Source organism: Oncorhynchus masou, chromosome 5, assembly GCF_036934945.1.
Source record: "Oncorhynchus masou masou isolate Uvic2021 chromosome 5, UVic_Omas_1.1, whole genome shotgun sequence".
In the NCBI taxonomy this organism is placed as follows: Eukaryota; Metazoa; Chordata; class Actinopteri; order Salmoniformes; family Salmonidae; genus Oncorhynchus; species Oncorhynchus masou.
Window position 1 is genome coordinate 54,215,371 of NC_088216.1, and position 71,915 is coordinate 54,287,285.

General features: G+C 43.2%; 4 protein-coding genes across 8 annotated transcripts in view; all 4 read left to right on the plus strand.

The window, feature by feature from the left end:
* The first annotated feature begins 206 nt into the window (after nucleotides 1-206).
* Nucleotides 207-4,473, plus strand: LOC135539870 (tubulin alpha chain-like). The gene is made up of 4 exons (XM_064966059.1): nucleotides 207-1,143; nucleotides 2,300-2,522; nucleotides 2,806-2,954; nucleotides 3,057-4,473. Exons 1-4 carry the CDS (start codon nucleotides 1,141-1,143, stop codon nucleotides 4,035-4,037), a joined length of 1,356 nt encoding a protein of 451 aa, XP_064822131.1. The 5' UTR covers nucleotides 207-1,140; the 3' UTR covers nucleotides 4,038-4,473.
* Nucleotides 4,474-9,889: 5,416 nt separating this feature from the next.
* LOC135539871 (tubulin alpha-1C chain) lies at nucleotides 9,890-15,392 on the plus strand. Of its 2 annotated transcripts, none has more exons than XM_064966061.1 (4): nucleotides 9,890-10,172; nucleotides 13,721-13,943; nucleotides 14,031-14,179; nucleotides 14,285-15,392. In XM_064966061.1, exons 2-4 carry the CDS (start codon nucleotides 13,823-13,825, stop codon nucleotides 15,257-15,259), a joined length of 1,245 nt encoding a protein of 414 aa, XP_064822133.1. In that variant the 5' UTR covers nucleotides 9,890-10,172; nucleotides 13,721-13,822; the 3' UTR covers nucleotides 15,260-15,392. The 2 variants fall into 2 exon arrangements, with proteins under 2 accessions (XP_064822133.1, XP_064822132.1); XM_064966060.1 differs by lacking the exon at nucleotides 9,890-10,172 and adding an exon at nucleotides 12,032-12,161.
* Nucleotides 15,393-27,166: 11,774 nt separating this feature from the next.
* Nucleotides 27,167-35,456, plus strand: LOC135527282 (plasticin-like). Its single transcript, XM_064955876.1, has 9 exons — nucleotides 27,167-27,821; nucleotides 30,247-30,307; nucleotides 31,124-31,219; nucleotides 31,358-31,522; nucleotides 31,688-31,813; nucleotides 32,149-32,369; nucleotides 32,457-32,506; nucleotides 34,315-34,388; nucleotides 34,545-35,456. Exons 1-9 carry the CDS (start codon nucleotides 27,256-27,258, stop codon nucleotides 34,641-34,643), a joined length of 1,458 nt encoding a protein of 485 aa, XP_064811948.1. The 5' UTR covers nucleotides 27,167-27,255; the 3' UTR covers nucleotides 34,644-35,456.
* Nucleotides 35,457-48,975: 13,519 nt separating this feature from the next.
* Nucleotides 48,976-71,915, plus strand: part of timeless (timeless circadian clock) — a 39,762-nt gene continuing 16,822 nt past the window's right edge. Inside the window, exons 1-5 of one of the 4 annotated variants that reach the window (XM_064966063.1) lie at nucleotides 48,976-49,033; nucleotides 69,030-69,104; nucleotides 69,272-69,409; nucleotides 69,660-69,813; nucleotides 70,448-70,562. In XM_064966063.1, the coding sequence (XP_064822135.1) occupies nucleotides 69,313-69,409; nucleotides 69,660-69,813; nucleotides 70,448-70,562 (366 nt within the window). In that variant the 5' untranslated portion in view covers nucleotides 48,976-49,033; nucleotides 69,030-69,104; nucleotides 69,272-69,312. Of the gene's footprint in view, nucleotides 49,034-50,401; nucleotides 50,569-69,029; nucleotides 69,105-69,271; nucleotides 69,410-69,659; nucleotides 69,814-70,447; nucleotides 70,563-71,915 lie in introns of those variants that run through there. The other 3 variants (XM_064966066.1, XM_064966062.1, XM_064966064.1) reach the window with 3 other exon arrangements.

Below are 71,915 nucleotides of genomic sequence, written 5' to 3' on the forward strand. Positions count from 1 at the left end.
AGAGGGGCGGAGGTCTGGCCAGGCAGACTAGGGAAGCGGGGGTTAGAAGAAGAAGTTTGGTGCAGCAAAAGTCATACTCTAATTTAATACATGAATTAACTCCTTTTTAGAGTCTGGCCTCTGAAAATTTCTGTCAAGCATCTTCAACTTCTCATCTTTTTTATTATTATTTTTTTTTTTTATGGAATCCTATTTTGGTAACCTTTTTTCCATTTTATGTTAAATTGGCATGAATGTCTTTTCATGCACTTGAATGAACATGCTGTCTTTTGTGAGATTTTATACTGGTTTGCATCCTCTCCATCTCAGTACATTTCATTTGTATTTGAATGGCATCAAATGACAGAGGCGATATGTCTAATGTGGGGCTAGATATTCTGCTCCACATTTTATAACAGGGCTGTATTGTTGGCACAGAATTTAGTTCAGCTCCCGAAGCTTAAAGAGATTTGGGACTAAATGATTAATTGACTTACAAAATAGAGTGCATGTGGCGCAATGTGTGCGTGTGTGTGTCTTTGTTTTGAACGGGTTAGATTTGACCATTCAGCACCTTACTCAAGCCTGTCTTCATTTCTTTATTTTTTACATGGGATATACAGTATCTCATGTAGACCTATGTGCAATGTCATCCAGCAAAAGGCACTCTATAAACGGTGTGTCCATTACTGCTATTTAGACCTTTGTAATGGCTTAAGAGACTACAAAACATATTTTACATAACATTTTATAACCCTCATAATGTTTTTCATTAAAGCAAAAATAATAATATTCACATAAACAAATCATTTTCATACACCATAGACTGGTCAACGCCAATTGTCACTTAATCATTCTCATTGAGCTAAATTCCATCTACAATGTTTATTAGGCCTACATATTCCATTTCGACTTCAAAATTATAATAATATAGTAATAAAACTAAAAACAACGTAATTATCTGCAAACATGCTTTGTCTTTTGTCATCGAATCTGGGCTGTGGCTGTGTGTCGCTGTCTGGTTCATTGAATGAGAAAGCACCGCCCCCGCCTCCTCCCGCAGTGGCCAGCGCACTCTGAAGCTGTCTAGAGAAGTGTGCACTGTTCGTCTTTCCGGCGCCTCTATCCCAGCATCATACCTTTCCTCATAAAGCAATCAAAATGGTGAGCCGTTAATTTCATAAAAATAAAAAATAAACATTTGTATTGTATCAATATTTTTTTTTTTTTTTTTTTTTTTTTTTTTTTTTTTTTTTTTTTACAATTGGGTATACAATTTCTGAGATGTTCCATTTTGAGACAGTGATTAGGGTACATTTGCAATTACATTTTGATTATGGGTGGGTGGCTAGAAAGGATGCACGGGTCTTGTAGGTCGAGAATGTTCTATTATTCTTAAACGCGCGTTTAGTAGTAGCCTACAGAGTTGGTGTTGATGTTCAGTTTAATTGAAAAAATGGTTTGTAGTGTTCAAACCCACGTTTTTTATAGGAACATCCTAAATGGCATTTATATTAAAACAAGTGTAGGCTAATTTAGAAACAGACACGCAAAATTTAATAGACTGCTCTGGCACACAAAGCAAGCCACTCCCTAAGGAAATTTGGGAATGGTGTGAATTCAGTCATACAAAAGCCCAATGCATGTGTTGGCCAAATCCAAACAGTTTGATTACGCCTATGTGCAATATAATTATAATAGACTGTTATGTGTAATTTATCAGATGAATATTCTGTTATTGAAAAATGAAATACATGTAAGGTAAATGTTTTATAGTGTAGCCTTTACTGAAATTCAGAATGTCCACATGAATTATTCATATTGCACTCAGTGAGGTAGGCCAGCATCTGCCGCAACATTTAGCACATTGTACATTTATTTTTAGTCTATCAGCATGTTTTTGTCTGTGCAGAATGGGACCATATCTAACTTGGTATTTCAAAAATTATTTTTTTTATGATATCAGCAGTTATGACCCTTGTAACAGGTGCTAGGCTAGCATATTGAAAGTGACTCATTCAGACATCAAGGGCAGGTTTCCCTGACTCAGATAAACCTAGTATTGGATTACAAAGCATGGTCAATGGAGAATCTCCATTGAAATACCTTTTTAGTCCATGACTAAGATGAATCTGTGTCCGGGAAACCGGCGCAAAAGCACACATCCAGACTCCAATGGTCTCATTATGACTTTTTTTTAAATGGTCTGGTTGTAATTTACTATACATTTCTTGGAATGTGATTATGAAAAGTTAGGACACTTGCCTCAATTACATTTATTTTTTAAATTAATTATATACTTTTTAATTTTTTGAACCAGCGTGAATGTATCTCAGTACACGTGGGTCAGGCTGGAGTCCAGATGGGCAATGCATGCTGGGAACTCTACTGTCTGGAGCACGGGATCCAGCCTGATGGTCAGATGCCCAGTGACAAGACCATTGGAGGAGGAGACGACTCCTTTAACACCTTCTTCAGTGAGACTGGAGCTGGCAAGCACGTCCCCAGGGCTGTGTTTGTGGATCTGGAGCCCACTGTCATTGGTAAGATCACTTTGTCTTGAAACAATAATGATGACACTGTGCAACACACTAAAAACAAATGAGTGCCAAATACATAATAGCATAACACAACAGATTAGATCAACTGGAACAACACTCTCACTCAAGGCTGCACACAAATAATTAATTTTATAATCAGCCACCACCCCTACATTTTAATTATCACATAGAACCATCACCCTTCCCAAAGAACCCTTAAGGAACCTTCCTTTTTTTGTGTGTATCATTCTTGACTTCTTCAGATAAAAGCTCTTTCTTTTTCCAGATGAGGTGCGCACAGGAACTTACCGCCAACTCTTCCATCCTGAGCAGCTGATCACTGGGAAGGAGGATGCAGCCAACAACTACGCCCGTGGTCATTACACCATCGGCAAAGAGATCATAGACATGGTTCTGGACAGGACTCGCAAACTGGTGAGAATCTCCTACAACCTCTAGTGATGCCATATTGTGCATCCTTTATATTTCTTGTCGTTGTCCAACCATAATGATCTGAACATCTCTCCTTCTCTCCAGGCTGACCAGTGCACTGGCCTCCAGGGCTTCCTGGTCTTCCACAGCTTTGGAGGTGGCACCGGTTCCGGTTTCACCTCCCTGTTAATGGAACGCCTGTCTGTTGACTATGGCAAGAAGTCCAAGCTTGAGTTCTCCATATACCCAGCTCCCCAGGTGTCCACAGCTGTTGTTGAGCCCTACAACGCCATCTTGACCACACACACCACCCTGGAACATTCAGACTGTGCTTTCATGGTAGACAATGAGGCTATCTATGACATCTGCCGTAGGAACCTTGATATTGAGCGTCCGTCCTACACTAATCTTAACAGGTTGATTGGCCAGATTGTGTCCTCCATCACTGCTTCCCTCCGATTCGATGGTGCCCTCAATGTTGATCTGACAGAGTTCCAGACCAACTTGGTGCCCTATCCCCGTATCCACTTCCCCCTGGCCACCTATGCCCCAGTGATCTCAGCAGAGAGGGCTTACCATGAGCAACTCTCTGTGTCTGAGATCACCAATGCTTGCTTTGAGCCATGTAATCAGATGGTAAAATGTGACCCACGTCACGGCAAGTACATGGCCTGCTGTCTGCTGTACCGTGGCGACGTTGTTCCCAAAGACGTTAACGCTGCCATTGCCACCATCAAAACAAAACGCTCCATCCAGTTTGTAGACTGGTGTCCAACTGGTTTCAAGGTTGGTATCAACTACCAGCCCCCAACTGTGGTACCTGGTGGAGATCTGGCCAAGGTCCAGAGGGCAGTGTGCATGCTTAGCAACACCACTGCTATTGCAGAGGCCTGGGCCCGCCTTGACCACAAGTTTGACCTGATGTATGCCAAGCGTGCTTTCGTGCATTGGTACGTAGGTGAGGGTATGGAGGAGGGAGAGTTCTCTGAGGCCAGAGAAGACATGGCTGCCCTGGAGAAAGATTATGAGGAGGTGGGTGTCGACTCCATTGAGGGAGAGGGAGAGGAGGAGGGAGAGGAGTATTAAATACCCTGCCAAATTCACGCATTCCTATGTGACCCAGAGCTGAGAATGACTGAATTGTTTCCACTACACTCTTAGAAAAAGGGTTCCAAAAGGGTTCTTCCACCGTCCCCATAAGATAACCCTTTTTGCTTCCAGGTGAATCATTTTTGGTTCCAGGTAAAAACCCTTTTGAGTTCCAAAAGGGTTCAACCGTGAACCAAAAAGGGTTCTTCAAAGGGTTCTCTAACAGGGACAGCCAAAGAACCCTTTTAGGTTCTAGATATAACCTTTTTTCTAAGAGTGTATGATTCTGCCTTGAACAACCAATATAATGAAGTAGCAGAATGGTAAGGTGTAGTCTACAAGTCTTAAAATATGCTCACTCACAAAGGCTGATGTCCTTGCTTAATCTGTGCTTTTGTAGCGAGATCCTAATAAAATTATCATCAATAAAGAAGTTTGTTCTCTGTCTCTGTTATGACATCATGTAACAATGTTATAAGTCACATACAGATCAGTGACCACACAGTAAATTGATATCAGTAGGTTTATATACCCAAGTAAAATAATTATTTTGCAAACATTACTTTTATCTAGACTAAGCATGTCTGTCTCTGTCTAAGCTCAGTTTTCATACTGATGAAACATTTGTAATGTTATATTCTTCAGCAGGCAATTTGACATATTGTTATCCTCAGCAGTTTGCTAATGTAGTTGGGCTGGTAGATAGAGATTGATCGATAGAGCACTAATATTTGTCCAGTGCCTTCAGAAAGTATTCAAACTGCTTTACTTTTTCCACATTTTGTTACGTTACAGCCTTGTTCTAAAATGGATTAAATAAATAAAACATTTCAGTAATATACACACAATACCCCATAATGACAAATTGAAAACTGGTTTTTAGAATTGTTGCAAATTTATTACAAATGACAAACAGACATACCTTATTTACAGTGCCTTGCGAAAGTATTCGGCCCCCGTTGAACTTTGCGACCTTTTGCCACATTTCAGGCTTCAAACATAAAGATATAAAACTGTATTTTTTTGTGAAGAATCAACAACAAGTGGGACACAATCATGAAGTGGAACGACATTTATTGGATATTTCAAACCTTTTTAACAAATCAAAAACTGAAAAATTGGGTGTGCAAAATTATTCAGCCACCTTAAGTTAATACTTTGTAGCGCCACCTTTTGCTGCGATTACAGCTGTAAGTCGCTTGGGGTATGTCTCTATCAGTTTTGCACATCGAGAGACTGAAATTTTTTCCCATTCCTCCTTGCAAAACAGCTTGAGCTCAGTGAGGTTGGATGGAGAGCATTTGGATCATTGTCATTGTCATTGTCTTGTTGGAAGACAAATCTCCGTCCCAGTCTCAGGTCTTTTGCAGACTCCATCAGGTTTTCTTCCAGAATGGTCCTGTATTTGGCTCCATCCATCTTCGCATCAATTTTAACCATCTTCCCTGTCCCTGCTGAAGAAAAGCAGGCCCAAACCATGATGCTGCCACCACCATGTTTGACAGTGGGGATGGTGTGTTCAGGCTGATGAGCTGTGTTGCTTTTACACCAAACATAACGTTTTGCATTGTTGCCAAAAAGTTCAATTTTGGTTTCATCTGACCAGAGCACCTTCTTCCACATGTTTGGTGTGTCTCCCAGGTGGCTTGTGGCAAACTTTAAACAACACTTTTTATGGATATCTTTAAGAAATGGCTTTCTTCTTGCCACTCTTCCATAAAGGCCAGATTTGTGCAATATACGACTGATTGTTGTCCTATGGACAGAGTCTCCCACCTCAGCTGTAGATCTCTGCAGTTCATCCAGAGTGATCATGGGCCTCTTGGCTGCATCTCTGATCAGTCTTCTCCTTGTATGAGCTGAAAGATTTGCAGTGGTCTGATACTCCTTCCATTTCAATATTATCGCTTGCACAGTGCTCCTTGGGATGTTTAAAGCTTGGGAAATCTTTTTGTATCCAAATCCGGCTTTAAACTTCTTCACAACAGTATCTCGGACCTGCCTGGTGTATTCCTTGTTCTTCATGATGCTCTCTGCTTTTTTAACGGTCCTCTGAGACTATCACAGTGCAGGGTCATTTATACGGAGACTTGATTACACACAGGTGGATTGTATTTATCATCATTAGTCATTTAGGTCAACATTGGATCATTCAGAGATCCTCACTGAACTTCTGGAGAGAGTTTGCTGCACTGAAAGTAAAGGGGCTGAATAATTTTGCACGCCCAATTTTTCAGTTTTTGATTTGTTAAAAAGTTTGAAATATCCAATAAATGTCGTTCCACTTAATGATTGTGTCCCACTTGTTGTTGATTCTTCACAAAAAAATACAGTTTTATATCTTTATGTTTGAAGCCTGAAATGTGGCAAAAGGTCGCAAAGTTCAAGGGGGCCGAATACTTTCGCAAGGCACTGTACATACAGTTGAAGTCGGAGGTTTACATACGCTTAGGTTGAGTCATTAAAACTTGTTTGTCAACCACTCCACAAATTTCTTGTTAACAAACTAGTTTGGCAAGTATGTTAGGACATCTACTAATTGATAATAGTAATTTAATAATTTAATAATAGAAATTTTTCCAACAGACAGATTATTAATAATAGTAATCTTTCCAACAGACATATTATTTCACTTATAATTCACTGTATCACAATTCCAGTGGGTCATAAACTTACATAGACTAAGTTGACTATGGCTTTAAACAGCTTGGAAAATTCCAGAAAATTACGTCATAGCTTTAGAAGCTCCTGATAGGCTAATTGACATCAGTTGAGTCAATTGGAGGTGTACCTGTGGATGTATTTCAAGGCCTACCTTCAAACTCAGTGCCTCTTTGCTTGACATCATGGGAAAATCAAAAGAAATCAGCCAAGACTTCAGAAAGAAAATTGTAGACCTCCACAAGTCTGGTTCATCCTTGGGAGCAATTTCCAAATGCCTGAAGGTACCACGTTCATCTGTACAAACAATAGTACGCAAGTATAAACACCATGGGATCACAGCCGTCATACCACTCAGGAAGGAGACACATGCTGTCTCCTAGAGATGAACGTACTTTGGTGCGAAAAGTGCAAATCAATCCCAGAACAACAACAAAGGACCTTGTAAAGATGCTGAAGGAAACAGGTACAAAAGTATCTATATCCACAGTAAAATGAGTCCTATATCGACATAACCTGAAAGGTCACTCAGCAAGGAAGAAGCCACTGCTCCTAAACCACCATAAAAAAGCCAGACTACGGTTTGCAAATGCACATGGGGACAAAGATTGTATTTTTTGGAGAAATGTCCTCTGGTCTGATGAAACAAAAATAAAACTGTTTGTCCATGATGACCACTGTTATGTTTGGAGGGAAAAGGTGGAGGCTTTCAAGCCGAAGAACACCATCCCAACCATGAAGCACGGGGGTGGCAGCATCATGTTGTGGGGGTGCTTTGCTGCAGAAGGGATTGGTGCACTTCACAAAATAGATGGCATCATGAGTAGGGACAATTATGTGGCTATATTGAAGCAACATCTCAAGACATCAGTCAGGAAGTTAAAGCTTGGTCACAAATGGGTCTTCCATATGGACATTGACCCCAAGCATACTTCCAAAGTTGTGGCAAAATGGCTTAAGGGCAACAAAGTCAAGGTACAACAAAGCCCTGACCTCAATCTTGTAGAAAATGTGTGGACAGAACTGAAAAAGCGCATGCGAGCAGGGAGGCCTACAAACCTGACTCAGTGACACCAGCTCTGTCAGGAGGAATGGGCCAAAATTCACCCAATTTATTGTGGGAAGCTTGTGGAAGGCTACCCGTAACGTTTGACCCAAGTTAAGCAATTTAAAGGCAATGCTACCAATACTAATTGGGTGTATGTAAACTTCTGACCCACTGGGAATGTGATGAAAGAAATAAAAGCTGAAATAAATCATTCTCTCTACTATTATTCTGACATTTCACATTCTTAAAATAAAGTGGTTTTCTGCAGCATTTCTGCAGCATTGAAAGTCCCCAAAAACATAGTGGCCTCCATCATTCTTAAATGGAAGAAGTTTGGAACCACCAAGATTCTTCCGAGAGCTGGCCACCCAGTCAAACTGAGCATTTGGGGGAGAAGGGCCTTGGTCAGGGAGGTGACCAAGAACTCGATGATCACTCTGACAGAGCTCTTGAGTTCCTCTGTGGAGATGGGAGAACATTCCAGAAGGACAACCATCTCTGCAACACTCCACCAATCAGGCCTTTATGGTAGTGGCCAGACGGAAGCCACTCCTCAGTAAAAAGCACCTGACACCCTGCTTGGAGTTTGCCAAAAGGCACCTAAAGACTCTTATACCATGAGAAACAAGATTCTCTGGTCTGATGAAACCAAGATTGAACTCTTTGTCCTGAATGCCAAGCGTCACGTCTGGAGGAAACCTGGCACCATCCCTATGGTGAAGCATGGTGGTGGCAGAATTATGATGTGGGAATATTTTTCAGTGGCAGGGACTGGGAGACTAGTCAGAATCGAGGCAAAGACGAACAGAGCAAAGTACAGAGATCCTTGATGAAAACCTGCTCCAGAGCTCTCAGGACCTCAGACTGGGGCGAAGGTTAACTTTCCAACAGGACAACAACATTTGTTTTGTCATTTAGCAGATGCTCTTAACCAGAGCGACTTACACGAGCAATTAGGTTTAAGTGCCTTACTCAAGGGCACATCAACCTTTTGGTTACTGGGCCAACACTCTTAACCTCTTACACTCTTAAGGGGCGGAAGGTAGCCTAGTGGTTAGAGCGTTGGACTAGTAACCTGAAAGGTTGCAAGATCAAATCCCTGAGCAGACAAGGTAAAAAAAGCTGTTGTTCTTCCCCTGAGCAATGCAGTTAACCCACTGTCCCTAGGCTGTCATTGAAAACAGACCTGCCTTGTTAAATAAAGATTAAAAAACACTAGGCTACCTGCTGCCACATGACTCCAACATGTCATGGTGGGATCAGCCAATGGTCACCAGGTGGGATTAGCCAATGAAGTTGGTAAGTCCCACCCAGTTGACTACATTAAAATGTTGGAAGCCCTCAATGGCACTGCCCATGCTAATATTTGGCCACTAGAGGCCTCTATCATTCTCTATGGACTGCTGCAAGACTTTATAAAAAATATCTATGATGAGATTCATATTCAAAAACTCTGGCTCCATCCTGTGGTTTGGTATGTGTCTAGTGTCTGCTGTTTCCTGAGTAAGCCTGCACTGTACCAGACATACTCCACTGACAGATCACTGTCCATGCAATAGCAAGGTTATTATAGTAAACTGAAACTAATCATGAAGAAATATATTTCATAAACTGAAATACAATAATTCACAAACCCGTTTGAAAAACTAAAACTATACTGAAACTATTATCCTTGACTTTAAAACTAACTCTAATAAAATGTAAAACATCATGAATTATGTTCAAAAATCTAATGGGGTTTTCAAGCTAATGAATCTGGTGGGTAAATGCTGCCAGGAGATGGTGATGTTTGAAATAGGCTTAGTTTGTGCATCACTATTAGTCTCTCTTGACTACGGGAGAACAACTTCCCCCTCTAAGTGAGGATTTCAAGTTCAAGGCCTACCGGGGGACTGCAGGCAATGTTTTCCAAAAGCAAGATCGTGGTCAATATTAATGGGTATAAAAAAACGATCAATACTTGCTTCTATTTCACCAGAAGTATGTCCTTGAAGTTATAAGGATCATTTGCAGCCTGCAGTACCCCGGTCAGCCTTCAACTTGAGATACTCAATGAGAGGAAGCAGCAATAAGCATGCCTGCAACGTCATGTCCTAGAGTAGCTCAAACTGTGCATGCAATGTTTCCGAAAACGCCTCCATGAAGCAAAATGGCGACACTGATCTTCTAATGCGCTACTAAGACTTCACATAGGAAAATATGAGGTGACGTCATCGATGGCTCCGTCTATTCTTTTTACAGTCTATGCTGTCTAGACAGACAGGTTGCTTGCCTAGTTTACGATGCTCCAATGTCTGGGATATCCAAGACTACATCACTATCAGCCATCTCTAGAGAACAGTGAAAGAATCGGCTAGTCGATAACTTGATTATTCTTACATGTCCTACTGAGGTGAAAAAGCATTGGATTGGTGTAAACATGGGTGAGTTACCTTTCACCATATCTTTTTTTTTACCAGTTTCAGAGCTATTCCTTTCAAATCCAAGTCATATTGAGATTGACTTTATAATGTAAAGGGCCAATCAGCATTTTTGGCTGAGGGATGAAGCTGGGGAAATGTAACCGCTCTAAAATTCATAGAGAACTATGGAGTCAAAGACTGACCATCCATGATATCCAAAATTATAGTTTCACCCATGTTTTGAGGCGTTACAATATTTGTTTATATTTACTTTGTTTATAAACATTGGAGTAAAAAAGCTTATATGTTGGGTTGTGATGGGTATCGACAGTTGAAGTAAGCTCATGAGGCATTTATAAGTTATATTCTTCAAGAATCAATGGGTACATATCATTAATTTATAATTCCAAAAATGTATGAAGCAATTGCTGATTGTACCTTTAAACCTAACAAAACCTCTAACCCCTCACACTATGTATTACTGCCCCCAGGCTGCAAGAAGTGACATCCCAAAAAACACACAACAAACTATATAACACAAATGGCTCCTAGCCTGGCCCATGCATGCTTTCTGTCCATAACACTAAAACTAAATAATACAAAACGAAATATAAATATTTGTATATAACTGAAACTAAATAAAAAAAGTAGCAAATCAGTGTAAAGGTTTTCCTCCTCTTCCTCTGCAGAGGTGTATAGCAAGGATCGGACCAAGATGCAGCATGGTAAGTGTCCATGGTTTTTAATATTAAAAACTCAACATAAATACAAAACAATAAACGTGAACAAAACCAAACCAGTGCCGTGTGGCGAACAGACACGGAAACAATCACCCACAAAACAACAGTGAAATCCAGGCTACCTACGTATGATTCTCAATCAGAGACAACTAACGACACCTGCCTCTGATTGAGAACCATACTAGGCGGAACACAGAAAACCAACCTAGAAACACAAAACATAGAATGCCCACCCAACTCACGTCCTGACCAACTAAAACAAACAAATAACACAAGAACTAGGGTCAGAACGTGACAATCAGGTCTGAAAACTAACTGAAACTAAACTCCAAATTAAAATCGAAAAATGAATATAAATTAAAACTGATATGTAAAACCCAAACTATAATACCCTGTGCAACAGCCCGCTTTAATGACCCAGCAGTTTTTAAAAAGAGGGAGAAGTGCTTCCTTGAGACCAGTAAAATGACAGCTGTGTCCTCCAAATTAGTTACAAAGTCAATGTAGAAAGATTCTAGGCTGCAATAGACTTATATCAAGCAGATCCAAAAAATAAATCAAGAATTATGATTCAATCTAAAGCAAAATCATATAGCCTAGGGCAAATTTAAAAAACTAAAGATGACAGATAAAGATGGTGTCAAAGGTTAGGCCTACATTGTTATCATTTTCAAATTAATTGGCTATCAAAATAGTTGTAAAACCTTGCTGTGGGAATTTGCTTAACTTCACGGCATTGTACTTTGGTTGTAGGATCATGGCTGGAGAATATCCAGCTTTTGTCAGAATTTACTTTTCGTAGCAGGTTTAGAAGAGCTTAAGCAGCAGGTTAGGTGAATTAGCATGGCATGTTAGGACAATTAGGTTAAGTTTAGGAAAAGGGTTAGCTAAAATGCAAAAAAAGCAGAAAAACTTTTGAAGTAAATTTGACCAAAGATGGATCCATTTAGACATGATATGGTTGGTCGTAGGTAACACTTTCACGCCATTTCCTTCTTTCGTGGTCCTCAAATGGTCCTCCTTCAAATGGTCCAATAGAACGAGCAAAAACGCCTCTTCTTTTCCCCAGATGGGCGGTAAATTTCAGTCTAAAGCCCGCCCAAATGTGGCGGACCGTCATAATCAGTAGCCTATATAAAGCCCCACCCTTACACATTACTGAAACTTCTCACATTAGACTCCTAAAGGTCCGTCTGTGAGAGTTGGTCTTTAATCTACTGCTTCTTATTTTATCTTTACTGCTCTTATAAAACTCCTCATCTTAGACATGGTAAGTTTGAATATGAAAATGACGAGAATTGTAATGTAGACTTCTTTAAATGTGTCATGATCGTGTAATAAAATTAGATTATGGATTATCAACAAAACATGACACCATAATTGATACCTGTTGCCTATATCTTCTATTGTCTAACACGATTATATTTTGTATGATTTTTATTTTTTCCCCACAGTGACAGACATTATTCGATGTGACACAAATAGTTAGGACTGCGCCACAGATTGAGGTCTTTGATTCCTTATGTAGGGCGGCATTTAGCCCTCTCCTCCTCTCCCCGCTCATTGACCATAGTAGGCTATTCTTGCTTTGTTGCATTGCGGAAAGTGGCATGCCTTTGTAGTGAACATGTGTCGTTGTCATATTCATAACTAGTCTACAATGCAAACGCAGTAAAATAGGAAATAATCTGACACACCATCGAGATGACTTAATCGTGATTTATTGCAGATATTTTTTTATAGCCTGTTGCCGGTGGAAGTTCGAGGGGCAGGACCTTGTATAGAATAATAATCAAATGTCTGGGTAGGCAGATGTCGTTACATTCTTGTCAATACCTGAATAAACCGAGAGTCAGACCACTGAGACCTTTCTCATTTTGTGCAAATAAAGGAAACTAGACGGGCTGCTCCAGCCTATATCAATCATTATAACCCGATTATATTGTAGTCCCATATACTCCAGAGGCATAGACATGTACACTTTTATTTTAGACGACGCCATTTCGTTTCGTTGGAAAGGGGAGTTGCCCTTTCAATGTCATAGCCGATTTGGCTCAATCTGAATCAATTTAGATAAACAAAAAAAAAATCGGGTCGCTGAAAAAATCCAACTCCACTCTTCAGAGTAGGCTAGTGTCAATTGTGCCATATCAGGGATTTTTCTGCCGACCCATACATAGTTAATCCTTGCCATGCTGATTTTCAGTAACGTTACATCTAGGATTACCACAGTCGACAGCTATAATCACTCCCATTGTCATGAGCACCGAATGACAGTGCCATAGCCAATAACACAGATGTAACACGTAAATCCTGTCAATTCTTTCTCATGGTTTGATTAGGCCACATTGATTTAAATATAAATCTTTAAAATGAGTCATAGACATGTAGTAGCCTAAGTTATACACTAATAATCACCAAAACGTATTTTAATAATGGTCTGGAAGTATATCCTTACATTTGTCTAAATCTTGATTAAATTTAGAAGAGGCTAAACCCCTCAATAATTTAGAGCCATGAATAGACTTACTCTACTCCAAAATCTGCTGCCTGTAGTCATGTGCTTTCTCTGCAGCACCAACACAGAGCAGGTCTGTCTCCCTCATAGCTGCATATAATCACTTACACACTGAGTCAGGTGACCAGGGTGTGCTTGATTTAGATCCAAAGCTATGCATAACTTGAGTCATAGACATACAGGTACACAAGCCCATACAGCCAAAATGTCTTCCTCGTGAAAAGGCTTTTTTAAATAACTGGAACTCATCTGTAGGAAAGACTACTAATATCTGAGCACTCAATTTTACGTGATTGTTCATTTTCCCACAGCGTGAGTGTATCTCGGTCCATGTGGGCCAGGCTGGAGTCCAGATCGGCAATGCATGCTGGGAGCTGTACTGTCTTGAGCATGGGATCCAACCAGATGGCAAGATGCCCAGTGACAAGACCATTGGAGGAGGTGACGACTCCTTTAACACCTTCTTCAGTGAGACTGGAGCTGGCAAGCACGTCCCCAGGGCTGTGTTTGTGGATCTGGAGCCCACTGTCATTGGTAAGATCACTGTCTTGAAGCAATGAGGTTCTGCTAACATTGGTATATCTCCTTAGTCTTGAGAAAAGCTAACTGATCTTTCTCCAGATGAGGTGCGATCTGGAACTTACCGCCAGCTCTTCCACCCTGAGCAGCTGATCACTGGGAAGGAGGATGCAGCCAACAACTACGCCCGTGGGCATTACACCATCGGCAAAGAGATCATCGACTTGGTTCTGGACAGGATCCGCAAACTGGTGAGAATCTCAAAGAACCTCTAGTGATGTCTTATTGTACATGGTAATACCTGCCTACTTTACTCAATTAACAATACATTTGAAACATCTCCTCCTTCTCTCCAGGCTGACCAGTGCACTGGCCTCCAGGGCTTCCTGGTCTTCCACAGCTTTGGAGGTGGTACCGGTTCTGGTTTCACTTCCCTGTTAATGGAACGCCTGTCTGTTGACTATGGCAAGAAGTCCAAGCTTGAGTTCTCCATCTACCCAGCTCCCCAGGTGTCCACAGCTGTTGTTGAGCCCTACAACTCAATCCTGACCACCCACACCACCCTGGAGCATTCTGACTGTGCTTTCATGGTAGACAATGAGGCTATCTATGACATCTGCCGTAGGAACCTGGATATCGAGCGTCCTTCCTACACCAACCTGAACAGGTTGATCAGCCAGATTGTGTCCTCCATCACTGCTTCCCTCCGATTCGACGGTGCCCTCAATGTTGATCTGACAGAGTTCCAGACCAACTTGGTGCCCTATCCCCGTATCCACTTCCCCCTTGCCACCTATGCCCCAGTGATCTCAGCAGAGAAGGCTTACCATGAGCAGCTGACTGTTTCAGAGATCACAAATGCCTGTTTTGAGCCATGTAATCAGATGGTGAAATGTGACCCACGTCACGGCAAGTACATGGCCTGCTGTCTGCTGTATCGTGGTGACGTTGTGCCCAAAGACGTTAACGCTGCCATTGCCACCATCAAAACAAAACGCTCCATCCAGTTTGTAGACTGGTGCCCAACTGGTTTCAAGGTTGGTATCAACTACCAGCCCCCAACTGTGGTACCTGGTGGAGATCTGGCCAAGGTCCAGAGGGCAGTGTGCATGCTTAGCAACACCACTGCAGTGGCTGAGGCTTGGGCCCGCCTTGACCACAAGTTTGACCTGATGTATGCCAAGCGTGCATTCGTGCACTGGTACGTAGGTGAGGGTATGGAGGAGGGAGAGTTCTCTGAGGCCAGGGAAGACATGGCTGCCCTGGAGAAAGATTATGAGGAGGTGGGCGCAGACAGCGTGGAAGGAGAGGATGAGGGAGAAGAGTACTAAGAAGTATCAGGAAACTTCAGCCTGTCTCAACACATTCAACCATTCCTCATGGAACAATGTTTTTCTGTCCCTTTGTAACCTTGACTTTTAAATATTGCTCTATTTTCTTGCAATAAAAGTCAATTTCAATGTTTGTAAACTTGTTTGTGGTTCATTACCCTGCATACAAAATCAAATGATAACTTGGCATCCACATAAAATGAAGTAATGTCTCATAATACAGCACTCACTATGATTGCTCTGCTGTGTTGGATATCACAGCTTGCTCTGAATGAGGCTGAACATTGGGACTGTTTCATAAAATCTATGCAAATATAGTCGGAATAGGAGAACCAATGTGGGACAACAGTCTTTTGATCCCTCTTCAGCAAAACGACTCCTTTGTTCTTGATTGAGCATTTGACACATTCTGGTTTGATATAGAGGAAGTTTGTGTATGTCATCGATAATTGTGCGCTTAGGCTGTGTGTATATATATATATATATATATATTAGCTACCTGTCCTCAGTAATTTGATGTCAGTAAGGGGCACTTTGGATGGTATCCACATACCCTTCAATTACAAATAGTTGTCCTCTGAATTATTGTTAGCGGTGTTAATATTAAAGACCTCTGACCTGTACTTCAGAGCTATAAAAGAGTAGCATCTTATTACATTCATACCGGTGTCATCAACTCCCTGTGTGAGTGAAGTGAACATGTTCAAAACAAGCTACAAGAGCATTTCCTATTCTCTTCCTTTATGGGCAATTGACTGCTGAGGTGAAAGGCCTGAACTTTGAATATAAGGTCTTCAGTGGAGAGTGATGGTTGCAGTGTCTACTGTATGCAAAATTATTTTGGAAACCTCTTGAGATTTGGAATATTTTAATTGTATTTTGTGGAAGTGGTCTGGGTCTGATTAAATAATCCTCTTAAGTATCATGCATTGACATGAGGTATGGGCTGATATTTTCCTGGCCTTTGTTTGGCTCTGCTATAATGCCAGAGATGAGGACAGAGTGTACACCGACCCCCAAAACAACTTCCTGCGGCTATGTGCCCAAAGTCTGAGACCACATTATTTTAACATTCCAGACAGCAGCTCCATTATGTATAAATATTGAGTAATCTGTGTATGACAAAATAATAGAATACAATGGCGTCTCCCCAGCATGGCATTTTCTTATGAATGGTTTACGGTACTGTTATAACACAAATACTTTATGAATTATACTTGAATTTATAATTTTTGTTCTTACTTGCAGATCATTAACTTAGAGCTTGACTGTTGAGGTTAGATAATCAGGAGGAGAATGATAACATACGGAGCATGTTGCCTCATGCCAAATCAAATGGTATTGGTCACATACACATGCTTAGCAGATGATATGGCGAGTGTAGCGAAATGCTTGTGCTTCTAGTTCCGACTGCAGCAATATCAACAAGTAATCTAACAATTCCACAACAACTACCTAATACACACAAATCTAAGTAAAGGGATGGAATAAGAATATTACATATAAATATATGGATGAGCAATGACCGAGCGGCATAGGCAAGATGCAATAGATGGTATAAAATACAGTATATACATATAGGATGAGTAATGCAAGATATGTAAACATCATTATTAAAGTGGCATTAATAAAGTGACTAAGTGTTCCATTTATTAAAGTGGTCAATGATTTGAGTCTGTGTGTCGGCAGCAGCCTCTGTGTTAGTGATGGCTGTTAACAGTCTGATGACCTTAAGATAGAAGCTATTTTTCAGTCCTCGATCCCAGCTTCAATGCACCGATACTGACCTCGCCTTCTGGATGGTAGCAGGGTGAACAGGCAGTGGCTCAGGTGTTTGTTGTCCTTGATCTTTTTGGCCTTCTTGTGACATCGGGTGCTGTTGGTGTCCTGGAGGGCAGGTAGTTTGCCACCGGTGATGCGTTGTGCAGACTGCACCACCATCTAGAGAGAAGTGCGGCTGTGGGCGTTGCAGATGCCGTACCATGCAGTGATACAGCCAGACAGGATGCTCTCAATTGTACATCTGCAAAAGTTTGTGACGTTTTTTGCCAAATTTCTTCAGCCTTCTTCACCTCACTGTCTGTGTGGGTGGACCATTTCAGTTTGTCCGTGATGTGTACGCAGAGGAACTTAAAACTTTCCACCTTCTCCACTGCAGTCCAATTGATGTGGATAGGGGGGTTCTCCCTCTGCTGTTTCCTGAAGTCCACGATCATCGGCCATGCAGTCATGGGTGAACAGGGAATACAGGAGGGGGATGAGCACACACCCTTGTGGGGCCCCAGTGTTGAGGATCAGCGAAATGGAGATGTCTTCTTCCTTCACCACCTGGGGGCGGCCCGTCAGGAAGTCCAGGACCCAATCACACAGGGTGGGGTTGAGACCAAGGGCCTCAAACTTAATGATGAGCTTGGAGGGTATTATGGTGTTGAATACTGAGCTTTAGTCAATGAACAGCATTCTTACATAGGTACATTATTCCTCTTGTCCAGATGTGATGGCGATTGCATCGTCTGTGGATCTATTGGGGCGGTAAGCAAATTGCAGTGGGTCTAGGTGACAGGTAAAGTGGAGGTGATATGATTCTTAACTAGTCTCTCAAAGCACTTCATAATGACAGAAGTGAGTGCTACGGGGCGATAGTCATTCAGTTCAGTTACCTTTGCCTTCTTGGGAACAGGAACAATGGTGGCCATCTTGAAGCACGTGGGGACAGCAGACTGGGATAGGGAGATTGAATATGTCCGTAAACACGCCAGCTGGTTTTCGCATGCTCTGAGGACACGACTAGGGATGCCGTCTGGGCCGGCAGGCTTGCGAGGGTTAACACGTTTAAATGTTTTATTCACGTCGGCCACGTCGGTCATCCTTCCATGGTTAAATGCGGTGGTTCGCTCTTTCAGTTTTGCACGAATGCCGCCATCCATCCACAGTTTCTGGTTAGGGTAGGTTTTAATAGTCACAGTGGGTACAATATCTCCTATGCACTTCCTTATAAACTCACTCACCGAATCAGCATATCAATCTATATTATTCTCTGAGGCTACCTGGAATATGTCCCAGTTGCGTGATCAAAACAATCTTGAAGCATGGATTCCGATTGGTCAGACCAGCGTTGAATAGTCCTTGTCACGGGTACATCCTGTTTGAGTTTCTGCCTATTGGAGGGGTGAAGCAAAATGGAGTCGTGGTCAGATTTGCCAAAGGAGGGCCGGGGAGGGCCTTTCATGCATTGCGAAAGTTAGAGTAGCAGTGATCCAGTGTTTTGCCAGTCCGGGTACTACAATCAATATGCTGATAGAATTTCGGTAGCCTTTTTCTCAAATTTGCTTTGTTAAAATCCCCAGCTACAATAAATGCAGCCTAATGATATGTAGTTACCAGTTTCCAGTTTGAAGTGCTTTGAAAGACTAGTCAAGGATCATATCACCTAGACCCACTGCATTTTGCATACTGCCCCAATAGGTCCACAGACGATGCAATCGCCATCACATCTGGACAAGAGGAATAGCTTCCGGCGCCGACAGAGATGGCCGCCTCGCTTCGCGTTCCTAGGAAACTATGCAGTTTTTTGTTTTTTTACGTGTTATTTCTTACATTAGTACCCCAGGTCATCTTAGGTTTCATTACATACAGTCGAGAAGAACTACTGTATATAAGATCAGCGTCAACTCACCATCAGTACGACCAAGAATATGTTTTTGCGACGCGGATCCTGTGTTCTGCCTTACAAACAGGACAACAGAATGGATCGCATGCAGCGACCCAAAAAACGACTCTGAAAAAGAGGGAAACGTGGCGGTCTTCTGGTCAGACTACGGAGACGGGCACATCGTGCCCCACTTCCTAGCATTCTTCTTGCCAATGTCCAGTCTCTTGACAACAAGGTTGATGAAATCCGAGCAAGGGTAGCATTCCAGAGGGACATCAGAGACTGTAACGTTCTGTGCTTCACGGAAACATGGCTCACTGGAGAGACGCTATCCGAAGCGGTGCAGCCAACGGGTTTCTCCACGCATCGCGCCGACAGAAACAAACACCTTTCTGGTGAGAAGAGGGGTGGGGGTGTATGCCTTATGGCTAACGAGGCATGGTGCGATGAAAGAAACATACAGGAACTCAAATCCTTCTGTTCACCTGATTTAGAATTCCTCACAATCAAATGTAGACCGCATTATCTACCAAGAGAATTCTCTTCGATTATAATCACAGCCGTATATACCCCCCCCCCAAGCAGACACATCGATGGCTCTGAACAAACTTTATTTAACTCTTTGCAAACTGGAAACCATTTATCCGGAGGCTGCATTCATTGTTGTTGGGGATTTTAACAAGGCTAATCTGAAAACAAGACTCCCTAAATTTTATCAGCATATCGATTGCGCAACCAGGGGTGGAAAAACCTTGGATCACTGTTACTCTAACTTCCGCGACGCATATAAGGCCCTGCCCCGCCCCCCCTTTCGGAAAAGCTGACCACGACTCCATTTTGCTGATACCTGCCTACAGACAAAAGCTAAAAAAAGAAGCTCCCACACTGAGGTCTGTCCAACACTGGTCCGACCAAGCTGACTCCACACTCCAAGACTGCTTCCATCACGTGGACTGGGACATGTTTCGTATTGCGTCAGATAACAACATTGACGAATACGCTGATTCGGTGTGCGAGTTCATTAGAACGTGCGTTGAAGATGTCGTTCCCATAGCAACGATTAAAACATTCCCTAACCAGAAACCTTGGATTGATGGCAGCATTCGCGTGAAACTGAAAGCGCGAACCACTGCTTTCAATCAGGGCAAGGTGTCTGGTAACATGACTGAATACAAACAATGTAGCTATTCCCTCCGTAAGGCTATCAAACAAGCTAAGCGTCAGTACAGAGACAAAGTAGAATCCCAATTCAACGGCTTAGACACAAGAGGCATGTGGCAGGGTCTACAGTCAATCACGGACTACAGGAAGAAATCCAGCGCCGTCACGGACCAGGATGTCTTGCTCCCAGGCAGACTAAATAACTTTTTTGCCCGCTTTGAGGACAATACAGTGCCACTGACACTGCCTGCAACGGAAAAATGCGGTCTCTCCTTCACTGCAGCCGAGGTGAGTAAAACATTTAAACGTGTTAACCCTCGCAAGGCTGCAGGCCCAGACGGCATCCCCAGCCGCGCCCTCAGAGCATGCGCAGACCAGCTGGCTGGTGTGTTTACGGACATATTCAATCAATCCCTATACCAGTCTGCTGTTCCCACATGCTTCAAGAGGGCCACCATTGTTCCTGTTCCCAAGAAAGCTAAGGTAACTGAGCTAAACGACTACCGCCCCGTAGCACTCACTTCCGTCATCATGAAGTGCTTTGAGAGACTAGTCAAGGACCATATCACCTCCACCCTACCTGACACCCTAGACCCACTCCAATTTGCTTACCGCTCAAATAGGTCCACAGACGATGCAATCTCAATCACACTGCACACTGCCCTAACCCATCTGGACAAGAGGAATACCTATGTGAGAATGCTGTTCATCGACTACAGCTCGGCATTCAACACCATAGTACCCTCCAAGCTCGTCATCAAGCTCAAGACCCTGGGTCTCGACCCCGCCCTGTGCAACTGGGTACTGGACTTCCTGACGGGCCGCCCCCAGGTGGTGAGGGTAGGTAACACCATCTCCTCCCCGCTGATCCTCAACACTGGGGCCCCACAAGGGTGCGTTCTGAGCCCTCTCCTGTACTCCCTGTTCACCCACGACTGCGTGGCCACGCACGCCTCCAACTCAATCATCAAGTTTGCGGACGACACAACAGTGGTAGGCTTGATTACCAACAACGACGAGACGGCCTACAGGGAGGAGGTGAGGGCCCTCGGAGTGTGGGGTCAGGAAAATAACCTCACACTCAACGTCAACAAAACTAAGGAGATGATTGTGGACTTCAGGAAACAGCAGAGGGAACACCCCCCTATCCACATTGATGGAACAGTAGTGGAGAGAGTAGAGTTTTAAGTTCCTCGGCATACACATCACAGACAAACTGAATTGGTCCACTCACACAGACAGCATCGTGAAGAAGGCGCAGCAGCGCCTCTTCAACCTCAGCAGGCTGAAAAAATTTGGCTTGTCACCAGAAGCACTCACAAACTTCTACAGATGCACAATCGAGAGCATCCTGGCGGGCTGTATCACCGCCTGGTACGGCAACTGCTCCGCCCTCAACCGTAAGGCTCTCCAGAGGGTAGTGAGGTCTGCACAACGCATCACCGGGGGCAAACTACCTGCCCTCCAGGACACCTACACCACCCGATGTTACAGGAAGGCCATAAAGATCATCAAGGACATCAACCACCCGAGCCACTGCCTGTTCACCCCGCTATCATCCAGAAGGCGAGGTCAGTACAGGTGCATCAAAGCTGGGACCGAGAGACTGAAAAACAGCTTCTATCTCAAGGCCATCAGACTGTTAAACAGCCACCACTAACATTGAGTGGCTGCTGCCAACACACTGACACTGACTCAACTCCATCCACTTTAATAATGGGAATTGATGGGAAATGATGTAAATATATCACTAGCCACTTTAAACAATGCTACCTTATATAATGTTACTTACCCTACATTATTCATCTCATATGCATACGTATATACTGTACTCTATATCATCGACTGCATCCTTATGTAATACATGTATCACTAGCCACTTTAACTATGCCACTTTGTTTACATACTCATCTCATATGTATATACTGTACTCGATACCATCTACTGTATCTTGCCTATGCTGCTCTGTACCATCACTCATTCATATATCCTTATGTACATATTCTTTATCCCCTTACACTGTGTATAAGACAGTAGTTTAGGAATTGTTAGTTAGATTACTTGTTGGTTATTACTGCATTGTCGGAACTAGAAGCACAAGCATTTCGCTACACTCGCATTAACATCTGCTAACCATGTGTATGTGACAAATAAAATTTGATTTGATTTTTTATGTAAGAATGCTGTTCATTGACTACAGCTCAGTATTCAACATCATAGTACCCTCCAAGCTCATCATTAGTTTTGTGGCCCTGGGTCTCATCCCCGCACTGTTCGATTGGGTCCTGGACTTCCTGACGGGCCGACCCCAGGTGGTGAAGGAAGGAAACAACATCTCCACTTCACTGATCCTCAACACTGGGACCCCACAAGGGTGCATGCTCAGCCCCCTCCTGTACTCCCTGTTCACCCAAGACTGCATGGCCATGCACGCCTCCAACTTGATCATCAAGTTTGCAGATGACACAACAGTAGTAGGCTTGATCACCAACAACGACGAGACAGCCTATCGGGAGGAGGTGAGGGCAATCGGAGTGTGGTGTCAGAAAAACAACCTCTGACTCAACGTCAACAAAACAAAGGAGATGATCGTGGACTTCAGGAAACAGCAGAGGGAGCACCCCCCTATCCACATCGATGGGACAGCTGTGGAGAAGGTGGAAAGTTTTTAGTTCCTCTGCATACACATCACAGACAAACTGAAGTAGTCCACCCACACAGACAGTGTGGGGAAGAAGGCTGAAGAAATTTGGATATAGACGACTGTGACAATAACCACTGAGAATTCTCTTGGGACATAATATGGTCGGCATTTAATTGTGAGGAATTCTAGGTCAGGTGAACAATATGACTTGAGTTCCTGTATGTTTTTACAATTTCACCATTAGTTGTTAATTATGAAACATAGACCACCCTTCTTCTTCCCTGAGAAATGTTTATTCCTGTTGGCGCGACACACAAATAATCCCGGTGGCTGTACCGACTCCAACAGCATGTCCCCAGAGAGCCATGTTTCCGTGAAACAGAGTATGTTACAATCCCTACTTTCTCTCTGGAAAGCAACACTTGCCCTAATTTCTTCTACCTTGTTGTCTAGAATCTGGACATTAGTGAGTAATATACTCGGAAGAGGTGGGTGGTGTGCGCGCCTCCGAAGTCTGACTAGAAGGCTGCTCCGTCTACCTCTTCTGTGGCGACATTGTGTTGGGTCAGCCTCTGGAATCAGTTGGAATGCCTTGGGTGGCTCGAACAAAGGATCACCTTCGGAAAAGTCGTATTCCTGGTCGTAGTGCTGGTAAGTTGACATCGCTCTGATATCCTATAGTTATTCCCAGCTGTATGTTATAATACTTAATATTTTCTGGGCTGACAATGTAAGAAATAATGCATAAAAACCAAAAAGGAACAGTGAAGAATTGTAGTGTGTATGTAATCTTCCATCAAGGAAAGACAGAATCAGGGAGAAAGAGAGAGGGAGCGAAAGACTAGGTTCTTTACTATACGGCAGGTTGATTAGATTATGGTGCAAGGCCCATCACACAGGAAATGAATTACCAAGAAAGCCAGACATGGGTAGCAGCTGGCCAAGTGCTGTACTGCTGCACTCATGCAGCCATACATAGAGAGAGAGAGAGAGAGAGAGAGAGAGGCAGAGAGACTTTGATGGATGAAATGTTTTAAAGAGATTGTTAAATAATTGGGAGCAAAAATGTACTTGTGTCTTTGGATCTCAAAATGAATAGAAGAGGAATGGGAGGGAGCAAATCAAAGAGCAGGAGGGAGAAGGAGAGGGGGAGGGAGGGAGATATATACCTGGAGGTAGGGATGTACTGTAAAGAAAGGGAAAACCTCCCACAGTAGACAAGGTGCATGCTCTGCATTGCTTCAACAATAAAATGGATTGCTAGAATGTCTTTCACTTGCCCACCTATTGTCACGCCCTGACCCTATTGTCATGCCCTGACCTTAGATTCTCAGTTTTTCTATATATTTTGGTTAGGTCAGGGTGTGACTAGGGTGGGTACTCTAGTTGTTGTATGTCTACGCATCAGGTCTCCAGTGCGCATCCACAGTCCAGTACGTCTTGTGCCTCTTCCATGCACTCGCCTTGAGGTGCGTGTCATCAGCCCAGTAACACCTGTACCGGTACCACGCATCAGACCTCCAGTGCACCACCACAGTCCAGAGCTTCCGGCGACGGTTCCCAGTCCGGAACCTCCGGCGACGGTCCCAGTCCGGAACCTCCAGCGACGGTCCCCAGTCCGGGGTCTCCGGTGACGGTCCCCAGTCCGGAGTCTCTAGCGACGGTCCCCAGTCCGGCGCCTCTAGCGACGAGCTGCAGTCCAGAGCCTCCGGCGACGATCCACGGTCCGGTTCCACAAAAGCGGAGGGATCAGTGTAAGGAGGGGGCTGCGTCCAGAACCGGAGCCGCCACCCAGGGTAGATGCCCCCCTATAGGTTCGGGTTTGCGGCCGGGATTCTGCACCTTTGAGGGGGAGTACTGTCACGCCCTGACCTTAGATTCTCTGTTTTTTAAATATTTTGGTTATATATATATATTTTGTATGTCTATGGTTTTTGTCATCTAGGGTTTTTGTATGTCTATGTTGGCCTGATATGGTTCCCATTCAGAGACAGCTGTGTATCAAATTTAGGTAGCCATTTTTCCCATTGTTAGTTGTGGGATCTTGTCTATGTTTAGTTGCCTGTCAGCACTAGTTTATATAGCTTCACGTTTCGTTTGGTTGTTTGTTGTTTTGCACCTTGGTCCGATCCTTATGATGAACGTGACACCTATGGACTAAAGGAACCTAACCATAGTTCTTATAGAACAGGATCTTACATGTTCTGTTAAGAGGCAAATTGGCTCTGGCAGTCAAAACAGCCAAATACTCCATCTAAACTTGAATCGACTCTCAATTGCGGTACGGTTCTAGAAACATAAAGCCTTCTATTTTCATACCACATTAAAATAATTTCACAAATGAAAAATATACCCTTACTGTACACTGTTTTAACCGGCTTTACCACAGTTGCACCTGACAGTATTCTTCAGTACACCATTTGTGGCATCCGTGTTCCCTTTACACACAGGTGTTCAGAGACACAAATCGCTAATTAGTACAGGTCTTCCGTGTACATGCACACTAACCCACACAACCCAACATACAGAGCTGGCAACTAATTTGCGTCTGCAGTAGAATGCATTTAGGCTTCCTGGAACTTCACAGTGTACTTTTTTACAAGTTGCTTTGAGGCTATGCACTGCAGTACAATAACACTGAGCAACAACTGAGCAATAGCCACTGTAGTATACCATTTTCAATACAGTAAGAAGTTATTCTTTCACTCGTTATCAACATATTATGCTTCTGTATATTTTGAATATGACTAAATTGTTTGGAATGTCAATTTTGACTTATTTTCTTAGATTCCTTGTCACTAGTGGGGGGTGGTTTTTGCTAATGACACCTTACTGGACACCTAGCATTCCTCCTAGTCACTTTCCAAATTCTTTGTTACCAGACCACTAATTCTCTGTCCTGCAGCAGCACACCCAGGACTCATGAGAAACACACGAAGAAGTCTATCGCCTTGGAAACCTGCTGCTTCTCCCTCAGATTCTCAAGGATTACTCAGTCCAGAGCCTACCCATGTACTGCAAAGTAAGCGTTATGTATTTAATTAATTTTGTTACAAGAAAAGTTAGACTGGTCAACCAATATACATTTTTTCTAAAAACCCTTTGTCTCAGTTTGAAAAATACCTGTCACAACTTCCGCTGAATTTGGTCCCTCTCCTTGTTCGGGCGGCGTTCAGGGGTCGAATTCACCGACCTTCTTGTCATCGCTGATCCACTTTTCATTTTCCATTGGGTTTGTCTTGTCACACCTGGTTCCTATTCCATCAATTACATGTTGTGTATTTAACCCTCTGTTCCCCCTCATGTCCTTGTCAGTAATTGTTTTCTTGTAGTGCTTGTGCAATGGTATGCTGATATTCACCGGGTTTTGTTTGACCCATTTATTGTATTGTTCTGTTGACGGTGGTTTATAGATATTCAACGACACCGTTGTAAATCAGTTTTCGCTCTCCTGCGCCTGACTTCTCTGCCGCCAGTACGCACCTCACTACAATACCCACAAAAATATGAAAATACTACATTTACATTGTCATTGTGTCTGAGCTCAGAGGACATGACCAGATCTTACATATAAGAACAACAAAGTGTTGATCTGAAATCTGCTGAGCAGGATTCAAACAGAGATCACTCTAAACCAGTCGGTCATACAGGATTAAATTGCACAGTCATAGCCCTTGCCTGCCAGAATATCAATAAAGTATTCCATTACCGTGGAAATAAAGGAAAGAGAGAGAAAGAGGAAATGAATTCAGCTCTGCAATCTTAACCAAATGAGCGTTGTGATACAAAATCCTGATTAATAAAACAAATGTCTGTTTCTGGATTTATTTGCACAAAGTACTTTGTTGAACAACTTTCCAATGTCTTACATAATTGATGCTGATGATGTCACTTATGTACATCTACTGTACCATTACAGATAAATGAAGGATATTACCAGTGAAAGAGAAGACAGGCGATAGAGTGACAAGGAGTGGGACAAAGCAACAGGAGGAGATGATTTGAAGAAAAAAAGCAGGGAGCAGACACAGCATCCTACAAAGGATATATCAGCTTTTAAGGTGGGGGGGGAGGTGGGCATGGCGATGGGGACATCTTTAGAGATGAAGGCATTAAGGTGGGAAACAGTTTGGCCTCCTGCTATGGACAAAAGGGAGGGGCAGATGGAAGAGAGAGAGAGAGAGAGAAAACAAAGGGGGAAGAGGGCCTGCTACTGTGGGCCAGGGAGTGGCCTAAGACTGCATGTATGTTGAGGAGTGATGGATAGAGGAAGGAGGCAGGGGCTCTGGAGACTAGGAGGGAGGAAAGTAGGGTGTGGCTGAGGAGGGGGTGTTTGCAGGGAGGCAGCGGGGGATGGGGGTGAGGCAGATGGGATGTCCAGCTCGTGTATATAAAAGCCACAGCACTCCTCAGTCAGACATCCTGTTGCTTCACTCCCTGCTCCCAGACACCTTTGGCTCCACCAGACAGAGACAGTAAGGAGAGATAGATAGTTCGAAATAAATAGTTAGCAAAATTACAGGCCACCAAATATCAACCATGAGCCACCCTTCAATGAACCACCCTTCAGGACGCGCCTCCACCTCCTACCGTCGCACATTCGGGGGCCCCAACCCCATCTCGATGTCCTCCTATTCGCCTTCATACTCGCGCATGCCAATGTCCAGCGGGCACTACATGCGCTCTATATCACCCGTGGTGCCCACTCGCTCCTCCAACTACCACCACCAGCAGCGCCAGCGCTCCAGCACCCAGCCGCCCCGTCTCACCTACGAAAAGGTGGACTTCCAGCTGGCCGACGCGGTCAACGCCGAGTTCCTGGCCACCCGCAGCAACGAGAAGGTGGAGCTGCAGGACCTCAACGACCGCTTCGCCAGCTTCATTGACAAGGTGCACTACCTGGAGCAGCAGAACAGCGGGTTGCAGCAGGAGCTGAGCCAGTTCAAGGGTCAGCAGCAGGAGGGACAGCCCAACCGGGCCACCGAGCTCTTCCAGGAGGAGCTGAGGGAGCTGAGGCGCCAGCTGGACCACGTGGGAAAGGAGAGGGACCAGTACCAGGTGGAGAGGGACAACCTGGCAGAAGACATGAACCTTATCAAACAGAGGTGGGTGACATGGATGAGAGAGAGTGAGGGTTAAGGTAAGGGAGGGTTGTAGGATGCTTGGGTAGTGCATGGGTGCATGGGTGACGTACTGTAGAAAGATGTTGGGAGCAAGAGGTAGGGGGGTGGTGGTTGTTTGGGAAGTTCATGAGGGATGTAGAGAGATTTTGGGAGATAGTGGTGTTTGAAAAGGGGGGTGTAACGATTGAGAGTGTATTTCAGGAAGTTGGCAGACTAGCAGTTTTTTATACTCTGATGTTGATCGATACGTTCTGGGCAGTGAGGGGACAGGGTGTGTGTCTGTGTACAGTCTGCGACTTTCACACCACCACCACCCTCCCATCACCCCCACTAATCTTTAAACATGCCCTTACACCACAATATTTATAGGCTGTATTTTAAACACTGATACAGGACCAGGGGTCTTTGGGCTCAAAACCAAAAACTCCATACCAGCAGTGGTGGGCTGGCTGGGGTGTGGCACTTTGGAAGGATGAACACAAAAGCACCGCAGCATACTACCGCACTCTGTGCTTTACTGCAGTGTGTGTGTGTGTGTGTGTGTGTGTGTGTGTGTGTGTGTGTGTGTGTGTGTGTGTGTGTGTGTGTGTGTGTGTGTGTGTGTGTGTGTGTGTGTGTGTGTGTGTGTGTGTGTGTGTGTGTGTGTGCAAACACGCTAAATGTCATGGCATTGGGCAGGAAGGGTCCAACAAAAAACAAGATGAAGTGCTTCAGCATATCATAACCAAGCAATGAATGGGACACCAAGGAAAACAATGCACTACAGTATTAGAACATTTCTACTTGACCATTTATATAGTATTTACAAACTTTCAATGGACATCTCAGCAACTATTGAGGCAGATTATTTAATCAAATATGTTTTATTAAATCAAACAAATGCCATTAAACGGAAGATGAAACCTCCTGCATCCTTGGAATGTAAATATAGACAATAACACATTTAATTTTAAATTACACTGCAGTTCCATCAGCCCATTCAAACCAAACCACAATATTTTTCTTTCAAACTCAAACTTGAGAAGAGCCAGACAACCAGTTATGGGAAACAGTATTTTTCCCCATTTGAGTTACAATTTCTGAAGACACCCACTAACTACATGTAAACGCACAAACACTCCCCATGTCCCTTCCCTGCCCAGAGAGGGGTAAAGAGATGACAGAAGAGGGAGGGGAATGAGAGAGGGAAGAGGCAGTAGAGGAGGAAGAGGGGGAGGTGTAGGTGGGGAGAAAAATAGCATCTGGAAAAATCAATGTGACTCAATGAGAGTGGCTCCATTAGGGGATGTTCAGTGTCCCCCTGTGATGATGGGACTGTGCCTGGGTCCCCATTAGGAAAAAAGGACCCCTGTGACATGGCATGAATTAAAGATGAGGTGAGGCAGCAAGCCCCACACATGCAGTAACCCTCCCCCACACACACGCACACGTCAAGCAATCAAGTGACTGACCACAGGGACAGCCAATCCCCAGCGAGCCTGCAGTGATTCCATGTTAGATACAGAGTGGATATGGTGTGAACTGAATGATATCATTGGACTTATGATATAATTTTTGATGACTCATCACAACAGTGGAAGAGACACTGTGTTCTATGACCCTGTCCTATGATGACTAATACAAAACCAAACGATTTATCAAACTGTTTTAACCTATTCGAATATCTATTCAACCAGGCTTTATATTGTTACGCTTTAAATCTGCTTATAAAACGTTAAGTACATTTGACATTTAGGAAAGGGAAGGCTTAGTCAGACCAGTCAGTATACTATTAGGCTTACGTAGTATAGACCTTGGTGGCAGAATGCCCAGAGCTGTCAGGCTTAAGACAGGGTGTGTCCAGATGACCTCCAAGAAGTGGTAATTAGCCAAATTTGTTTGATGTAGCAGCTGCTGACCCCATTGGATACGCTCCCAAATCCTTTTACAGGACAGTGAATTACCAAATTGATCCAGAGGCTTTTTGCCAGCTGATGCTTCTTTCTGAGGAGGAGACCTATGACACCCAGCCAGACATACTAGATCTGCATCCCAAATGGCACCCTATTCCCTGTAAAGTGCACACCTTTTGACCGGAGCCCTATGTAGGGAATAGCTTACGATTTGGGACAAACCCTCAGATAGCCCTTATGCAATTAGCACTATGTTCCATCCTGTCCCAAGGCTTCAGCTTCCTTTGTCCAGAGCTGGACAAAACCTAGACTATAACCCAAGTATTGTGAACGATATAAAATTAGTTCTAAAGTGCCATAAAGAGTTACATAGGGAATTTCCATTCATTTATGTATTCTAAGATGGAGGTCTGAGGTTCCATAAATAGATAATATGAATCTCCAACAGGAATTTCCATAGGCCTATGCATGATTGTAATAAATATTTTCTCCTTGTATGTATTTTCTTCTTACAGACTGGATGAGGAGAATCAGAAGAGATCTGAGGCTGAGAGCAACCTGCTTGTCTTCCGCAAGGTTAACACACCTTAGACTCAAACCATCACAATGTACACCAAATCAATATATTGGGCAGCGAGTCAATAGTTGACGGTAAAAGTCTGATTGAAATTCTCAGCCTGGATAATCAGATTTGGCATGCCGGTTGTGATGTCAGAGCCCAACCCAAATCTTCCCTTACCTCATAGCCCTGCATAACAGTGACATCTTCTGTTTGGCTGAGATAGAGCTGATTATTATGATTACATTACAACTCTGAGAATCGTGAAATCATGGGTTTTCACTACAGATATAGGATCTTAATTTGAGCCAGCTTGCTACAGCAGAAAAAGAATCCTGCGGAAACAGGAAATATGAATTATTATGTGAATTCTAATTAATGGACATTTTTGTAGGGGTCCATGCATTTTTCAAGTCTAAAATTTCAAAGTGGAAATTGCAAACTTCAGAAGCCTTTTAAATCTCAAATACACTACAGGTTTTAAATGTCTTGCATTGCAGGCAAGTTCCCCTGCGACAGGGTGGTCAATTTAAGATCCTACATCTGTAGGAACCAAATGGAAACAAACAGACCGAAATGGCGAGGGACTAATCTGAACTACTCTAATAAGAAATGCTTGTTTTATTTTTTTTAAATGTACAGTTTTAACAGTGTGCGCTAATGAAAACAAACTAAGATACGTATGACAAAACACAATATTGATGACATTGCATTGTTGATATAATACTGCATCCCACTCACTGTTAGAGTTATCTGATCAAGCCAAAAATATTTGTTTAACCTGTTTGGGGTTTGATGAAATACTTACTAATAACAGTTTGATCTGGAACCAGGATGTGGATGATGCCACTCTGTCTCGCCTGGAGCTGGAGAGGAAGATTGAGTCTCTGATGGATGAGATTGAGTTCCTCAAGAAGCTACATGATGAGGTAGATGCAGCTGCTGAAATGGTTTACCACAAATCATGGTTCATGATGATCCATGCATAATCATACCTTTTTGGATTCAACCTGCTATTTAGAGGCCTTTTTTCCCAATTGACCTCTCACTTGATCTTGTCTTCTCAGGAGATCCAAGAGGTGCAGGTGAGTTTCCAGACCCAGCAAATGAAGATGGAGGTGGACCAGACTGCCAGGCCTGACCTGACCGCTGCCCTCAAGGACATCAGGGCCCAGTACGAGAACATTGCCTCCAAGAACATGTTTGAGTCTGAGGAGTGGTACAAGTCCAAGGTGAGGGGGGAACAATGGACACACACACAAATTTGAACGACCTAATCACACACATAACACACACACGCGCGCACACACACACACACACACACACGCACGCACGCACGCACACACACACACACACACACCTGTTCTTATTTGTGTGTTTGTTCTATGCTCCTGCAGTTTGCTGACCTGACAGACTCTGCCAAGCGTAACACTGATGCTATGAGGCAGGCCAAGCAAGAGCAAAACGAGCACAGGAGGCAGATGCAGTCCCTCAGCTGTGAGATTGATGCACTGAAGAGCACGGTGAGGCCTCACAGAACTTGCCTATTTGTCTGTAATCAACCCCAATTTACACTGGCTGAGTGAGCAACAATGGTACAATGATCTCAGGCTTAACCCAAAATGACTGCCATCCATGAATCACCCAAGTGCGTCAGGCATGTAAGTAGAGGATGATGCGAGTGAGCAAAATCCCTTATAATTTCCTCCCCCAATTATCTCCCCCAATCTTCCCCCAGTGATGGAATACAGTGTTTTATAAGCCCATGTGGGCTGGGCATCCTGAAGATGCAAGATACTCTCTTAATAAAATCCCCATTTCCTCCTGCCCTCACTGTATGTATGTATGTATTTTTCAGAACGAGGCTCTGCTGAGGCAGATGCGTGAGATGGAGGACCAGTTTGGCGTGGAGGCCAATAACTACCAGGACAACGTGGTCCGTCACGAGGACGAGATCCACCACCTGAAGGACGAGATGGCCCGACACCTGAGGGAGTACCAGGACCTGCTCAACGTCAAGATGGCCCTGGACATAGAAATCGCCACTTACCGAAAGCTGCTGGAGGGAGAGGAGAGCAGGTGAGGAGGATAAGGGTTAGGACATCCTTACTCGCATCTGATTATGAAAACATTCCTGAGCTCACCTATTGCTTCATTTCTCTTTAGGATTACTGTTCCCATGCATCCCTCCCAGTATGGCCGTAGTGGTGATAGGGGTGAGTTCCATCATATTACCAATAATACTGGTCTTTATCTCTCAATGTATTTCCCTCTCCAGGCAAATACCCATATACTTGCCAGTATTATCTTTATATTTAACATATCCATAATCTATTAGATGTACAGTGCCTTGCGAAAGTATTCGCCCCCCTTGAACTTGGAGCGACCTATGGCCACATTTCAGGCTTCAAACATAAAGATATAAAGCTGTATTTTTTTGTGAAGAATCAACAACAAGTGGGACACAATCATGAAGTGGAACGACATTTATTGGATATTTCAAACTTTTTTAACAAATCAAAAACTGAAAAATTGGGCGTGCAAAATTATTCAGCCCCTTTACTTTCAGTGCAGCAAACTCTCTCCAGAAGTTCAGTGAGGATCTCTGAATGATCCAATGTTGACCTAAATGACTAATGATGACAAATGCAATCCACCTGTGTGTAATCAAGTCTCCGTATAAATGCACCTGCACTGTGATAGTCTCAGACGTCCGTTAAAAGCGCAGAGAGCATCAGGAAGAACAAGGAACATACCAGGCAGGTCCGAGATACTGTTGTGAAGAAGTTTAAAGCCAGATTTGGATAAAAAAAGATTTCCCAAGCTTTAAACATCCCAAGGAGCACTGTGCAAGCGATAATATTGAAATGGAAGGAGTATCAGACCACTGCAAATCTACCAAGACCTGGCCGTCCCTCTAAACTTTCAGCTCATACAAGGAGAAGACTGATCAGAGATGCAGCCAAGAGGCCCATGATCACTCTGGATGAACTGCAGAGATCTACAGCTGAGGTGGGAGACTCTGTCCATAGGACAACAATCAGTCGTATATTGCACAAATCTGGCCTTTATGGAAGAGTGGCAAGAAGAAAGCCATTTCTTAAAGATGTCCATAAAAAGTGTTGTTTAAAGTTTGCCACAAGCCACCTGGGAGACACACCAAACATGTGGAAGAAGGTGCTCTGGTCAGATGAAACCAAAATTTAAGTTTTTGGCAACAATGCAAAACGTTATGTTTGGCGTAAAAGCAACACAGCTCATCACCTTGAACACACCATCCCCACTGTCAAACATGGTGGTGACAGCATCATGGTTTGGGCCTGCTTTTCTTCAGCAGGGACAGGGAAGATGGTTAAAATTGATGGGAAGATGGATGAAGCCAAATACAGGACCATTCTGGAAGAAAACCTGATGGAGTCTGCAAAAGACCTGAGACTGGGACGGAGATTTGTCTTCCAACAAGACAATGATCCAAAACATAAAGCAAAATCTACAATGGAATGGTTCAAAAATAAACATATCCAGGTGTTGGAATGGCCAAGTCAAAGTCCAGACCTGAATCCAATCGAGAATCTGTGGAAAGAACTGAAAACTGCTGTTCACAAATGCTCTCCATCCAACCTCACTGAGCTCGAGCTGTTTTGCAAGGAGGAATGGGAAAAAAATTCAGTCTCTCGATGTGCAAAACTGATAGAGACATACCCCAAGCGACTTACAGCTGTAATCGCAGCAAAAGGTGGCGCTACAAAGTATTAACTTAGGGGGGGCTGAATAATTTTGCACGCCCAATTTTTCAGTTTTTGATTTGTTAAAAAAGTTTGAAATATCCAATAAATGTCGTTCCACTTCATGATTGTGTCCCACTTGTTGTTGATTCTTCACAAAAAAATACAGTTTTATATCTTTATGTTTGAAGCCTGAAATGTGGCAAAAGGTCGCAAAGTTCAAGGGGCCGAATACTTTCGCAAGGCACTGTATATAAATGACCATGCACAGTATCTAAAACTGGTTTATCCCCTCATAGGCTATGACCATACCCCAGACACCCCTAGCAGGAAGCCTGTGGTGATTAAGACAGTGGAGACTCGTGATGGAGAGGTAAACATTCCAAATATGTCCTGGTATCAAGAAAATGTGTTCCATACTTTCAATGTCCACCTTGATATTCATTATACAGTGTAGTTTCACGAGAAAGCATTTGCAGGAAGTGGTGGAATTTGACTGAGCTTTGTTTCTCTTCTTCTCTTCCTCCAGGTGGTGAAGGAATCAAAGAAGGAGAAGGAGAGGAGTGAGAGGGATGGCAAACATGATACTAATGACGGGGATCATGGCAGGGATGACCACGATGACTAGAATAGTTAGGTACCAATCACCTGTTCCAGATTCAAATGTAGCAATACAACACAAAAGAACAAAAAAAATAGTTAAAAGCTACATACTCCATAATTGCTGTTCACCTTTCACCCTTTAAGATCACATTTTTCTGTGGAGCAGAGAGCCTGTAGTAAATATTTGTGCAATGTTAAAAGTTGACGAAATCTCATTTAGATAGCAAACTTAGTCACAGGATGTGATCGTGGTGCTAGTTTCAATAACCGATCATTCCTCATTGAAGAAAAAAATACAAAACAAAGACAGCCATACATGAGCATACCCAGACACGATAGTCCTATTTTTCCACGATAGGCAAATTTAACCTTTTTATCGATACACCACTTGAGACCTTGATTTACAGTTAAATTATATACTTTTTTTGTAGCTGAACTTATCATTCAATAAAATGGGTAAATGGAAAGTGGCAAAAACAAAGCAAAAGGTTTTTTTGTGATCCCTCCACAAAAAAAACATCTCTGACATGGTACTCTCTCCAGTCGAAGGACATGATTTGATTTAGCTTTGAGAGACAGTGGACAACAGTACAATTTAAAAAGGAGAGGGTCTCTGTATAGTGTCATGGGACTCTCAATGTAAAATATTCTGCCAGAGAGGGATTGATTATAGACACATACAGAACAATCAAAGGCCACAGTAGCAGCACCACATACTCTGCTCACATTCCACTCACCTCAAAATAGAAGGGAAATGTGCTATGCGATTATATGAGAATGTGTGTTTCTGACAGAAATAGAGAATAAAAAAGAAAATGAAAATGCTAATAAAGTAATCTGGGACAGAGCTATGGAGTTTATCTTTATTCATTTGTATTGTATACTCTCATGCTACTACAAAATCCTGTATAAAATGGAGATAAGGTTGACAATTGCAATGAATGTGTATTTGCATAAGTGAAACATGTCAATCAACAACTATTATACAGCAGAAATTAGTTAATTTGATTTATTACGCAGTAATACTTCATAATAACTAAGACATCTGATTTCCAGTGGTCTTTTGTGTGAAGTGTACTATTTTAAAATAGAAAATATAGATCAGTTACTAGTTAACACCATGGAGACTGGCACCTTGCGGGACAAGCAACTTCCGTTGAGTAATGCAGAGGCTGGTCATTGGTCCCAATGGAAATCTCTTAATGTACTTATCTTTTAAACAGGGCAACTGGGACCAAAATACAACTAGAGACTGAAATAGTCACTGTTCCATTCATTACATACTCTAAACAGGTGCACCTGGTTGTTGTCACTTTTAAGGCTTGACATATGTCATCTGATATCATGTTTATGCAAATTATTTGAAAAATCTAATCTCACACGTTGACAATATACATTCTTTTCTGCAAAACAAGAACATACTGTATTATACCTTAGCAGCCTCTGATGACACTAAAGTGCATGACCTACCGTTTAACAGCAGTGAAGGCTACGATTCACGAGCGCTGTATCAGCGGTGGTCACGCTGAACTTGAATGTGATTATTGGAAGAAACCAACAGCTGTGCAGTACAGTGTTATGTAGAGCTATTTTACACAAAAAAATCTTACCGTCCATATGATTTTACAGGAAGAACATGTTTAGCTGGGACAAGTGGTGATCACAACATTTCAATTAGGCTACACCTGGTTTTTGACAGGTATGTTGATGATAATGATAATGTAGGCTATTGATAATCCGGTATATGGCCAGTTATTGCTCGATATGTAGAAACTGGCCACATTAGGGCTACTTCCCTATGGCCAGCTACAGTGACTAACTTGTTTGCTGCTTTTCATAAACAAAGAGAGATTAAAAAATATATATATACAGTGCCTTGCGAAAGTATTCGGCCCCCTTGAACTTTGCGACCTTTTGCCACATTTCAGGCTTCAAACATAAAGATATAAAACTGTATTTTTTTGTGAAGAATCAACAACAAGTGGGACACAATCATGAAGTGTAACGACATTTATTGGATATTTCAAACTTTTTTAACAAATCAAAAACTGAAAAATTGGGCGTGCAAAATTATTCAGCCCCCTTAAGTTAATACTTTGTAGTGCCACCTTTTGCTGCAATTACAGCTGTAAGTTGCTTGGGGTATGTCTCTATCAGTTTTGCACATCGAGAGACTGACATTTTTTCCCATTCCTCCTTGCAAAACAGCTCGAGCTCAGTGAGGTTGGATGGAGAGCATTTGTGAACAGCAGTTTGGGACCAACACTTTACATGTTGGGTTTATATTTTTGTTCAGTGTAATTTGAGCAGTGGCGACCCGTCATTTGAGCCCCACATGTTTAGCTAAAAAAATACATACAGTGGGGCAAAAAAGTATTTAGTCAGCCACCAATTGTGCAAGTTCTCCCACTTAAAAAGATGAGAGAGGCGTGTAATTTTCATCATAGGTACACTTCAACTATGACAGACAAATGAGAAAAAAAATCCAGAAAATCACATTGTAGGATTTTTAATGAATTTATTTACAAATTATGGTGGAAAATAAGTAAGCTAGCTGTTTTTATTGTTTTGTCTGCTGAGAGAGATGTCCTTACATTAAACACTTGGTTTGCTTTCGCCAAAAAGCTTTTTTTGGAAATCTGACATGCAAGGGGGATTAACAACAAGCTAAGCTGTGTTTTGCTATATTGCACTTGTGATTTCATGAATATTAAATATTTTTAGTAATTTACTTTGAATTTGGCAATTCAGAAATGACAGTCCATCATAACTTTCCTGAACATTGGTCAGTCAATATAAAAAATAAAGACATTTGAACATTTCTTCAAGTGCAGTCGCAAAAATCATCAAGCGCTATGATGATACTGGCTCTCACAAGGACCGCAACAGGAAAGGAAGAACCATAGTTTCCTCTGCTGCAGAGGATAAGTTCGTTAGCGTTACCAGCCTCAGAATTTGAAGCCCAAATAAATGCTTCACAGAGTTCAAATAACAGACACATCTCAACATCAACTATTCAGAGGACACTGCATGAATCAGGCCTTCATGGTTAATTGCTGCAAAGAAACCACTACTAAAGGACACCAATAATAAGAAGAGACTTGCTTGGGCCAAGAAACATGAGCAATGAACATTAGAACGGTGGAAATCTGTCCTTTGGTCTGATGAGTCCAAATTTGTCATTTTTTGTTCCAACCGCCGTGTCTTCGTGAGACGCAGAGTAGGTGAACGGATGATCTCCCACCGTTAAGCACAGAGGAGGAGGTGTGATGATGTGGGGTGCTTTGCTGTGACACTGTCAGTGATTTATTTAGAGTTCAAGGCACACTTAACCAGCATGGCTACCACAGCATTCTGCAGCGATCCGCCTTAGTGGGACTATCATTTGTTTTTCAACAGGACAATGAACCAATACACCTCCGTGTAAGGGCTATTTGACTTAGGAGAGGGATGGAGTGCTGCATCAGATGACCTGGCCTCCACAATCACCCGAACCTCAACCCAATTGAGATGGTTTGGGATGAGTTGGACCGCACAGTGAAGGAAAAGCATCCAACATGTGCTCAGCATATGTGGGAACTCCTTAAAAACTGTTGGAAAATAATTCAAGGTGAAGCTGGTCGATTGAATGCCAAGAGTGTGCAAAGCTGTCATCAAGGCAAAGGGTGGCTACTTTGAAGAATGTAAAATATAAAATATATTTTGATTTGTATAACACTTTTTTGGTTACTACATGATTCCATATGTGATATTTTATCATTTTGATATCTTCACTATTATTATACAATGTGGAAGATAGTAAAATAAAGAAAAACCCTTGAATGAGTAGGTGTGTCCAAGCATTTGACTGGTACTGTATATTTTTGTTGTTGTTGCCTGTTTTGCGTGTTATTTTGGCATTCATTCATGTCACATACCAGTTTCCAAACAATATTTTAAAAAATGGACTTAATAATGCCGCATACAAACATAGTCTCTTTCTTGAGTAAGGCAGCTCCAAAATGCAGGTGTTTCAGCCTAGCTCGGTGCTTTCTGTGGTTAGAGGGGCAGCCAGTGGAATATACCGAGCGTAGGCGTTGGTAATCGTCTTTAGTTGCGCTGTGAATGGTTCAGTGTTCTGTCACTCATGGGGACACTAGGTCACTGCAGAATCTACAGTGAGAGCTAGACAGTTCAAGTCCCCTTGGGTACTGCCATAGATTTACATTAGAAGTGTTCATCCAAGAAGGCTCAACGTCATTGGCCACAGATAAAATTACGTCAAATCACATTATATCTACCGTAGCTTTGATTGGACTGATCATGTAACTTTCAAAATCTTAGCTAGCAAGCTAGACAAGCAGTCATCGTAATGAGCCACGTCAACAATCTACTGGCAAATTCTTTTCAAGCCTTGTCATATGAAAATAAATTATAGATAAAAGGTATCGGTGCTCATCGGCCATTGGACATAAACATTACACAACAAGTCGAAAATCGCATATTCATCAATGAGTGGTTTGGAAGTAATCAGTGGCTAACTGCAAGCGTTGCAAATTAATCACTATTTTGCTTCGCCTGCTTGCTATTCGGTGGAGAGGGTGTGTGGTCCAAGTCTGGGTTTAAGGATTTAAAGCATCGGTCTGAAATGGCCTCTTTTCCAAGCTCAAAAGGATACAGTTGATTCGGAAAGTATTCAGACCACTTGACTTTTTCCACATTTTGTTACGTTGCAGCCTTATTCTAAAATGGATTAAATAAATACAAATCCTCATCAATCTACACAGAATACCCCATAATGACAAAGCAAAAACAGGTTTTTAGAATTTATGCAAATGTATAAAAAAAAACAGAAATACCTTATTTACATAAGTATTCAGATCACATGCTATGAGACTCGAAATTGAGCACAGATATATCCTGATTCCATTGATCATCATTGAGATGTTTCTACAACCTGATCCAATTGTGGTAAGTTCAATGGATTGGACATGATTTGGAAAGGCACATACCTGTCTATATAGGGTCCCACAGTTGACAGCGCATGTCAGAGCAAAAACCAAGCCATGATGTCAAAGGAATTGTCCGTAGAGCTCCGTGACAGGATTGTGTCGAGGTCCCCAAGAACACAGTGGCCTCCATCATTCTTAAATGGAAAAAGATTGAAACGACCAAGACTCTTGCTAGAGCTGGCCGCCTGGCCAAACTGAGCAATCGGTGAAGAAGGACCTTGGTCAGGGAGGTGACCAAGAACCCAATGGTCACTCTGACAGAGCTCCAGCGTTCCTCTGTGGAGATGGGGGAACCTTCCATAAGGACAACCATCTCTGCAGAATTCCACCAATCAGTTCTTCATGGTAGAGTGGCTAGACAGAATACACTTCTCAGTAAAAGGCACATGACAGCCTGCTTGGAGTTTGCCAAAAGGCACCTAAAGTACTCTCAGACCATGAGAAACAATATTATCTGGTCTGATGAAACCAAGATTTAACTATTTGGCCAGAATGCCAAGCGTTACGTCTGGAGGAAACCTGGCACCATTCCTACGGTGAAACATGGTGGTGGCAGCATCATGTTGTGGGGATGTTTTGCAGCGACAGGGACTGGGAGACTAGTCAGGATCAAGGGAAAGATGAACGCCGCAAAATACAGAGAGATCCTTGATGAAAACCTGCTCCAGAGTGCTCAGGACCTCAGACTGGGGTGAAGGTTCACCTTCCAACAGGACAACGTCCCTAAGCACACAGCCAAGACAATGCAGGAGTGGTTTCGGAACAAGTCTCTAAATGTCAATGAGTGGCCCAACCAGAGCCTGGACTTGAACTCGATCAAACATCTCTGGAGAGACCTGAAAATAGTTGTGCAGCGATGCTCCTGATCCAACCTGACAGAGCTTGAGTGGATCTGCAGAGAAGAATGGGAGAAACTCCCAAATACAGTTGTGCCAAGCTTGTAGCGTAATAGCCAAGAAGACTTGAGGCTGTAATTGCTGCCAAAGAGGCTTCAACAAAGTACTGAGTAAAGGGTCTGCAGTCTTATGTAAATGTTATATTTCAGTTTATTTATTTTTATAAATTTGCAAACATTTCAACAAACCTGTTTTTGCTTTGTCATTATGGGGTATGGTGTGTAGATTGATGAGGGGAAATAACAATTTAATCAATTTTAGAATAAGGCTGTAACGTAATAAAATGTGGAAAAAGTCAAGGTGTCTGAATACTTTCCGAATGCAATGTAAACATTGACTCACAACTGCATGGGCATGAAAAGTTTGAATCCATTGGTCATGCTGTAAATAAAATAAAAATGTTATTTGTCACATGCACCGAATACAACAGGTGTAGTAGACCTTACAGTGAAATGCTTACTTACAAGCCCTTAACCAACAATGCAGTTTTAAGAAAATACCTTAAAAAGTAAGAGATAAAAGTAACAAATAATTAAAGAGCAGCAGTAACATAACAATATCAAGGCAATATACAGGGGTACCAATACAGAGTCAATGTGCTGGGGCACCGGTGTCAAGTTAATTGATGTAATATGTACATGTAGGTAGCGTCATTAAAGTGACTATGTATAGATAACAGAGAGTAGCAGGATCGTAGAAGAGGGGTGGGGTCAATGCAAATAGTCTTGGTAGCCATTTGATTAGATGTTCAGGAGTCTTATGGATTGGGGGTAGAAGCTGTTTAGAAGCATCTTGCCCTGTTAAGACATTGCCCCTTTAAGAGCTATTTTGTGCAGCTGCATCTAGTCTATGCTACATAACTGTTTTGCTAGCACAGACTGGAATATGTTCCAGTATTCATCCAATGGCATTAAGGAGTATACAGTGCCTTGCGAAAGTATTCAGCCCCCTTGAACTTTGCGAACTTTTGCCACATTTCAGGCTTCAAACATAAAGATATAAAACTGTATTTTTCTGTGAAGAATCAACAACAAGTGGGACACAATCATGAAGTGGAACGACATTTATTGGATATTTCAAACTTTTTTAACATATCAAAAACTGAAAAATTGGGCGTGCAAAATTATTCAGCCCCTTTAAGTTAATACTTTGTAGCGCCACCTTTTGCTGCGATTACAGCTGTAAGTCGCTTGGGGTATGTCTATCAGTTTTGCACATCAAGAGACTGACATTTTTTTCCCATTCCTCCTTGCAAAACAGCTCGAGCTCAGTGAGGTTGGATGGAGAGCATTTGTGAACAGCAGTTTTCAGTTCTTTCCACAGATTCTCGATTGGATTCAGGTCTGGACTTTGACTTGGCCATTCTAACACCTGGATATGTTTATTTTTGAACCATTCCATTGTAGATTTTGCTTTATGTTTTGGATCATTGTCTTGTTGGAAGACAAATCTCCGTCCCAGGTCTTTTGCAGACTCCATCAGGTTTTCTTCCAGAATGGTCCTGTATTTGGCTCCATCCATCTTCCCATCAATTTTAACCATCTTCCCTGTCCCTGCTGAAGAAAAGCAGGCCCAACCCATGATGCTGCCACCACCATGTTTGACAGTGGGGATGGTGTGTTCATTGTGATGAGCTGTATTGCTTTTACGCCAAACATAACATTTTGCATTGTTGCCAAAATGTTCAATTTTGGTTTCATCTGACCAAAATCAAATCAAATTTATTTATATAGCCCTTCTTACATCAGCTGATATCTCAAAGTGCTGTACAGAAACCCAGCCTAAAACCCCAAACAGCAAGCAATGCAGGTGTGAAAGCACGGTGGTTAGGAAAAACTCCCTAGAAAGGCCAAAACCTAGGAAGAAACCAAGAGAGGATCCAGGCTATGTGGGGTGGCCAGTCCTCTTCTGGCTGTGCCGGGTGGAGATTATAACAGAACATGGCCACGGTTCAAATGTTCATAAATGACCAGCATGGTCGAACAATAATAAGGCAGACCAGTTGAAACTGGAGCAGCAGCACGGCCAGGTGGACTGGGGACAGCAAGGAGTCATCATGTCAGGTAGTCATGGGGCATGGTCCTAGGGCTCAGGTCCTCCGAGAGAGAGAAAGAAAGAGAATTAGAGAGAGCATATGTGGGGTGGCCAGTCCTCTTCCGGCTGTGCCGGGTGGAGATTATAACAGAACATGGCCAAGATGTTCAAATGTTCATAAATGACCAGCATGGTCGAATAATAATAATAAGGCAGAACAGTTGAAACTGGAGCAGCAGCACGACCAGGTGGACTGGGGACAGCGAGGAGTCATCATGTCAGGTAGTCCTGGGGCATGGTCCTAGGGCTCAGGTCCTCTGAGAGAGAGAAGGAGAGAATTAGAGAACGCACACTTAGATTCACACAGGACACCGAATTGGACAGGAGAAGTACTCCAGATATAACAAACTGACCCCAGCCCCCCGACACATAAACTACTGCAGCATAAATACTGGAGGCTGAGACAGGAGGGCACCTTCTTCAACTCCCCTCCAAGTCTCCGACCACTACCTTGTATCCTTTTCCCTCTCGCTCTCATCCAACACTTCCCACACTGCCCCTACTCGGATGGTATCGCGCCGTCCCAACCTTCGCTCTCTCTCCCCCGCTACTCTCTCTCTCCTGGCTCAGCTCACAGAACAGAGCTCCGGGCAGCCGGAGCGGAAATGGACTCGCCTCCCTGCGGACCTGGCATCCTTTCACTCCCTCCTCTCTACATTTTCCTCCTCTGTCTCTGCCTAAAGCCACTTTCTACCACTCTAAATTCCAAGCATCTGCCTATAACCCTAGGAAGCTCTTTGCCACCTTCTCCCCCTCCTGAATCCTCCTCCCCCTCCCTCCTCCCTCTCTGCAGATCATGCTAAAACGACACCGCTGGTTCTGCTCTGTGCTCTGACCTCTTTCTCTCCTCCTGTGACGGCCGGCCGCCCAACAACCTGCCCGCTTGACCCTATCCCCTCCTCTCTTCTCCAGACCATTTCATACTTCTCTTCAAGCTCTCCCCTTTCTCCAGAATGACCTTCTTGATCCAAATCAGTCAGGTTTCAAGACTAGTCATTCAACTGAGACCTTCTCTGTATCCTCCGCACTCTTAACCCTCTTCTGCTCTCACAGAATCAGATCCTCCTCTCCACCCTCTCCGATCATCTGGCTACCAGGTGGCGTGGCGAGAATCTGTCCCTGCGCCACGCCTCACCCTGGTGTCCCCCAGGGCTCACAAGTCACTTTAAACTGCGGAAACGGAGCTGCTCTTCCTCCCTGCGGACCTCACGGGCATCATTGTGTCCTCCTTTGGCGTGATCCTGGACAACACCCTCAACATCATTTACTGGTCCTAATCCAGGCACATTTCTGGATTACCACTAAACCCTAAATTCCAAGCATCTGCCTATCAACCCCGCTCCTCCGCTCTCTCCACTGGCTGACCCTTTTCCGCTCAGCCCAGTCAAAACTGTTCTATGGACAAACTTGACTAAGAACCTTGGCCTAGGATAAGATAAGTAATCCTTCTCACCTCCCACCCCCCCTTAATGATTTAGATGCCCTATTGTAAAGTGGCTGTTCTTCCACATGTTTGGTGTGGCTTGTGGCAAACTTTAAACAACATTTTTTATGGATATCTTTAAGAAATGGCTTCTTTCTTGCCACTTCCATAAAGGCCAGATTTGTGCAATATACGACTGATTGTTGTCCTATGGACAGAGTCTCCCACCTCAGCTGTAGATCTCTGCAGTTCATCCAGAGTGATCATGGGCCTCTTGGCTGCATCTCTGATCAGTCTTCTTCTTGTATGAGCTGAAAGTTTAGAGGGACGGCCAGGTCTTGGTAGATTTGCAGTGGTCTGATACTCCTTCCATTTCAATATTATCGCTTGCACAGTGCTCCTTGGGATGTTTAAAGCTTGGGAAATCTTTTTGTATCCAAATCCGGCTTTAAACTTCTTCACAACAGTATCTCGGACCTGCCTGGTGTATTCCTTGTTCTTCATGATGCTCTCTGCGCTTTTAACGGACCTCTGAGACTATCACAGTGCAGGGTCATTTATACGGAGACTTGATTACACACAGGTGGATTGTATTTATCATCATTAGTCATTTAGGTCAACATTGGATCATTCAGAGATCCTCACTGAACTTCTGGAGAGAGTTTGCTGCACTGAAAGTAAAGGGGCTGAATAATTTTGCATGCCCAATTTTTCAGTTTTTGATTTGTTAAAAAAGTTTGAAATATCCAATAAATGTCGTTCCACTTCATGATTATGTCCCACTTGTTGTTGATTCTTCACAAAAAAATACAGTTTTATATCTTTATGTTTGAAGCCTGAAATGTGGCAAAAGGTCGCAAAGTTCAAGGGGGCCGAATACTTTCGCAAGGCACTGTATATACCACCACAGTCAACAGCTTCATCAATAAGTGCATCAATGACATCATCCCCACAGTGACCATACGTATTTACCCAACCAGAAGCCATGGATTACAGGCAACATCTGCACCGAGCTAGAAGCTAGAGCTGCCATTTTCAAGGAGCGGGACTCTAACCTGGAAGCTTATAATAAATCCTGCTATGCCTTCCAGCGAACCATCAAACAGACAAAGCATCAATACAGGACTTAGATTGAACCGTACTACACCGGCTCTGACGCTCGTCGGATGTGGGAAGGCATGCAAACCATTACAGACTACAAAGGGAAGCACAGCCGAGAGCTGCCCAGTGACACGAGCCTACCAGACGAGCTAAACTACTTCTATGCTCGCTTCGAGGCAAATAACACTGAAACTTGCATGGGAGCACCAGCTGTTCCAGAAGACAGTGTGATCATGCTCTCCGCAGCCGATGTGAGTAAGACCTTTAAACAGGTCAACATTCCTGACATACAGGACCTCTACACCAGGCGTTATCAGAGGAAGACCCTAAAAATTCAAAGACTCCAGCCACCCTAGTCATAGACTGTTCTCTCTGCTACCGCACGGCAAGCAGTGCCAGAACACCAAGTCCAGGTCCAAGAGGCTTCTAAACAGCTTCTACCCCAAGCCATAAGACTCCTGAACATCTAGTCAAATGGTTACCCAGACTATTTGCATTGCCCCATCCCCCTCTTTTACACCGCTGCTACTCTCTGTTGTTATCATCTATGCATAGTCACCTTACTAACTCTACCTACATGTACATATTACCTCAACTAACCGGTGAGCCTGCACATTGACTCTGTACTGGTACCCCCCTGTATATAGTCTCGCTATTGTTATTTTACTGCTGCTCTTTAATTACTTGTTACTTTTATTTCTTATTCTTACTCATATTTGTTTTTAACTGCATTGTTGGTTAAGGGCTCGTAAGTAAGCATTTCACTATTTTATTCGGCGCATGTGACTAACAACATTTGATTTGATTTGATATATTGTGCACTAGTTGTTGTTTACAAATATACATAGGCCGTCACCCCGTGTCGTCACCCCGTGTCTTACCAGAGGCTGCTTTCTATCATAACCCGCCAGCTGTGTGTTATTATGTTGTTGTTCAGCCACAACTTGGACATGTGTCCAGCATGACTTCTGCCACCTTAAAACAACTGGAAACTTGGAACTGGGAAATCTCAGACTTCAGTTCAAGACAACTGGGAACGAGCTCCGACTGGGAAAATACATTTTGAATGGCCATCAAACTCGGAATTACAAACCGGGTACTCGGCCTCTTTCTAGAGCTCTGACCTGAAGACTACTGACGACCTTGTTTTTTTCGAGTTCCCAGATGTCTTGAAAGCACCTTTGATGACAGAATTTTCCCACAAGAAGGACCGCCGCATTGCCTTCCTGTTCAAGTGAGCACAGCACAACAACACTGAGTCCAAAAATGTATTGTTTGCTGCTGCATAAATGAGCTAATTTGCTTTTCTTGACCAGAGAGGATACTATATTGTATAATGTGGTTGGGTCTGTAACTATGTTTGCCAGTGACAGTCTCTTCCCATTGACATATTAATTTTCAACAAAAAGTTCAGTAATAGACCCATGTAATTCCAGTTGATATTGCGAGAGTTGTTTTTTGTTTTGACGCCACCGTTATAGTGCAATTAATCTATTGTTTATTGTTGTGTTGTGTAGTGGCATTGCTGGCATGCATCTTTAAAAAAAATTGTTTAGTTTGTCCTACCAAGATTGACCAGTGGAGACACCTCAGAGGAGGAAAGGGGGAGTACCATCCTCCGTAGTGAATTTCATAAAAATGTATATTGTAAAACATAAAAAAGTTATTATTTTTAGATAAAACTATACTAAATATAATCACGTCACCAAATAACTGATTAGCATCAACAGCACTCTGTAGGGTAACACCATGGTATAGCCGGAGGACAGCTATCTTCCATCCTCCTCTGGGTACATTGACATCAACACAAACCTAGGAGGCTCCATAGACTTACACAGTAATGAGGGTAACGCACAATTGGCCCAGTGTCGTTAGGGTTTTGCCGGGGTAGGGCGGCATTGTAAATAATAATTTGTTCTTTACTGACTTGCCTAGTTAAATAAAAAAATTTAAATAAACTTCCGGAGGATGTCCTCCAGCCTATCAGAGCTCTTGCAGCATGAACTGACATGTAGTCCACCCAATCAAGGGATAAGAGAAATAATCTAGTACTGAAAGCACAAGCTACAGCTAGCTAGCACTACAATGTATAAAATGTGATGAGTAGTTGACTCAAAAAGAAAGACAATATTTGAACAGTTTTGAACAAATTAATTTCTTCCAAAATGAAGAAGCAAGAAATAAATAGAGCTAGAGAGTAATTGTTTTCCAGTTTCACTTACTCAGCTAGCAAATACAGCTAGTTAGTTTAGCTTACTGAAACACCCTGCTCAAACAGAGGGATGCTATGTTATCTAGCTGGCTATGACTTCCCAACACAACTCTTCCAAGTCAAGGTAAGCTTTTAGTTGTACTACTTTGTCACCGGGGCCCACCGGTGTAACCACTTACTGAGTGTACACTACCTTTACTGCATGATTGTAGCAGTGACTTTTATTTAGCTAATATGGTGACAATAATGTAGGCTGTGTGTGGAAAGTTTTTTTTGCCTGTTCGCATGCAGCTGATGTGTTGTGCATTGAAGTCCACAAACGAAGGGAACAGAAAGAATACAATGTGGCTGTTATGAGGGTGAACGGTGTTTACTCGATCAGGGGTGTATTCATTCCACCGATTCTGTTAATACATTTCTTAAACGGAACAAAACGGGGATAAACATACCTTTATGTGTCCAATAGAAACTCCTCGTTTTGCAACTGTTGGACTATTGATTACACCCTATATCAGCTAGATGCAGGCAAGAGTGTGCAAGGCGGTATTGAATGTCACGGTCTGTCACCTCAAATATGTCTCTCGACCTGTGTGTGCACCTAAGTTCATCAGGATTCAAGGTAAGACCCAAGTGCAGACTGTGAAGTAACAATGTTTATTGTAACAGGGGCAGGCAAATGACAGGTCAAGGGAGGCAGAGGTCGATAATCCAGAGGAGAGGCCAAGGTACAGGACAGCAGGCAAGGTCAGGTCAGGCAGAGGTCAGTAATCCAGAGGTGGAGCAAAGGTGCAGGCGGGTACAGGGTCAGGACAGGCAAGGGTCAAAAACCAGGCACCCGAGGAAAAACCACAACTGGGGAAACCCAGGCACAGATACAAACCACTGGTTAACTTGATCTGGCACAGACAGACAGAAAACACAGGTATAAATACCCACAAGTTAATTGGGGATGATGGGCCACACCTGGAGGGGGTGGAGACAAGCACATGGACAGGTGAAACAGATCAGGACGTGACAAAGTTGTAAACTTTCATAGGCTAGGTTGTAGCAACCTCATGATGAGTATTGGGAAAATTTGAGTATCATGTAGAGCCTAAACCTATCGCTGTTACATTGAACTGGGTGAATGGAATATGAATGAGAGTCCTCCAATATTCTGTAATAGAAATAAGGCCATGCTCAAAATCGTCCTCTCTCATCTTAAACGACACTGACGGCCACTGAGATCGACATGCTAAAATCGCCACTGAATTTGAGTATCCCGGATTTACGTTTACTATGTTATGTCTAGTCTATGAGAAGAGGCTGAATCTTCGTATTCTGATAGCAGAAGTAGCATGTATGTGTCAAGTGTGGACAGCCTAAGTAGGCAGTAGTTATACAATGTAGCAAGCTACCAGGTTTTGATCATTGTTTGTGATGGTCCCTTTAAGAACTAACCAATAGTGTGAACATCCGTCTAGACAGTTCTTAGGAAATAGGAATCCAGTTTTTCGTGAATGCGAAACGGGACAGGACACGCCGTTGACGCTTAGGAGAACGGTGTGAGAGGGTGGCCGCTCACCGGAAATGGAGTCCCTAGAGAAAGCAAGAACAAGATGGTTGTCAGGAGAAGTGCTGTACTATCATAAGGAGACGTATACTTGGGAAATGGAGGAGGAATGGAGGGAAAAAGAGAGGGAGAGAGGGAAGAAGAGGGTGAGCTTGAGTCAGATAAAAATTGTGGGAAAAAGTGAGATTTGTTAAAGAAGAATGTTAGAAAGTGTAAGCAGAGGGAGCTGAAGACAGGAGGAGAAATTGACATGAATGAGGTTGAAATATCGGAGGTGGTAGGTGTGAAGTTATCAGAGACAGAGGTATGCACCAAGGGTCAGGAAAAATATGAGTCTGTGGCAGTAGGAGTGAAGTTTATGGAAAAAGTGGACTCTTGCCTTTTGGCTAATCCATTTGTGGTTTCACGGTGGGTGAAAAAAGAGTTGGGTAATGTGGAATTGGTGAGGGTAACCAGAAGTGGTCTGGTGATATTGTTTGTATTTCTGTTGGTCAGAGTGGGAAGGTGCTCAGAGTAAAACAAATGGGGGCAAGAAAAGTGAATTGTTTCACTCACTCTCAAGGAAAGGGCACCAATCAAAGGAGGGATAACTGGGTAGCAGTAAATATAAAAGTTGACCATTTGAGGGGAAAGATTCCCGCTGTATGTGATGCTCGTCGTTTGATGCAACGCAGACAGGGTGGGGAGAGTGAGGAAACAGAAGTCATTGTTTGTTCTTTTGAGTTTTGATGTTGTCTTTGCCCGACAAAGTGAAGTTAGGATATATAAGTTAAACTGTACGAGTGTATGTGCCAAATACATTATGATGTTACAGGTGTCACGCTTATGGGCATGTGGCAGCAGTGTGTAGGAGCTCCCTCCAAGGTATGAGAAGTGTGCAGAAGGGCATGAGACAACGGAATGTGTAGTATTGGGGAAAGTAGTGGAATGTGTTAATTGTAGGGATGCCCATGGGGCTGGGGATCAGAAATGTCCTGTGCGAAAAGGCAGATTGAGGCTTCCAGGGTTAGAGTAGTGCAGAAGTTGTCATAGGTAGTGAAGAAAGTAGAGGAAGATGGGTTGGGGGTGAGTGGTAGAGATATACAAGTACAGGGGGATAGGCCAAAAAGTTATACGTTTCAGTAAGATTGGATTTTGGGCATTTATAGCAAAGGTTATCAACTGTACTGCAGGGATGGAATGGAAGTCGCAGAAAATGTAAGTTGTGGTGGCAGCAGAGAGGTATTTTGGTGTGCGAGACTTGACATCAGAAGAGTTACAGGGTGTGTTAAGTGGTGATGTCCCATACTTTCAGGATGATGGCATGAGGTAGGAATAAATACATTTAATTAGTGGAGTAGGGTGGTATTAATTTAATTTTATATAATTTTGAAATTGTTAAATGGTAGGGTATTTATTGATTAAATGTTTTATTTTCAAGCAAAGAATAAGGGAGTTGTACTCCAGTCTAGTAGGTGGCGATAATGCAGCATATGGGATGCCAACCGCCGTTAAACGTCATAGAAGAAGAAGAACAACATCCGTCTAGAATCGTCACGAATAGTTTAGGCGCTAAACTGGACAGTGCATGGACTTATCTTATTGTGAAAATGGCATTTTCATTACTTAGCTAATATCTATAGAAATATATTAATAACTTTAGTCAGAACACAAAGGTCCATTTTACCATCACCGCGGTCTGGTATGTATAGTTGTCAACTTTGTGTGATTGAATGATTGTGTAAACTAACGTTAGTATTTTTTGCTAGCTTAGCAAACACCGCATCGGCAAACGATGGAATTGCTTGTTTAAAAAAAATAACTTATAAATCACGTTATAATGTGTGCGTGTCATACCTGTTTAATCTTCCATAACAGTGGAGTGAAATGCGTTGATAACATTTGCTTCATTTAGCTAATGTTCCCTGGCCAACCACGCTGGTCAAGTCATACCTGTCCAGTTTATACAAACTTGTATGCTTGTATCTTCCCGCCAGGAGTCGTTAATCCAGTTACAAGTACAACTGCTATTATGTGATCATCCTACATTCAGAAGCGAAATCACCCCATATAAAACCAATCAGTCGATATAATCGACGCGTAATGAATCAAACAGTGGGGCGCTGCCTGACCCACTAGTTGGTCAGAAGGTTCACATCAACGTTTCATATCGTAATTTCCGAGTAGGCTGTAATTATGTTTTTTTTTTTTTTTAAATTGTGCTGTAACTAAACTAGACTATCTCTGATGTCCTTTCCCTTCGTCAAAAACGTACGTAATGGAATTTTAAGTGTTTTTACCCCGGGATAGCCCGCTAAAATGACCCATAGTAGGGAAGAACATTTTTGAGTGCAATTCGATCTACAGTACATCTACACCTCAATATGAAACGTTTATTTGAACCTTCTGACCAACTAGTGGGCCAGGCGGCGCCCCAATGTCTGATTCATATCGCTTGATTTCTGATGACAGTTGTCGATTATATTGACTGATTGGAATTGTATCGGGTGACTAAATGCTGTCCCTGTTTTTGCAGTTTTTATTTTATTTAATATGACTGAGTTGTAGAAATGTCCAGGTGGGAAGTGTGGTTAAGGTTTATAATCAGATACAAAATAAATAAGTAGGTGGGGTTTATCATAAATAAAGGTCAAATAAAAAAATAACTTTGTGGCTGTCTAGCTAGTGGTGACTTTGCTGTCAGCAGAAATAGTACTTCAATACATTGCAGCGTTATTATAATATTATTAAGTGTCTGAGATGATAATCATTTTAGCAGGGGTTTATCACTATGAATGGGCCTGCCAATCTTTACACTCATACTGCCAAGTCCCAAAAGTAAATATGTTGTTTGGAAAACAGACTGACACATTGTCAGCTGGTTGGCAAAATATATGCATTTGCGTTGGAGCCCTTATGTCTTGACTGAATAATGCTATCAAAAGGATAACATCAAATCAACAATTTAGGCTGCCTAGTCATTTGCCTCAAGTGTTAGGTCCCGTCATGGTGTGTACATCAAAGCCTTGTCGTAAATACTTAGGCTGTTACATAGCCAGTCATCTCCATTTTAAAGTTAATGACTTCATTTGATTGCAGTGCAGAATAGTCTTGGGCCAGAATATAAGCAACTCTTTTTATCACTGTGTTTTCAAACCGTTAATGCACCAATAAATTGCCTTTTGTGCCCAAGTTGAGTGGTCTGTTACGCACTTGCTCAGTCGAAGTCAAGTCTCCCTTGTGTAACTTCTCACAGCTTGGTTCTGTTTCATATTTGCCTGTCGCACAGCACTTGTTTCTGGCCAGCCATAGTTATATGACCAGGGTCTCATTACATTTTTTCCCTCTGATTTGTCAAATTTTCTACGGCTGGCCATGCTTTCCACCTGGCTACCCCTACTCCGTACCCCCCACAGCAACTTGACCAAGCCTCCCCATTTCTCCTTCACCCAAATCCATATAGCTGATGTTCTGAAAGGGCTGCAGAACCTGGACCCATACAAATCAGCTAGGATAGACAATCTGGACCCTCTCTTTCTAAAATTATCCGCCGCAATTGTTGCAACCCCTATTACTAGCCTGTTCAACCTCTTTCGTATCATCTGAGATCCCTAAAGATACCTGCCGTTCTTAAGTCTTCAAAAGCCAAGTTAACAGATCATCGACCATTTTAAATCCCACCGTACCTTCTACGCTATGCAATCTGGTTTCCGAGCTGGTCATGGGTGCACCTCGATAAAAGACAATACTGTGCAGCCATCTTCGTCGACCTGGCCAAGGCTTTCGACTCTGTCAATCACCACATCCTCATCGGCAGACTCAACAGCCTTGGTTTCTCAAATGACTGCCTTGTCTGGTTCACCAAGTACTTCTCAGAGTTCAGTGTGTAAAAATCGGAGGGCCTGTTGTCCAGACCTCTGGCAGTCTCTATGGAGGTGCCACAGGGTTCAATTCTCGGGCCGACTTGTTTCTCTTTATACATCAATTAGAGGTTGACCGATTAATCGGAATGGCTGATTTAATTAGGGCAAATTTCAAGGTTTCATAACCATCGGAAATCGTTTTTTGGGGGGGATGCCGATATAGATATATATATATATATTTTACACCTTTATTTAAGTAGGCAAGTCAGTTAAGAACACATTCTTATTTTCAATGACGGCCTAGGAACGGTGGGTTAACTGCCTTGTTCAGGGGCAGAACGACAGATTTTAACCTTGTCAGCTCTGGGATTCAATCTTGCAACCTTACGGTTAACTAGTCCAACGCTCTAACCACCTGATTACATTGCACTCCACAAGGAGCCTGCCTGTTACGCGAATGCAGTAGAAGCCAAGGTAACTTACCTTATAAAAAAAACAATGAATCATAATCACTAGTTAACTACACATGGTTGATGATATTACTAGTTTATCTAGCATGTCCTGTGTTGCATATAATCGATTCAACGCTGGGGGATGATTTAACAAAAGCACATTTGCGAAAAAAGCACAACCGCTGCACGACTGTACCTAACCATAAACACCAATGCCTTTCTTAAAATCAATACACAGAAGTATATATTTTTAAACCTGCATATTTAGCTAAAAGAAATCCAGGTTAGCAAGCAATATTAACCAGTTGAAATTGTCACTTCTCTTGCGTTCATTGCACGCAGAGAAAGGGTATATGCAACAGTTTGGGTCGCCTGGCTCATTGCGAACTAATTTGCCAGAATTTTACGTAATTATGACATAACATTGAAGGTTGTACAATGTAACAAGAATATTTAGACTTAGGGATGCCACCCGTTAGATAAAATACAGAACGGTTCTGTATTTCACTGAAATAATAAACGTTTTGTTTTCTAAATGATAGTTTTCGGATTCGACCATATTAATGACTAAAGGCTCGTATTTCTGTGTTATTATGTTATAATTAAGTCTATGATTTGATATTTGATAGAGCAGTCTGACTGAGCGATGGTAGGCAGCAGCAGGCTTGTAAGCATTCATTCAAACATCACTTTCGTGCGTTTTGCCAGTAGCTCTTCGCAAGCACAGCGCTGTTTATGACTTCAAGCCTATCAGTCTAATTGCTGGTGTAACCGATGTGAAGTGGCTAGCTAGTTAGCGGGGTGCGCGCTAATAGCATTTATAACGTCACTCGCTCTGAGACTTGAATAGTTATTCCCCTTGCTCTGCAAGGGCTGCAGCTTTTGTGGAGCGATGGGTAACGCTGCTTGTGGCTGTTGTCTTTGTGTTCCTGGTTCGAGCCCAGGTAGGGGCGAGGAGAGGGACGGAAGCTATACTGTTACACTGGCAATACTAAAGTGCCCATGAGAACATCCAATATTCAAAGGTATATGAAATACAAATGGTATAGAGAGAAATAGTCAAATTAATACTATATTAACCACAACCTAAAACCTCTTACCTTGGAATATTGAAGTCTCATGTTAAAATGAACCACCAGCTTTCATATGTTCTGAGCAAGGAACTTAAACGTTAGCTTTCTTACGTGGCACATATTGCACTTTTACTTCTCGAACACTTTGTTTTTGCATTTTTTAAACCAAATTGAACATGTTTCATTATTTATTTGAGGCTAAATAGATTTTTATTGATGTATTATATTAAGTTAAAATAAGTGTTCATTCAGTATTGTTGTAATTGTCATCATTACAAATAAATAAATAAATCGTCCGACTAATCGGTCTCGGCTTTTTTTGGTCCTCCAATAATCGGTCGACCTCTAACATCAAAGATGTCACTCTTGCTGCTGGTGGTTCTCTGATCCACCTCTACAGACAACACCATTTGGTATACTTCAGACCCTTCTTTGGACACTGTTATCAAACCTCCAGACGAGGTTCAATGCCATACAACACTCCTTCCGGGGCCTCCAACTGCTCTTAAATGTATGTCAAACTAATTGCATGCTCTTCAACCGATTGCTGCCCGCACTGTAAACTCTCCTTAAATCGAGAATCGGCTTCCTATTTCGCAACAAAGCATCCTTCACTCATGCTGCCAAACACCCTCGTAAAACGAACTATCCTACCGATCCTGGACTTCGGCGATGTCATTTACAAAATAGCCTCCAACACACTCTACTCAGCAAATTGGATGCAGTCTATCACAGTGCAATCTGTTTTGTCACCAAAGCCCCATATACTACCCACCATTGCGACCTGTATGCTGTCGTTGGCTGGCCCTTGCTTCATATTCGTCGGCAAATTCACTGGCTCCAGGTCATCTATAAATCTTCTCTAGGTAAAGCCCCGCCTTATCTCAGCTCACTGATCACCATAGCAGCACCCGCCCGTAGCTCACGCTCCAGCAGGTATATTTCACTGGTCATCCCCAAAGTCAACTCCTCCTTTGGCCGCCTCTCCTTCCAGTTCTCTGCTGCCAATGACTGGAACGAATTGCAAAAATCACTGGAGTCTTTTATTTCCCTCACTAACTTTAAGCATCAGCTGTCAGAGCAGCTAACTGATCTTTGCAACTGTACACAGCCCATCTGTTAATTGCCCACCCAACTACATCCCCATATTTCTTTTTTTGCTCCTTTGCACCCCAGTATCTCTACTTGCTTATTCATTTTTTGCACATCTATCACTTCAGTGTTTAATTTCTAAATTGTAATTATTTCACCCTTCTGGCTTATTTATTGCCTTAGTTTACTAATCGTACCCCCCCACACACACACACACCATCCACACCATCAACCATAACTTTATCATACGAGTCTATTCAACCTAACTAGGCTGGACAATAGAACGAGTCAAAATTTACCCAAGGTTGAAAACTGCCAAAAGAACGTTGACTGAGCTGGACACTAGCGCGAGCCCATAGTAAATTAATGGAATCGAACGACAGGTGGGCATGTCTCATTGCCAACAATAGCAAAGCAGGCATTGTGACATAAAACAAACAATAAGCTGGGAATAGAACGTTCGGAAGGCGAGTTGGTGCCACGATGCTCAATAGAACTAATAGGAGCTGGCAGGGTGAAAAATGCCCTAAAATAAGGCCTGTTTTGTCAGGATTACTTTAAAACTACGGCAAGCAGCTGGGACATATGGTAATATTATGAAACTGGGCTCTACAGCAGATGCAATGAACTAGTTTTTATCAGAAAAAAGCATTGTTAAAGATGTCATGTGTCCAGCCTAACTTAACCTCGGTTTATCCCCTCCATCCATTAGGTCTTCCATCCCTGTGTCCATACTTTTATTTCTCTATTTATTTCTCTGTGCTATTTATCTATTCAAGTCATAGCTTGTAACAGCTTTATCATTTTGATTAACAAATTAATATATGGTAAGGGATAAATGCTTGGGATAGAAGTTGTTTAAATGTATTTTAAACTTCAACAATGCCTTGTCTACTGTGCTCTTTTTACAGTTTGCATGTACTGTAGTAGTGTAAAAAGTGTGGTAGTGAGTAGTTATTTGTGATGAAAAATGTGATCTAATTGCCCCACTATCCAAAGTAATCAGACAAATTATTTGACTATATTTAAATCAAATCTAATTGTATTTGTCACATACACATGTTTAGCAGATGTTAATGCGAGTGTAGCGAAATGCTTGTGCTTCTAGTTAAAATAAATAAGCCGCATATGTCTATAAGCCGCAGGTGCCTACCGGTACATTGAAACAAATGAACTTGGTCACTATCTTCCTCCTCCTGTGCACTGAAACCACTGAAGTAATCTCCTTCAGTGTCGGAGTTGAATAGCCTCAGAATGGCATCATCCGATGTTGGATCGTTTTCATTGTCGCTCTCGTCACTTTCATCCGGAGGCAAATACCCCGCTGAGCTCATGCTGCCCCTTCAACACGCAGCAGTCCAGCCTTTCGAAATCCGTTGATGATAGTGGACTTTTCGACAATGCTCCACGCTGTCAGGACCCACTGGCAGACTTGACCATAAGTTGCTCTTCGCATGCGGCCCGTTTTAGTGAAGGATTTCTCCCCACTTGTCATCCAAGCCTCCCACTGAACAAGGAGCGCCACCTTAAATGCACAATTTACACTGATGTCGAGTGGCTACAAATTCTTTGGGCCATCTGCTTTTCTTCCCTCTGAAAGCTTTTGTTGTCTTTTTGCACTGAGTCAGTTCCTCGCGCTGCTGTTTTCAACGTCTTATCATCGACTCATTAAGGCCAAGCTCCCGTGCAGCAGCTCTATTTCCTTTTCCAACAGCCAGATCGATCTCCTTCAACTTGAAAGCTGCATCATATGCATTTCTCCGTGTCTTTGCCATGATGAGGGTGACAAAATTACTACCGTAATCAGAATGATGGGAAGTTTGAGCGCGCTCGATTTACGTCACATTATGTGACGGTGCTCAGTTTTTTTGGCGGCATGAATCTTGTGAAAGCGGGAAAAATCCATAAATTAGCCGCGTCATTGTATAAACCGCGAGGTTCAAAGCGTGGGAATAAAGTAGCGGCTTATAGTCCGGATATTACGGTAGCTAACAATTCCAAAACTACTACCTTCTACACATAAGTGTAAAGGGATAAAGAATATGTACATAAAGATATATGAATGAGTGGCATAGGCAAGATGCAGTAGATGGTATCGAGAACAGTATATACGTATACATATGAGATAAATAATGTAGGGTATGTAAACATTATATTAAGTAGCATTGTTTAAAGTGGCTAGTGATATATTTTACATCATTTCCCATCAATTCCCATTATTAAAGTGGCTGGAGTTGAGTCAGTGTGTTGGCAGCAGCCACTCAATGTTAGTGGTGGCTGTTTAACAGTATGATGGCCTTGAGATAGAAGCTGTTTTTCAGTCTCTCGGTCCCAGCTTTGATGCACCTGTACTGACCTCGCTTTCTGGACGATAGCGGGGTGAACAGGCAGTGGCTCGGGTTGTTGTTGTCCTTGATGATCTTTATGGCCTTCCTGTGACATCGGGTTGTGTAGGTGTCCTGGAGGGCAGGTAGTTTGCCCCCGGTGATGCTTTGTGCAGACCTCACTACCCTCTGGAGAGCCTTACGGTTGTGGGCGGAGCAGTTGCCGTACCAGGCGGTGATACAGCCCGCCAGGATGCTCTCGATTGTGCATCTGTAGAAGTTTGTGAGTGCTTTTGGTGACAAGCCAAATTTCTTCAGCCTCCTGAGGTTGAAGAGGCCCTGCTGCGCCTTCTTCACGATGCTGTCTGTGTGGGTGGACCAATTCAGTTTGTCTGTGATGTGTATGCCAAGGAACTTAAAACTTACTACCCTCTCCACTACTGTTCCATCGATGTGGATAGGGGGGTGTTCCCTCTGCTGTTTCCTGAAGTCCACAATCATCTCCTTAGTTTTGTTGACGTTGAGTGTGAGGTTATTTTCCTGACACCACACTCCGAGGGCCCTCACCTCCTCCCTGTAGGCCGTCTCGTCCTTGTTGGTAATCAAGCCTACCACTGTTGTGTCGTCCGCAAACTTGATGATTGAGTTGGAGGCGTGCGTGGCCACGCAGTCGTGGGTGAACAGGGAGTACAGGAGAGACCTCAGAACGCACTCTTGTGGGGCCCCAGTGTTTAGGATCAGCGGGGTGGTGATGTTGTTACCTACCCTCACCACCTGGGGTGGCCCGTCAGGAAGTCCAGTACCCAGTTGCACAGGGCAGGGTCAAGACCCAGGGTTTCGAGATTGATGACGAGTTTGGAGGGTACTATGGTGTTAAATGCTGAGCTGTAGTCGATGAACAGCATTCTCACATAATTATTCCTCTTATCCAGATGGGTTAGGGCGTCGTCTGCGGACCTATTTGGGCGGCAAGCAAATTGGAGTGGGTCTAGGGTGTCAGGTAGGGTGGAGGTGATATGGTCTTCTTTGCTTCTTTGCTTAAGTAAAACATTTTTAAACTTCTTCCACTACCATAAAAATACTTGTAAAGAGTTAATACCTCTTGGAACTCCCCATCCCGGATCCGGGATCGTGACTAAAGCCTCAGGCTCATTAGCATAACGCAACGTTAACGATTTCTGAAAATCGCAAATAAAATGAAAATAATGCGTCTGCTCTCAAGCTTAGCCTTTTCTTAACAACACTGTCATCTCAGATTTTCAAAATATGCTTTTGAACCATAGAAATTGACTAATTTGTGTAAGAGTATGCAAAGCTAGCATAGCATTTTGAGTAGCATTTAGCACGCAACATTTTCACAAAAACCAGATAACCAAATAAATAAAATCATTTACCTTTGAAGAGCTTCTGATGTTTTCAATGAGGAGACTCAGTTACATACCAAATGCGCAGTTTTTCCTGAAAGCGTCTGTGTGTAGGAGAAATCGTTCCGTTTTCTACATTGCATCTGGCTACCGAAAAGAACCGAAAATTCAGTCACCTACAACGTAAAACTTTTTCCAAATTAACTACATAATATCGACCGAAACATGGCAAACGTTGTTTGGAATCAATCCTCAAGGTGTTTTTTCACATATCTCTTCATTGATATATCGTTCGTGGAAGCTTGCTTTCCTCTCTGAATCCCATGGAAAAATACTGGCAGCTGACTTTTGCGCACCAATTTCGGCGCAGGACACCGGGCGGACACCTGGTAAATGTGGTCTCTTATGGTCAATCTTCCAATGATCTGCCTACAAATACGTCACAATGCTGCAGACACCTTGGGGAAATGACAGAAAGGGTTGACTCACTCCTCTCGCGTTCACAGCCATATAAGGAGACAATGGAAAACAGAGCTTCAAAAATCCTGCTCTTTTCCTGGATGCCGTCTCATCTTGGTTTTGCCTGAAGCTCACGTTCTAGGGCACGCACAGAAAATATCTTGGTAGTTCTGGACACGTCAGAGTGTTTTCTTTCGAAAGCTATCAATTATATGCATAGTCGAGCATCTTTTTGTGACAAAATATCTTGTTTAAAACGGGAACGTTTTTCATCCAAAAATGAAATAGCGCCCCCAGAGCATCAACAGGTTAAAGCAAGTCCCACCAATTATTCTTAATGTCAAGTTACCATCTAGTTCCTTGTGTTGTATCAAGTTGGCACATCAGTACGATTGCTGCAGATATAAGGGTTTGATAAGATGGTGGTAGAGTGATTAGAGGTCTATGTTGGGCTAAATGCTAGCGTTAGCATTTGCTCGTTTCTGCATTAAGGAAAGTGTCGAATGACCACATTCTTGTAGCTAGACTAGAACTACAGCTCATATTTCTGAAGAGTTTAAAAACAGGGGGGTTCGGGGGCCTTTCATAGGCTGCTTAAATTTCTTGCTGCTAATTGAGAAGGACGTGTGAGTGCTTTCTGATCTGTGTGGAGGGGCTGCTGTAGTTCTTATTTATTTTATTAATATTTTACTAGACAAGTCAGTTTAAGTACAAATTCTTATTTACAATGACGGCCTTCCCCGTCCAAACCCTCCCCTAACCCGGACGATGTGGGCCAGTTGTGCACCTCCCTATGGGACTCCCGATCATGTCCGGTTGTGATATGGTGCATCCAAGATGGCGTAGCAGTAAGTCATCCTGTGGTATCGTCTCTCTGTAAATATCGTCTCTTTTTCGTTTTAGATATTTTTCTTCGCATATCTGTAAAAACATTTTTGCTCGCTTCCAAATACTCTCCTGCAACCCGCCTCACCCAATGTAGCTACTTTTCCTAAAGTATTTATATTTACTTCGGAACCGGAACCCCTCAACTGAAGCTAGCCAGCTAACCACCTGCTATGCTAGCGGTCTTCAGCTAACCGGTCATCAGCTAACCCTTAGCTCGGAAAGCTCTCGCCAGTTCGAACAACGCGACGCTAACCAGAGCATAACGGACCTATTTATTTTTTTAACCCCAGATTCCCACCGCAAACGGAACATCTTTCAGCTGGATCTTCACAACTAGCTATCAAGCTAAACCGCAACCCTGGTTGATTACTCCTGGCCAGTGTTTCCACCCACGTAGCTTGAAGCTAGCCCGGCCAGAGCTCCTGTGCTCATAGCATACTCCTGGGCTACAATACCCGGACCCACGACCGGTCTATCGATGTCACTGCATGAAGAGGAATAAACAGACTCACCCCATCGCGACGCCCTCCAAAGGCGAACTCTCTAGCCCTCGCTATCTCCTTGCTTGCTAATTCGGCATGCTAACTGCTAGCTTGTTTAGCCCAGGTCCGCTAACTACTACCTTGTTTACCCCGGCCTGCTAATCTGCTAGCACAGGCCTGCTAATCTGTTAGCTTGTTAGCACAGGCCTGCTAACCGTCTGCATTGCCGTGTCCCAAACACGCAGTGGCCCATATGTACTTTCTATCTCTTCCCGATTTTTACATTTTTTTATACCTGCCGGAAACCTGCCTCAACCAATGTGATACGGAATCGCTATTATTTTTAATTTTTAGAACACACTCAAGAACTTCCAGAAGCTAACCAGCTAACTAGCTACAAGCTATTTAGTCATTGTTAGTTTTTTAACCTGGATAACACTCGCCAGTCCAGCCCCCCTGCCCCATGGACTCTGATCACTTGGCTACATAGCTGATGCACGCTGGACTGTCCATTAATCACGGTACTCCAGTCTGCTTGTTTGTTTTATCTGTCTGCCTCGTTGCCTAGTCAATGCCATTTTGCCTGCTGTTGTTATGCTAGCTGATTAGCTGTTGTTTCACCCACTGTTTTAGCTAGCTTTCCCAGTTCAACACCTGTGATTACTGTATGCCTCGCTGTATGTCTCTCTCAATTGTCAATATGCCTTGTATACTGCTCAGATTAGTTATCATTGTTTTAGTTCACAATGGAGCCCCTTTTCCCACTCCTCATACCCCTGATACCTCCTTTGTCCCACCTCCCACATATGCGGTGACCTCACCCATTACAACCAGCATGTCTAGAGATAAAACCTCTCTCATCATCACCCAGTGCCTGGGCTTACCTCCGCCGTACCCGCACCCCACCATACCCCTGTCTGCGCATTATGCCCTGAATATATTCTACCATGCCCAGATACCTGCTCCTCTTATTCTCTGTCCCCAACGCTCTAGGCGACCAGTTTTGATAGCCTTTAGACGCACCCTCATACTACTCCTTCTCTGTTCCGCGGGTGAAGTGGAGGTAAACCCAGGCCCTGCATGTCCCCAGGCACCCTCATTTGTTGACTTCTGTGATCGAAAAAGCCTTGGTTTCATGCATGTCAACATCAGAAGCCTTCTCCCTAAGTTTGTTTTACTCACTGCTTTAGCACACTCTGCTAACCCTGATGTCCTTGCCGTGTCTGAAACCTGGCTCAGGAAGGCCACCAAAAATTCAGAGATTTCCATACCCAACTATAACATCTTCCGTCAAGATAGAACTGCCAAAGGGGGAGGAGTTGCAGTCTACTGCAGAGATAGCCTGCAAAGTAATGTCATACTTTCCAGGTCCATACCCAAACAGTTCAAACTACTAATTCTGAAAATTACTCTCTCCAGAAATAAGTCGCTCACTGTTGCCGCCTGCTACCGACCCCCCTCAGCTCCCAGCTGTGCCCTGGACACCATTTGTGAATTGATTGCCCCCCATCTAGCTTCAGAGTTTGTTCTGTTAGGTGACCTAAACTGGGATATGCTTAACACCCCGGCAGTCCTACAATCTAAGCTAGATGCCCTCAATCTCACACAAATCATCAAGGAACCCACCAGGTACAACCCTAACTCTGTAAGCAAGGGCACCCTCATAGACGTCATCCTGACCAACTGGCCCTCCAAATACACCTCCGCTGTTTTCAATCAGGATCTCAGCGACCACTGCCTCATTGCCTGTATCTGCTACGGTGCCGCAGTCAAACGACCACCCCTCATCACTGTCAAACGCTCCCTAAAACACTTCTGTGAGCAGGCCTTTCTAATCGACCTGGCCCGGGTACCCTGGAAGGACATTGACCTCATCCCGTCAGTTGAGGATGCCTGGTCATTCTTTAAGAGTAACTTCCTCACCATTTTAGATAAGCATGCTCCGTTCAAAAAATGCAGAACTAAGAACAGATACAGCCCTTGGTTCACTCCAGACCTGACTGCCCTCGACCAGCACAAAAACATCCTGTGGCGGACTGCAATAGCATCGAACAGTCCCCGCGATATGCAACTGTTCAGGGAAGTCAGGAACCAATACACGCAGTCAGTCAGGAAAGCTAAGGCCAGCTTCTTCAGGCAGAAGTTTGCATCCTGTAGCTCCAACTCCAAAAGTTCTGGGACACTGTGAAGTCCATGGAGAACAAGAGCACCTCCTCCCAACTGCCCACTGCACTGAGGCTAGGGAACACGGTCACCACCGACAAATCCATGATTATTGAAAACTTCAACAAGCATTTCTCAACGGCTGGCCATGCCTTCCGCCTGGCTACTCCAACCTCGACCAACAGCTCCGGCCCCCCGCAGCTCCTCGCCCAAGCCTCTCCAGGTTCTCCTTTACCCAAATCCAGATAGCAGATGTTCTGAAAGAGCTGCAAAACCTGGACCCGTATAAATCAGCTGGGCTTGACAATCTGGACCCTCTATTTCTGAAACTATCCGCCGCCATTGTCGCAACCCCTATTACCAGCCTGTTCAACCTCTCTTTCATATCGTCTGAGATCCCCAAGGATTGGAAAGCTGCCGCAGTCATCCCTCTCTTCAAAGGGGGAGACACCCTGGACCCAAACTGTTACAGACCTATATCCATTCTGCCTTGCCTATCTAAGGTCTTCGAAAGCCAAGTCAACAAACAGGTCACTGACCATCTCGAATCCCACCGTACCTTCTCCGCAATGCAATCTGGTTTCCGAGCCGGTCACGGGTGCACCTCAGCCACACTCAAGGTACTAAACGACATCATAACCGCCATCGATAAAAGACAGTACTGTGCAGCCGTCTTCATCGACCTTGCCAAGGCTTTCGAATCTGTCAATCACCATATTCTTATCGGCAGACTCAGTAGCCTCGGTATTTCGGATGACTGCCTTGCCTGGTTCACCAATTACTTTGCAGACAGAGTTCAGTGTGTCAAATCGGAGGGCATGCTGTCCGGTCCTCTGGCAGTCTCAATGGGGGTGCCACAGGGTTCAATTCTCGGGCCGACTCTTTTCTCTGTATATATCAATGATGTTGCTCTTGCTGCGGGCGATTCCCTGATCCACCTCTACGCAGACGACACCATTCTATGTACTTTCGGCCCGTCATTGGACACTGTGCTATCTAACCTCCAAACGAGCTTCAATGCCATACAACACTCCTTCCGTGGCCTCCAACTGCTCTTAAACGCTAGTAAAACCAAATGCATGCTTTTCAACCGATCGCTGCCTGCACCCGCATGCCCGACTAGCATCACCACACTGGATGGTTCCGACCTTGAATATGTGGACACCTATAAGTACCTAGGTGTCTGGCTAGAGTGCAAACTCTCCTTCCAGACCCATATCAAACATCTCCAATCGAAAATCAAATCAAGAGTCGGCTTTCTATTCCGTAACAAAGCCTCCTTCACTCACGCTGCCAAGCTTACCCTAGTAAAACTGACTATCCCACCGATCCTCGACTTCGGCGATGTCATCTACAAAATTGCTTCCAACACTCTTCTCAGCAAACTGGATGCAGTTTATCACAGTGCCATCCGTTTTGTCACTAAAGCACCTTATACTACCCACCACTGCGACTTGTATGCTCTAGTCGGCTGGCCCTCGCTACATATTCGTCGCAAGACCCACTGGCTCCAGGTCGTCTACAAGGCCATGCTAGGTAAAGCTCTGCCTTATCTCAGTTCACTGGTCACGATGGCAACACCCATCCGTAGCACGCGCTCCAGCAGGTGTATCTCACTGATCATCCCTAAAGCCAAAACCTCATTCGGCCGCCTTTCGTTCCAGTACTCTGCTGCCTGTGACTGGAACGAATTGCAAAAATCGCTGAAGTTGGAGACCTTTATCTCCCTCACCAACTTCAAACATCAGCTATCTGAGCAGCTAACCGATCGCTGCAGCTGTACATAATCTACTGGTAAATAGCCCACCCATTTTCACCTACCTCATCCCCACAGTTTTTATTTATTTACTTTTCTGCTCTTTTGCACACCAATATCTTTACCTGTACGTGATCATTTATCAATCCAGTGTTAATCTGCAATATTGTAATTATTCGCCTACCTCCTCATGCCTTTTGCACACATTGTATATAGACTCCCCTTTTTTTTCTACTGTGTTATTGACTTGTTAATTGTTTACTCCATGTGTAACTCTGTGTTGTCTGTTCACACTGCTATGCTTTATCTTGGCCAGGTCGCAGTTGTAAATGAGAACTTGTTCTCAACTAGCCTACCTGGTTAAATAAAGGTGAAATAAATAAAAAATAAAAAATATAGCCCGAGATCGAACCAGTGTCTAGTGACACCTCTAGCACTAAGATGCAGTGCCTCAGACTGTTGCTCCACTTGGGATCCCGTAAGCATGTCTGTCAGAGAGTAGGGCTTTTCATGTTCTAATATGATGAGAGGATGTGATAGATAAGATGAGCTAATGTTCTGTTTGTTTAAACCTGCTTTATAGTCCTCATGATACTATGCATTTGTCATGTTTTGTTCATCAGTAACCAGGTGTGGTTTTTGTCAAATTTGGTTGTGAGCCTTTACCCAACTTCTGGAAAAGTAATGCACTGTGTGTAAAAGGGGAAAGAGTTTACATTTTGTTAGTAGTATACAGTGCATTTGGAAGGTTTTCTGACCCCTTGACTTTTTCCACACTTTATCTTACAGCCTCATTCTAAAATTGATTAAATTGTTATTTTTCCTCATAATTCTACACACAATATCCCATAATGACAAAGCAAAAACAGATTTTTGAAAATGTATTTAAAATACAAAACTGAAATCACATTTGCATAGATATTCAGATCCTTTACTCAGTACTTTGTTGAAGCTTCTTTGGCAGCAATTACAGCCTTGAATCTTCTTGGGTATGACGTTACAAGCTTGGCACAACTGTATTTGGGGACTTTCTCCCATTCTTCTCTGCAGATCCTCTCAAGCTTTGTCAGGTTGGATGGGGAGTGTTGCTGAACAGCTATTTTCAGGTGTCTCCAGAGATGTTTGATTGGGTTCAAGTCTGGGCTCTGGCAGGGCCCCTCAAGGACATTCAAAGACTTGTCTCAAAGCCACTCCTGCGTTGTCTTGGCTGTATTCTTAGGGTTGTTGTCCTACTGGAAGGTTAACCTTTGCCCCAGTCTGAGGTCCTGAGCACTCTGGAGCAGGTTTTCATCAAGGATCTCTCTGTACTTTGCTCGGTTCATCTTTCCCTTGATCCTGACTGGTCTTCCAGTCCCTGCTGCTGAATACATCCCCACAGCATGATGATGCCACCACCATGCGTCACAGTAGGGATGGTGCCAGGTTTCCTGCAGACGTGACACTTGGAATTCAGGCCAAAGAGTTAAATCTTGGTTTCATCAGACCAGAGAATCTCGTTTCTCATGGTCTGAGAGTCCTTTAGGTGCCTTTTGGCAAACTCCAAGCGGGCTGTCGTGTGCCTTTTACTGAGGGGTGGCTTCCTTCTGGCCACCCTACCATAAAGGCCTAATTGGTGGAGTGCTGCAAAGATGGTTGTCCTTTTGGAAGGTTCTCCCATCTCCACTGGAGCTCTGTCAGAGTGACCATCGAGTTTTTGTTCATCACCCTAACCAAGGCCCTTCTCCCCCAATTGCTCAGTTTGGCCCGGGCGGCCAGCTCTTGGAAGAGTCTTGGTGGTTCCAAACTTATTCCATTTAAGGATGATGGAGACCACTATGTTCTTGGGGACCTTCAATGCTGCAGACTTTTTTTGGTACCCTTCCCAAGATCTTTGCCTTGATGAGGAAAAAGGTAATTTAATCAATATTTAGAACAAGGCTGTAACGTAATACTTTCCGAATGCACCGTACATTTCGGTGTTGTGTTTTTAAAATCCTAAGTTCACTTTTTGGGATACGTTATTACAGCTTTAGACAGCTCGCATGGACATGTATTCTACATTTAACCAAAACAATTTACCCTAAGTCCACACTGTTTATGTTCTAAGAAGTGAGATTGTAGGCAAATGGAAACATTTAAATATACATTGGTACTCAATGTATGAAAGAAGGTACTTGGTTTGCTAGAATGACTTGAAGTGTGGAATTATAGGTTCACTCACACCTGAGAACATTTGGGCTATGTGAAGTGAACTGTTACTGCTTCTTGGAGATGACGACTTTTGTTTACAAATTTTGAGTTAGAACCAGATTCATTTTCCCATATTGATTTATATGGAAATGTTGAGGCAGATCTTCTATTGTTGTGTATGTGTACCCCCCAAATATAGCCTATTACTGGGTTTTAACATTGCAGTTATTAGTTGTTACATCGTAGATGGTGTTGCCCCAATGATTGTATACACTGAGTATACCAAACATAACACCTTCCTAATATTGCATGGAACCCCCCAGGATGCTGGCCCATATTGACTCCAATACTTCCCACAGTGTCAAGTAGGCTGGATGTCCTTTGGGTAGTGGAACATTCTTGATACACACAGGAAACTGTTAAGTGTGAAAAACCGGTGCGCCTACTACCATACCCCGTTCAAAGGCACTTACATTTTGTCTTGCCCATTCACCCTCTGAATGGCACACATAAACAATCCATGTCTCAAGGCTTGATAATCGTTCCTTAACTGATCTCCACCCCTTCATCTACACTGATTTTTAAAGTGGATTTAACAAGTGACATCAATAAGGGATCAGAAGGTGAATTCACCAATTTGTAAGTCGCTCTGGATAAGAGCGTCTGCTAAATGACGTAAATGTAAATGGATCTAAGCTTTCACCTGGTTTAACCTGGTCAGTCTATGCCATGGTAAAAGTAGGTGTTCTTAATGTTTTATATACTCGGTGTGCTGTATGAATGGACAAAGCCACCGATCACGTGACACCATTCATTCCTATGTAAAGACTCAATTGCACATTGAAGCCAAATTAAGTACATTAAGATGGTGTCTCATGGAGACATAACATGCCCAGTAAGTGACGTTGCAGGCCAGCTCAGTGCTGCCCCCTCTCATTGAGTAACTGAAGGTGAAGGCCGACCCGGCTACTTCTGACTGCCATTAGCAACTAAATGATCCTTAACTACTTCTGTGTGTGAATAAAAAAAATAATAGGTTCAAGGACACACATGGTGTAAGAAGCAATAATTGGTACCGTGATTGTCTTCGATTTTATTTACATGAAGATTGACCACAAATATTACCATTTTCCCATTCATTATAATGGGGGATCCTGTTTAAATGTCCTGTAGCTTCAATGAGAGGGGTCAGTCATTCTCCGCTGGTTTGCCCCTTGTCTCACTGTGCTTTGTTAGTGCTTAGAGGAATAGAGGTTCTCACTGGCAGTTTCATAAGAGCGGGTCAATCGGGTTCATGTGTGTTTTCTATAGAATGTAGCAGTACGAGGTGTGTGAAGAAGCCTAGACGAGCTGATGGAAGTCTCATTTCAAGTGGAGTAGTCCTTCGTATGCCCATGTAGCTGTAAAAAGGTGGAACTGTGAGAACTTCTAGTCCTGTTCATGGTTAATTTTCATTTTCAGTTTGCCTACATAACCAGGTTAGCCAGAGGCTGAAAGCGAATCTCTCTTTAAAATGGCCATAGCCCATCTCACAATTCAGAGGAGAGCAGGGATGCGTGAGCTGTTCCGTGTACAAAACAAAAGGCTGCTTCTCATCCACTCCATTTCCTAAGGATGTTACTGCTCTGTTTACTTGAAGTCGCTGACCAGATGAGGTCAGATGGTTAATGTCACTAGGTCCTGTACTCTGGGCTAATCCTGAATCAGATCGCTCTGCTGGAATTGTCCGTAAGTGTGATTTGACAGTATGCCTTTCAACTCAAGACTGTCCGCTTGGATCTTGTCACAGTAAAAGTGTGTGTTTGAGAGGGAGCAATTGAGACACACGGCCAAGCAGCAAAGATGCCTCTTGACATTCAATCTGCTCTTAGTTTCTCACACTGAAAAAAATGCAGATTGCAATTCCAGACATGTTGTTGCTCAATTATTGGTTAATAATATACCAAGAAAAGCACTAGTAGTTATTTTGATTATTCCTTGCGGCTGTGACTTTCTAATACCGTTTGAACTGAATTGTTTCTAGTGCTTAGACTGGTAAAGGCCATATAACAATGTCTGACTGTCTATGTCTCCTACAGGTTTGAACGACCTATGAACTGACGTCGAAACACCTCGGTTCTGCTGTTGAAATCCAGGTGATTTTTAGCCTACAGGTGAATTATTCAGTCTAGTTTTTTTGGGCATAATATATTTACTATAGTTATTTTTGTTTTCGTGTTGTATTCACCTTTTTAGTCTTCCCAGAACTATATATTATAAGACTTCTTCCTTCCCCACCTCATTATAAATCTCTTTCTATTTCCTGATTGCTGTGTGTCAGGTTGAGCATCACGTCTTCCTCCCCTGCCAGGCAGGTGATGTATGGACTTGTACGTGATGAACTGTGAGCTTTTAGCAACGTGCAGTGCCCTCGGGTACCTGGAAGGAGACACCTACCACAAAGAACCTGACTGTCTAGGTGAACTGCTACACACACTGGCTAACAACACTTGCTGGGCTATAAACGCAGTGCCTAAGGTAGTGCTGTGTACTAGGACCCAGTCTTGACATTAATTACTGTGTTTAGGGAGGATTTACAGTATATTTACTGTCAAAGTAATTTAAATGACTTGTGATAATCTGACCTAGGCCGGACTGCACTCAATAAGTAATGTAATTAATGTATAGGGCTTTTATATGCACTCTGACCCTGTGTGTGTCCCCTGTAGAGAGTGTGAAGGACCTGATCCGGTACCTGCGGCATGAGGATGACACGCGGGACACCCGTCAGCAGCTGGGGGCGGGCCAAATCCTCCAGAACGACCTGCTGCCCATTATCACCCAGCACAGCCAGGACAAGAGCCTGTTTGACGCCTGCATCAGGTATACTACACACACCCTCAATACTGCATCAGGTACACTACACACACCCTCAATACTGCATCAGGTACACTACACACACCCTCAATACTGCATCGGGTACACTACACACACCCTCAATACTGCATCGGGTACACTACACACACCCTCAATACTGCATCGGGTACACTACACACACCCTCAATACTGCATCGGGTACATTACACACACACCCTCAGTACTGCATCGGGTACACTACACGCACACCCTCAGTACTGCATCGGGGACACTACACGCACACCCTCAGTACTGCATCGGGGACACTACACGCACACCCTCAGTACTGCATCGGGGACACTACACGCACACCCTCAGTACTGCATCGGGGACACTACACGCACACCCTCAGTACTGCATCGGGTACACTACACGCACACCCTCAGTACTGCATCGGGTACACTACACGCACACCCTCAGTACTGCATCGGGTACACTACACGCACACCCTCAGTACTGCATCGGGTGCAGGAAGTTAAATAGCTAGAAAATATGTAATGTAGTTCGTCCCTGAACAGGTTGTTAGAAGCCTGGATGAATGTTGGATCATGCTGTGTTTTGGTTGGAGTGCGGTTCTGATGCTGTCTCTGCTCCCTCACAGGCTTATGGTCAACCTTACCCAACCTGCACTGCTCTGCTTCGGGAAAGTCCCAGATGACCCCACTGTCAGACATCACTTCCTGGAAGTGGTATCCTATTTACAGGCCTATAAGGAGGTAGGCATGTTTTTATTTTTTTACATTTCACCTTTATTTAATTAAGCAAGTCTGTTAAGAACAAATTCTTATTTACAATGACGGCCTACCAGGGAACAGTTCCTTGTTCAGGGGCAGAACGACAGATTTTTACCTTGTCAGCTCAGGGATTTGATCCAGAAACCTTTCGGTTACTGGCCCAACGCACTAACCACTAGACTACCTGCTGCCCCAATGGTTGTGTCCCAAATAAGGGGGTGATATGGCCCAAAAATCGTCTTTTTTTTTTTCAAACTCTTTTATATACAGTGCCTTGCGAAAGTATTCGGCCCCCTTGAACTTTGCGACCTTTTGCCACATTTCAGGCTTCAAACATAAAGATACAGTTTTATATTTTTTTGTGAAGAATCAACAACAAGTGGACACAATCATGAAGTGGAACGACATTTATTGGATATTTCAAACTTTTTTAACAAATCAAAAACTGAAAAATTGGGTGTGCAAAATTATTCAGCCCCTTTACTTTCAGTGCAATGAAATGGAAGGAGTATCAGACCACTGCAAATCTACCAAGACCTGGCCGTCCCTCTAAACTTTCAGCTCATACAAGGAGAAGACTGATCAGAGATGCAGCCAAGAGGCCCATGATCACTCTGGATGAACTGCAGAGATCTACAGCTGAGGTGGGAGACTCTGTCCATAGGACAACAATCAGTCGTATATTGCACAAATATGGCCTTTATGGAAGAGTGGCAAGAAGAAAGCCATTTCTTAAAGATATCCATAAAAAGTGTTTAAGGTTTGCCACCTGGGAGACACACCAAACATGTGGAAGAAGGTGCTCTGGTCAGATGAAACCAAAATTGAACTTTTTGGCAACAATGCAAAACGTTATGTTTGGCGTAAAAGCAACACAGCTCATCACCCTGAACACACCATACCCACTGTCAAACATGGTGGTGGCAGCATCATGGTTTGGGCCTGCTTTTCTTCAGCAGGGACAGGGAAGATGGTTAACATTGATGGGAAGATGGATGGAGCCAAATACAGGACCATTCTGGAAGAAAACCTGATGGAGTCTGCAAAAGACCTGAGACTGGGACGGAGATTTGTCTTCCAACAAGACAATGATCCAAAACATAAAGCAAAATCTACAATGGAATGGTTCAAAAATAAACATATCCAGGTGTTAGAATGGCCAAGTCAAAGTCCAGACCTGAATCCAATCGAGAATCTGTGGAAAGAACTGAAAACTGCTGTTCACAAATTGCTCTCCTTCCAACCTCACTGAGCTCGAGCTGTTTTGCAAGGAGGAATGGGAAAAAATGTCAGTCTCTCGATGTGCAAAACTGATAGAGACATACCCCAAGTGAC

Excerpts from the sequence above, each read along its gene's own strand:
- LOC135539870 (XM_064966059.1), top strand. Across the intron at positions 2,523-2,805 it reads TCTGGAGCCCACTGTCATTG|ATGAGGTGCGCACAGGAACT; the intron begins GTAAGATCACTT and ends TTCTTTTTCCAG. Across the intron at positions 2,955-3,056 it reads TGGACAGGACTCGCAAACTG|GCTGACCAGTGCACTGGCCT; the intron begins GTGAGAATCTCC and ends CCTTCTCTCCAG.
- LOC135539871 (XM_064966060.1), top strand. Across the intron at positions 13,944-14,030 it reads TCTGGAGCCCACTGTCATTG|ATGAGGTGCGATCTGGAACT; the intron begins GTAAGATCACTG and ends ATCTTTCTCCAG. Across the intron at positions 14,180-14,284 it reads TGGACAGGATCCGCAAACTG|GCTGACCAGTGCACTGGCCT; the intron begins GTGAGAATCTCA and ends CCTTCTCTCCAG.
- LOC135527282 (XM_064955876.1), top strand. The coding sequence starts at position 27,256 with ATGAGCCACCCTTCAATGAACCACCCTTCAGGACGCGCCTCCACCTCC. Across the intron at positions 31,220-31,357 it reads TCAAGAAGCTACATGATGAG|GAGATCCAAGAGGTGCAGGT; the intron begins GTAGATGCAGCT and ends TTGTCTTCTCAG. Across the intron at positions 32,370-32,456 it reads CTGGAGGGAGAGGAGAGCAG|GATTACTGTTCCCATGCATC; the intron begins GTGAGGAGGATA and ends ATTTCTCTTTAG.